The 69,508-nt window shown below is 42.8% G+C and overlaps 2 protein-coding genes across 2 annotated transcripts; one reads left to right on the forward strand and one right to left on the reverse strand.

The window, feature by feature from the left end:
* Nucleotides 1–7,843: 7,843 nt before the first annotated feature.
* Nucleotides 7,844–17,683, forward strand: ctsd (cathepsin D). The gene is made up of 9 exons (XM_061764864.1): nucleotides 7,844–8,019; nucleotides 10,464–10,620; nucleotides 11,652–11,775; nucleotides 11,875–11,993; nucleotides 12,085–12,284; nucleotides 14,904–15,026; nucleotides 15,990–16,134; nucleotides 16,796–16,894; nucleotides 17,171–17,683. Exons 1-9 carry the CDS (start codon nucleotides 7,958–7,960, stop codon nucleotides 17,330–17,332), a joined length of 1,191 nt encoding a protein of 396 aa, XP_061620848.1. The 5' UTR covers nucleotides 7,844–7,957; the 3' UTR covers nucleotides 17,333–17,683.
* Nucleotides 17,684–23,980: 6,297 nt separating this feature from the next.
* cdhr5a (cadherin-related family member 5a) lies at nucleotides 23,981–47,184 on the reverse strand. The gene is made up of 14 exons (XM_061764862.1): nucleotides 46,531–47,184; nucleotides 43,235–43,407; nucleotides 42,788–42,850; nucleotides 42,629–42,718; nucleotides 42,462–42,548; nucleotides 41,090–41,194; nucleotides 40,819–41,004; nucleotides 39,134–39,224; nucleotides 37,240–37,337; nucleotides 36,951–37,157; nucleotides 34,968–35,081; nucleotides 34,811–34,877; nucleotides 34,384–34,544; nucleotides 23,981–25,779 (listed from the first exon to the last, which is right to left on the reverse strand). The coding sequence occupies exons 1-14, from the start codon at nucleotides 46,697–46,699 to the stop codon at nucleotides 25,207–25,209; spliced, it is 2,184 nt and encodes a 727-aa protein (XP_061620846.1). The 5' UTR covers nucleotides 46,700–47,184; the 3' UTR covers nucleotides 23,981–25,206.
* Nucleotides 47,185–69,508: the final 22,324 nt, after the last annotated feature.

The following is a 69,508-nucleotide window of genomic DNA, read 5'->3' on the forward strand; positions in this document are numbered from 1 at the left end:
AAAACTCCGCTGTGACACAGTAAAACTGTTCCGGCATATAAGGGATACAAATCCTCCATTCTGCTTGACCTAACAGCCGAACAGGACAAAAAAAAGAGAGAGAAAAAAGAGAGAGACCCCAGACTCTGCTTCCTCATGGGAAGGCGTGTTGGTGGAATTGAGGAGGTCTTCGAAATATTCTACCCACCGACTCACAACGTCCCGAGTCGAGGTCAGCAGCTCCCCATCCTCGCTATACACAGTGTTGATGGTGCACTGTTTCCCCCTCCTGAGACGCTCAATGGTGGGCCAGAATTTCGTCAAAGAAGTCCGGAGGTCTTTCTCCGTGGCCTCACCGAATTCCTCCCACGACCGGGTTTTTGCTTCAATGACCACCAAAGCTGCATTCCGCTTAGCCAGCCTGTACCTATCAGATGCCTCAGGAGTCCCACAGGCCAAAAAGGCCCAATAGGCTTCCTTCTTCAGCTTGACATCTTCCCTAATCCGTACATCATGGCTGGCCTCACCACTGTTTTATAAACTTTACCCTTCATCCTAGCAGAGACTCTTCTGTCACATAACACACCTGACACCTTCCTCCACCGGTTCCAACCTGCTTGGACCCGATATTCACTTCCTGACCACACTCACCATTGCTCTGGACGGTTGACCCCAAGTATTTAAAGTCCTCCACCCTTGCTCACTCTTCCCCCACCACCCCTCTCATTCATGCACATATATTGTCTTACTTCAGCTAATCTTCATTCCTCTGCTTTCCAATGCATGCCTCCATCTTTCTAACTGTCCCCCACCTGCTCCCTGCTTTCACTGCAGATCACAATGTCATCTGCAAACATCATGGTCCATGGGGATTGCAGTCGAACCTCATGTGTCATCTTATCCATCACCACTGCAAACAGGAAGGGGCTCAGGGCTGATCCCTGATGCAGTCCCACCTCCACCTTAAATTTGTCTGTCACACCTATAGCACACCTCACCACTGTTCTGCTGCCCTCGTACATGTCCTGTATTATTTTATCAGTCTCTGCTAGGATGAAGGGCCAAGCTATAGAGGACGCATATCAGAGCTGACTAAAGAAATTAACATTGCAAAGAGGAACTATGCAGCAAAGTTGGAAAAACAGTTTAGCGCTAACGACTCTAAATCAGTCTGGCATACATTACAACCGCTGACTAATTACAAGCGACGATCCCCCCCAAGCTGAGAACAATAGCACACTAGCCAACGACTTGAATACCTTCTACTGCAGATTTGAAAAGGACACTTCCACACCCCACACCCACCCAGCCGCACCACTGACCACAATCACACCTCTGACTTCTGCGTTGACCATCCACGAACAGAATGTGAGACGCCTCTTCAAACAACAAAAGATTAACAAAGCGGCAGGCCCAGGCCATGTGTCCCCATCCTGCCTCAAAGTCTGCCCGGACCAGCTCGCACCATCCTGTTTCAAACGCTCCACCATCATTCCAGTCCCCAAGAAACCTGCAATCTCGGGTCTAAATGACTACAGGCCTGTCGCCTTGACATCTGTGGTTATGAAGACCTTTGAACGTCTCGTGCTGGACCACCTCAAGAGCGTCACAAGTCCCCTGCTGGACCCCCTGCAGTTTGCCTACCGAGCAAACAGGTCTGCGGATGATGCAGTCAACATGGGACAGCACTTCATCCGAGAACACCTCGACAGTGCAGGGACCTACGCGAGGATCCTGTTCGTGGACTTCAGCTCAGCGTTCAACACCATCATCCCACCTGCCATCTGCCAGTGGATTTACAGCTTCCTGCAGGACACAGCAGGTGAGGCTGGGAGAGACCATCTCATCCACACGCAGCATCAGCACTGGGGCGCCCCAAGGTTGTGTCCTCTCTCCGCTGCTCTTCTCTCTCTACACGAACGACTGCACCTCAGCGCACCCGGCTGTCAAACTCCTGAAGTTTGTAGATGACACCACTGTCATCGGCCTCATCAAGGACGGTGACGAGTCTGCATATCGACAGGAAGTGGAGAGGCTGGAGCTGTGGTGCGGCCGACGCAACCTGGAGCTGAACACGCTCAAGACTGTAGAGATGATCGTGGACTTCAGGAGGCATCCTTCGCCACAGCTGCCCCTCACGCTGTCCAGCTGCCTTGTGTCAACTGTCGAGACCTTCAAATTCCTGGGAATTACAGTCTCTCAGGACCTGAAGTGGGCAACCAACATCAACTTCCTGCGGCCTCTGAGAAAGCACGGCCTGCCACGGGGGCTGCTGAGGCAGTTCTACACAGCGGTCATCGAATCAGTACTGTGTTCTTCCATCACAGTCTGGTTTGGTGCTGCTACAAAAAAGGACAAACTCCGACTGCAACGGACAATCAAAACTGCTGAAAGGATTGTCGGTACCCCCCTACCCACCCTTGAGGACTTGCACGCTGTGAGAACTAAGACAAGAGTGTGCAAAATCCTCTCGGACCCTCCACATTCCAGTCACCAGCTCTTCCAGCTCCTTCCCCCAGGTAGGCGCTTCCGATCAATGCAAAATATTGCAAACTATTGCAATATTAGTCATTCGAACTGCTCTAAGTGCTAGAGGACTCTGCGTCTTTTACACAATTGTCCAAAAAAAAACTAAAAAAATTACCGGCATTACCAGACAACTAGCAACCCTTTATTGCTCAGTGACTGTTTTTTTTTTTTTTTTTGTCAATGTCTTTATGTCACAAAAGTGTTCTCTGTCAATTGACTGTCTGTTGTCGTACTATAGCGGCTCCAACTACTGGAGACAAATTCCGTGTGTGTTATTTTGGACATACTTGGCAAATGAAGATGATTCTGATTCTGATTTTGATTATTCTAACATACCTCTCTGCCACTCCAGACTTCCGCATGCAGTACCACAGTTCCTCTCTGGGTACTCTGTCATAGGCTTTCTCTAGATCTACAAAGACACAATGTTGCTCCTTCTGACCTTCTCTGTACTTTTCCATCAACATCCTCAAGGCAAATAATGCATCTGTACTACTCTTTCTAGGCATGAAACCATACTGTTGCTCGCAAATACTCACTTCTGTCCTGAGTCTAGCCTCCACTACTCTTTCCCATAACTTCATTGTGTGGCTCATCAACTTTATTCCTCTATAGTTCCCACAGCTCTGCACATCACACTTGTTCTTAAAAATGGGCACCAGCACACTTTTCCTCGATTCTTCAGGCATCTTCTCACGCGCTAGAATTCTATTGAACATGCTGGTCAAAAACTCCACAGCCACCTCTCCTAGATGCTTCCATACCTCCACAGGAATGTCATCAGGACCAACTGCCTTTCCATTTTTCATCCTCTTTCATACCTTTCTAACTTCCCCCCTACTAATCATTGCCACTTCCTGGTCCACCACACTTGCCTCTTCTACTCTTCCTTCTCTCTCTTTTCCTCATTCATCAACTCCTCAAAGTATTATTTCCATTTATCTAGCACACTACTGGCACCAGTCAACATATTTCCATCTCTATCCTTAATCACCCTAACCTGCTGCACATCCTTCCCATCTCTATCCCTCTGTCTGGCCAACCTGTATTGATCCTTTTCTCCTTCTTTAGTGTCCAACCTGCCATACACATCATCATATGCCTCTTGTTTGGCCTTTGCCACCTCTACCTTTGCCCTGTGTCGCCTTTCAATGTATTCCTTTTGCCTCTCCTCGGTCCTCTCAGTGTCCCACTTCTTCTTAGCTAACCTTTTTCCTTGTATGATTTCCTGTACTGTGAGGTTCTACCACCAAGTCTCCTTCACTCCTTTCCTGCCAGAAGATACACCAAGTACTCTCCTGCCTGCCTCTCTGATCACCTTGGCTGCAGTGGTCCAGTCTTCTGGAAGCTCCTCCTGTCCACCGAGAGCCTGTCTAACCTCTTCCCGAAAAGCTGTACAACACTCTTCCTGTCTCAGCTTCCAGCACATGGTTCTCTGCTCTGCCTTTGTCTTCCTAATCTTCCTCCCCACCACCAGAGTCATCTTACACACCACCATCCTATGTTGTCTAGCCACACTTTCCCCTACCACAACCTTACAGTCAGTAACCTCCTTCAGATTACATTGTCTGCGCAAAATGTAATCCATCTGCGTGCTTCTACCTCCGCTCTTGTAGGACACCCTATGTTCCTGCCTCTTCTGGAAATTTCCATCCTTTTTGCAAAGTCTACCACAATCTGTCCCTCCAAGTTCCTTTCCTGGATTCCTTACCCATCACTTCTTCATCACCCCTATTTCCTTCACCAACATGTCCATTACAATCTGCACCAATGATGACTCTCTCTCTGTCTGGGATGCTCAGAACTACTTCGTCTAGCTCCTTCCAGAATTTCTCTTTCACCTCTTGGTCACATCCTACCTGTGGGGCATAGCCACTGATCACATTACATATAACACCCTCAATTTCAAGTTTCAGCTTCATCACTCGATCTGATACTCTTTTCACCTCCAAGACATTCTTAGCCAACTAAAATAACCCCAACTCCATTTCTCTTCCCATCTACACCATGGTAAAATAATTGAAACCCTCAAATAATTTTTTGAGCATTTAAGGAAATTTTGATAATTTCCCACGGCACACCTGAAGATTGCTCATGGTGCACTGGTTGGGAATCACTGTTATAGAGAGCGAGAACTACAAAGTGTTGGTTTCTCAGTGCTTTGGTGAAAGTAGCATGTATTTTCAAGTCAGTTCGGTTTAAGTCCAAGTAAAGTCATGAGTCATTGCTATTTAAGCCCTTCCTGACGCAACCCTCTGCATTTATCTGGCCTTGGGACCGGCCTACAGTTTGCACTGGCTTGTGCCTCCCATAGGGCTGCATTATGCCCAAACGGGTGTAAACTGTTAAAAGATAATAAGAACTAACTACACATTAGCAGTAATAGAGTGGGACACTTTGACCAAATACGTAATGATTAAAATCATCAGCGTTATATTGTTGCTTATCATATTTTCCTCTAGTAAAGCAGTAAGTTTCACATGTAGCTATAGAGCAGTGATTTCCAACCATTATGGCGGGAAGGCACATATTTTGCTATTGGTAAATCTCACAGCACACCAACAAACAGAAATTTCACAAAAAGTAGATACCCAGTAATTACTGTATATACTTCCTGCCATCTTATAGAAGATCATTTATTTGTTGTCTGTCACTATGTCTCACTGGCATAAACAGAGGAACAAAGATACTAGTGATGGCGAGATGAGGCTTCATGAAGCATCGTAACACTTCAGCCATTGGTTCGAGTAATGATCCATTTCTTGATGCTTCATGTGCACACAACACCACCTGCTGGCCATGTGTATAATCATAGGCAACTGTATCTTGGGCCACATAATGTGTGATGCATTGCAATATGGTGGTGGTTGTGGCACTTGGAAATGACTATGACTGACAAAATAATGTTTGACCAAATATTGCATTGACGTGAAATAATAAAATATTGTTTTAACGTATACTGTGTGTGTAACTGTTTTTAAAATGGTAGTAATCATATACAGGTACATTTAAAAAATGTTGAATATGGTAGAAAACTCAACTGATTTCAGTATTCATACATATAGATTAATTAAACTCTTGGGAAAAAACTTTTCAGAGGGCAAATTTATGCCTAAATTCTATTTTTTTTTTATTATTCCATTGTTTCATCCTCGTTTGTTACATTATATTCTAGTTTCTAAAGGTGGTGAATTTGGAGTTGTCATTTGGTCGTAGCTATAATCATCAAAATTATACATGAATAAAAAAATCCTGAAATATTTCAGTGTGTGCTGCATCTCTATTATATGAGTTTCCCTTTTTACATTGAACTACTTAACTAAATTAAGCTTTTGACATTATTATAATTTATTGAGATGTACCAGTACGGCAGCTTGTGTAATGTGTTTGTCAACTTTGGAGAATGGCATAAACCCACATTTTCATGGAGCTGCTTGACGGGGTCTACATCGCTGCCCCCTTCATTACTCGACATACGCCTCGAAGACTCGGCACAACCCGTAACATCACTAAACCATACATTATTTCTTGTAAAGGAATAATTTTTTGAGCAGTTAAGGAAATTTTGATAATTTCCCACGGCACACCTGAAGATTGCTCATGGTGCACTGGTTGGGAATCACTGTTATAGAGAGCGAGAACTACAAAGTGTTGGTTTCTCAGTGCTTTGGTGAAAGTAGCATGTATTTTCAAGTCAGTTCGGTTTAAGTCCAAGTAAAGTCATGAGTCATTGCTATTTAAGCCCAAGTCGAGTTGCAAGTCTTTTAACATTTTGTCGAGTCAAGTCTAAAGACATCAAATTCATGACTCGAGTCCACACCTCTGTGCTAAGATACTGTATATTCTAAGGAAGTGTGTTTTGATAAGTCAGTGTGTTTTAATAAGTTGAAATGTGTTTAAAGTGTAACCAAACAGGAGCAAGATGTCTTGTAAATTTGACATCACAGAGAAGTCTTGTTTAGCAAGCCTGACAAAGAATGAATGAATTAAAAAAATTGCAAAATACGTGAAATCAGGCGTCAAATTGGTTAAGAATTGAGAGACTCTTTTAGCTTGCGGATATTTTCATGGCCAATTGCACGCTACAGTATAATGGTAGAACTGGGTGAAGTTATTTATGAACAAGCAGTGCAATTCCACTGAATGCCTACTGCATGGAATAAGGGCGCTTGTTTTTTTTGTTTTTTTTTTAGATCAGGAAAATTTAGAAGGTAAAGAGTTTTAAGCCATAACACAACAATTCAGTAATATATTGTTTTCAGTCTTTGCACGTTTTTAGCACTTCAAATATGTGTAATGTATTCAGAAACAAAACATGAAAATAAGCTTGGTTGGGAAGGGTTAAACAAAATTTTGTATACGGTTTTTAACGGTGGCCGACGGGCAAGTCCCATCAGGAGGACCGGTGAGCGTTGTGTGGCTCTGGAATGACGCAAGACGAAAAACACATATGCAGATAAAACTACAAAAGAAAAATGCTGCAAGGTAAAAATGCAGTAATTACAGAAAACAACTGCAAAATGAAAATGCTACAAGATACAAATGCTGTAATCACACAAAACAACAGCAAAAGAAAATGCTGCAAGTATAAAAACGCTGCAATCACAGAAAACTGTAAAAGAAAAATGCTGCAATCATAAAAAAACAACAACAACAACGCACAAAAATCCCACAACAACTCCAAGAGAGAAACACACAAAACGCATGTACAAATCCCAAAACAACTGCGAGAGAAATCCTTCAAATTCACGCAACACAACGATAGTCCGCCAGGCCACTAAGGGGCGCGACCTCCAAGATGGACCGGTCCTGTGCGACCAGGGACACAGCAGATATGTATAGGTCCAAATGACGTGCCCATTTTTAACTCCACGCCGACGTGCGTCGACGGCGAGAAAACCAAAAGACCAAAGATGCCGGCACATTGTGCCGTATACGGTTGCGCAATACACCGTACAGTTACAACAAGGATACTCGGAGTCCGTTTCACACACACACACATATATATATCTATAAATATATATATCTATGTATATATTTGTTGTTGTTGCTTTTTTATCCAATGTTGCAAATTGATTGCATATGGTTTGGCGTTGACAAAACAGTAACGCTCATGAAAATCAGTTGAGAAATGAGCAAGTTAAACGACTTAATGTCAATGTCCATCCATAGCCTTTTATAGGACCGATGAGTCGATGGCATTGTTTCATATCGCTGATTGTGTCAACGATTTTTCAACAGTACAATCTATTCACTATCTTTGAAGTGACGTTCACAGTGCGACTGAGTAGTGGATGCTCCCATTGTGTAGCGGAACACAAACACAGCATAAGCCTCACTCACATGACTCGGTCACCTGATAAAAGTCGGGTTTTTTTGTTTCTCACCAAAGCGTCCAATTGCTCAGTCATTGTTGCGACTTCGGATTCGCAACTTTCCGAGCACGATAATGAGGAGTTTTTATCTGTTTCTTTTGTCGGCGTCAGTCTTGTCGAGCGACGCGATTGTTAGGTAAGAAAATCTAATTGTTGAACGTGTTGTTGTTTAGATGCTCAGTCATTCGAGTTAGCCCTGTTAGCACTGTTTCTTTGAAACGCACAAGAAGGGACGAATGGGCATGTTGCACACATTATACTGTTTATTTTCTGACAGTATTAACTGTGTACAGCAGGCTTTTGTTACGAGGTGCGGTAATGCGTAGCTTTCTGTTGGAGCCATGTTTAGTTTTTCTAATTCAGAAGCGTATGCTTAAATTGTATTTGATGTACTGAGTGTTGGTCGTCAGTGTAATAGCGAAAACCCCGGATAATAAAAAAACAACACTGATTAGTTAATGATTTAAAAAAAAAAAAAAAAAAAGCATTTACAACGCATTAAATATTCAGTCTCCTCCAAAAGATTTGGAACGGCAAGGTCATTCCATTTGTTTTTGTTGTATTCCGAAGACATTTGGGTTTCAGATCCAAAGATAATTATGAGTCAAAGGTTCAGAATTCCACCATTTATTTCATGCTATTTACATCTAGATGTGTTAAACAACACAGGACAGCGCACCTTTTGTTTGAAGCCACCCACTTTTCAAGTGAGCAAACTTATTGGAACATGTGGCTGATTGATGTTTGTAGTTGATCAGGTGTTGCCTTTTAGGTTGATTGCTTAAACATTAGTGCTTGTTTTTGGCTTTGGGTTTCACCTGTGAAAAATGCATTTGTTAAGCAAACATGAACCCCAGAGAGCCGTCTATGGGAGAAAAGCAAACTATTTTGAAACTGAGAGAGAAGGGAAAATCAATCAGAGCTATTGCACAAACATTGGGTGGGCGTAGCCAGTACAACAATTTGGAATGTCCTGAAAAGGAGAAACTACTGGTGTACTGAGCAACAGACTTCGAACAGGTCGGCCAAGGGTATAAACAGCAGTTGATGACAGAAACATTATGAGAGCTGTGAAGAAACACCCAAAGACAACGGTCAGTGACACCACTGCCAACCTCTCCTGGGCAGGGGTAAAGATATCACAATCCATTGTTCGAAGAATACTTCGAGAGAAGAAATATACAGGCCATACCACAAGATGCAAAACACTCATCAGCAAAAAGAATTGTGAGGCCAGTTGGATTTTGCAAAGAAGTACAGAGATGAGCCACAAACATTTTGGAACAATGTTTTATGGACTGATGAGACCATGATTAACCTCTACCAAAGTGATGGAAAGGCCAAAGTATGGCGAAAGAAAGGGTCTGCTTATGATCCAAAACACACAAGCTCATCTGTGAAGCATGGTGGAAGTAATGTCATGGCTGCTTCTGGAACGGGCTCACTAGTCTTTATTGATGATGTAAATCATGACAGTACCACCAGAATGAATTCTGAAGTCTACAAAACCATCTTGTCTGGCAACTTACAGAAAAATGCATCCAAACTAATAGGGAGAAGCTTCATCATGCAACAAGACAATGACCCAAAACACTCTGCCAACACAACACAACAAAGAACTTCATCAGGGGAAAAAAAGTGGAAGGTGTTAGACTGGACCTTAACCCAATAGAGCATGCATTTTACCTCCTGAAGAGGAGACTGAAGGGAGAAACCCCTAGAAACAAACAAGAACTGAAAGAGGCTGCAGTAAAGACCTGGAAAAGCATTTCAAATGAAGAACAGTGTGGTGAAGTCAGTGGGTCGCAGGGTCGATGCAGTTATTGCAAGTAAGGGTTATGCTACCAAATATTAAGTTATTCACTTTAAGTTAATTGAATGTCTGTTCCAATACATTTGCTCACTTGAAAAGTGGGTGGGTTCAAACAAAAGGTGCCCAGTCCTGAGTTGTTTAACATCTAGATGTAAATACTATGAAATGAAAGCTGGAATTCTCAACTTTCGTCTCATAGTCATCTTTTGATCTGAAACCCCAATGTCTTCAGTATGGAACAAAAATAAAGGAATTGACCTTGCCGTTCCAATACTTTTGGAGGGGACAGTAGATTTTGGTGAAAACCGATCAGTTTTCTGACATTAAGCCATGTTAAGCTTTTTTTACGCTTATGTACAGTGTATTAGACTGTCCCCAATTTGTAAATGCCTCAGAACAAGCCGTAGTCCATCACAAACATACACTAACACAGTAGCAAAGTCACAACTACAGTCAATATTTGTATATAAAGTAGTCATAAACCATACATATAAAACAATCAAATGCAAAATACTCGTAAGTTCGGCCGTAACTAAGCTTGTTGTGACTACATATTCTCACATTGCGGCCTATTGGTAACCTCAGTCATGTGTCATCATAAACCTGTATTGAAACATTATGTAGAATATTTTGTGGAGAGAGTTGTTGTCGGTCAAAACTGAAAGGCCGTCTGTTAAGTTTATGTATACATTTTCAATTACATTTTAGGTATCAGATGCTTTGTAGCCAGATGACAAAATGAACACAATTCTTGTTCTCTGATACAGAATTCCCTTAAAGAAATTCCGCTCCATCAGGCGCGAATTGACCGACTCAGGGAGGACTGCAGAGGGGCTTGTGGCCAACAAGCACTCCCTCAAGTACAACTTTGGCTTTCCCTCTAGTACTGGACCAACTCCTGAGACCCTAAAGAACTACCTGGATGTAGGCATCCCACTCTTACAAATTTTTCTTTGTGATCTTTTTCCTCTTCACACTTATTACTTTTACCTCCCAAGTCCCTAGTTATGTTTATCCTAACGTGTTTTACCAGTGTTATACATAAGAACGGTTAGAGTACACAGTCGCAGTGGACATAATGAAATTCCTAACTGTTTTGATGTTGAAACTTGGAACAAGGTTTTGGGTTTGAGCTCCATGCTGATACTCTTTCAACATGATTTTGTGTCAAGTACTGACTCACAAAGCAAAGGAACTGGCAGTTAAATGTGAGTGTTGAAACTCAACCACCAAAGGAAATACTTTATCATCATCTTTGGAGAAAAAACATGGACCCATTACCATAAAATCACTGACCTCTAGATATCGCTAGGGGTAAGAAGTTAAGTCACGTTTTGCGGGCTAACAGATTAATCAACTAAAGCCATGGTTTTCGAAGAGGGGGGTCTCTGGACACTTGGGCCTCCGGGAGCAATAGGTTAGGGATCCATGAAATTAAAGTGCAACAAAAGCATACAGTTATGGAATATTCAAGTTTATCTATTTTATTATTTTTTTTACATTTATTTCTATAAGGCTAAGACATTTAAAATGCAAATGGTTCATATAACATCCAGAGAACCTCTGAAGTATTGCATATAGAAAGAGGAACTTTAATGGATTTCAGTAACTTGGAATACATTTTGCAATGGCCTTTGACACAACTGTGTTTTGGTCACATGAAACGGACATTTTTGTCAGCTAAGGAGTTTTGTAAAGAAATCTCTGTTGGATTGGCCATGACTTGGACTGCGTGACCTGCTTTCTCTTAACAGTCGCAGATGCAAACAGCCACACCGTCTCATATTGCTGATGAGAATAGAACAGACTGAGCTATATTTATTTCTAATCGTTCAAAGTACATTTCTAGCTGAATTAGCTCTACAATGATTTCTGTTTAGACCAGTTCGAAATGCGTCATTGCAAGATTCCAAGATTATTCTGTAAAATTTTAATAAGTCTTATGTTGCCACCAGGCCCAATATTACGGCGAGATTGGCCTGGGCACACCCCCTCAGCCCTTCACTGTGGTCTTTGACACTGGTTCTTCCAACCTGTGGGTTCCATCCATCCACTGCTCCCTCCTTGACATCGCTTGCTGTAAGTCATTTTTCATATGAAAAAGCACCTCTATAAGTCAGGCTGTTAAATCTCATTCATTCACTCAAACCTGTTTTATATATATATATTTTTTTGTAGTGCTTCATCACAAATATAACTCTGCCAAGTCCAGCACGTATGTAAAGAATGGCACTTCTTTTGCGATCCAGTACGGAAGCGGCAGTTTGTCGGGCTACCTCAGTCAGGACACGTGTACCGTAAGCTTGAAACATGAAGCTGTATCAAGTAAATGATATTTCGATCAGAAAAATGAATTTCTTCAGCTTCTTTGCTCGTTCACCTTTCTAGATCGGAGCCATAGCTGTGGAGAACCAGCTCTTTGGGGAGGCTATAAAGCAGCCCGGGGTGGCTTTTATTGCTGCCAAGTTCGACGGGATCCTGGGCATGGCCTATCCACGCATCTCTGTGGATGCTGTAGCGCCAGTCTTTGACAACATCATGAGCCAGAAGAAGGTGGAGCAGAACGTGTTCTCATTCTACCTGAACAGGTGAGGAACATACCTTCATGGCATTGTACTGAAATGGTAGGGAACATAATCGTGTTAAAAGAACATGTTTATGTGATGTTTGTTTAAAAAAAAAAAGAAACAAATTGGAAATAAGCACATTACTTTCAATCTAATGGAGGAAATGCAAAAAAAAAAAAAAGCTAATTTGTTTCATTTGTGTGTACACTCTAAAAATAACACATTGTTGACGCACCGGTTGATTTTAATTTTTTGGTACAAACCTGCCACTGGTTAAAAACTGAGTAAGCTCTAACTGACAATTTCTCAGTTACATTCTACAGCAAAAGCCATGGTTAGCAGAAAAACATGGGATACAAAAAACATCTCATATCTATTGGAAAAAATATGAAAATGGGAAAGTACAGAAAATAGTAAAAAAACATATATATATATATATATACACACACACAGTGGGTGTGGAGAGTATTCAAACCCCCTTAAATGTTTCATCTTTGTTATATTGCAGCCATTTGCTAAAATCATTTAAGTTCATTTTCCCCCATATTGACAGAAAAAAACGGAATTGTTGAAACTTTTGCAAATTTATTAAAAAAAGAGTGAAATATCACACAGCCATAAGTATTCAGACCCTTTGCTCTGACACTCATATATTTAACTCGGGTCATGTCCATTTCTTCTGATCATCATTAAAATGGTTCTATACCTTCATTGGAGTCTAGCTGTGTTTGATTATTCTGATTGGACTTGATTTGGAAAGCTTCACACGTCTATATAAGACCTTACACCTCACAGTGCATGTCGGACCAAATTAGAATCATGAGGTCAAAGGAAGTGCCTGAGGAGCTCAGAGACAGAATTGTGGCAAGGCACAGATCTGGCCAAGGTTACAAAAAAGGTTTCAGCTGAACTTAAGGTTCCAAAGAGCACAATGGCCTCCATAATCCTTAAATGGAAGACGTTTGGGACGATCAGAACTCTTCCTAGAGCTGGTCGTCCGGCCAAACTGAGCAATTGGGGTAGAAGAGCCTTGGTGAGAGAGGTAAAGAAGAACCCAAAGATCACTGTGGCTGAGCTCCATAGATGCAGTTGGGAGATGGGAGAAAGTGCTAGAAAGTCAACCATCACTGCAGCCCCCCACCAGTCGGGGCTTTATGGCAGAGTGGCCCGACGGAAACCTCTCCTCAGTGCAAGACACATGAAAGCGCGCATGGAGTTTGCTAAAACACACCCGAAGGACTCCAAGATGGTGAGAAATAAGATTCTCTGGTCTGATGAGACCAAGATGGAACTTTTTGGCCTTAATTCTAAGCGGTATGTGTGGAGAAAACCAGGAACTGCTCATCACCTGTCCAATACAGTGCCAACAGTGAAGCATGGTGGTGGCAGCATCATGCTATGGGTGTGTTTTTCAGCTGCAGGGACAGGACGACTGGTTGCAATCGAAGGAAAGATGAATGCGGGAAAGTACAGAAATATCCTGGACGAAAACCTTCTCCAGAGTGCTCAGGACCTCAGACTGGGCCGAAGATTCACCTTCCAACAAGACAATGACCCTAAACACACAGCTAAAATAATGGAGTGGCTTCAGAACAACTCCGTGACTGTTCTTGAATGACCCAGCCAGAGCCCTGACTTAAACCCAATTGAGAATCTCTGGAAAGACCTAAAAATGGCTGTCCACCAACATTCACCATCCAACCTGACAGAATTGGAGATGATCTGCAAGGAGGAATGGCAGAGGATCCCCAAATCCAGGTGTGAAAGACTCATGGCTATATTAGCTCAAAAGGGTGCTTCTACGAAATACTGAGCAAAGGGTCTGAATACGTATGGCTGTGTGATATTTCAGTTTTTCTTTTTTAATAAATCTGCAAACATTTCAACATTTCAGTTTTTTTCTGTCAATATGGGGTGCTTTGTGTACAACTTAAATGATTTTAGCAGATTGCTGCAATATAACAAAGTGAAAAATTGAAGGCCTCTTTATAGGCCGACGAGGCCCGCATGGCATCACGTGACTGACGAATTGCCCCATTTGGCGCGCACACAGCAAAAATAGTTGCTGCGCGTCGAACGCTGCGGCGATCATCTCTCATGATTGCTCCGTTTTAGTTTTAGTCCCCTTGGTTCCACATACCACCGCCGCCTTCTTGATCGATTTTGCAGCATAATTAAAGGGATCTTCTGGGTATCTCTGTCAATTTGTTCTAGCAGACACTGTTCCACGGTCGCCATTGTTGTTGCTTTGTTCCTTGTTACTGAAAGGAAAGTAAAAACTGCTACCGAAAATGGCCAAAAAAATTGCAGAGGGAACTCCACTCTGTGGTGTCCTAGCCAATACCAGCCGTAGTGACACCCCCGACTTGGAGGTGAACTGCAGTACATTTTAAAAACTGCATGCGTGGGTTGCGCTCGAGTATTAAGGTAAACTACGCGAGGGACAGCCGCAGGGACCTCAGCGCGGCCGCCATCCATGCGAGTATAAACCTCCAGCCTTGTCACAAAGCGAGATGGCCATCAAGTCTGTACAAGTTAACTTGTAGTTTGTGTTATCTAATCCTTGTATTTCTTGACCTAAATACTAATTAGTTCAAGTCTCACAAACAAGTAATGAGAGTTTATATGGATCTGCTTTAGGAACCCTGATACTGAACCAGGTGGCGAGCTGCTGCTGGGAGGAACGGACCCCAAATACTACACTGGTGATTTCAGCTATGTCAACGTCACCCGTCAAGCCTACTGGCAGATCCACATGGACTCGTAAGTGCTCTGATGCTCCTGGTCAGTCAGACAAATCACTAAGGGGGCGGCGAGTGTAAAGTGTAGTGCGCAGGTGCTTTGAGTTTAGTCGATGATTAGTGTGTGACACTCAGTTTAAAACATTTATGGCCTGCAAAATTTGGGCTGATTTCATCACGGTATTCTAATTTTTTGAATTCCTGATTTTGTGGGTTTTATGAGCTGGAAGCCCAAATTGTGTAAAAATAAACAAATACTTTAAATTGTGTGCCCTGAATCTATAATTTATGAAAGTTTAACTTTTTGAATGGAACTAATGGAAATAAACCTTTCCATGATATTCAGATTTTTTTGGAAAGGGTCTGTATATATATATATGTGTGTGTGTGTGTGTGTGTTTTCATAAATCGCACTTGTTCCAAACTGCCAAGCTCGCGCACGCCGAGCCACAGAAATGCCTCCAAAGGACCATATATGGTAGCAACAATCCCTTTACGAATGCAGGGCTCTTTAAAGAAGAGAAAATGAATAGCTCCACGAGACTGACATTGATTGGGGAACTTGTCAGAAAAGTGGCAATGTAACACAGCTGTAATTTAACTTTATGGGTTACAGAAACAAACCAAAAAAGAACTTTGAAATAAATAATTCAGGAGTCACCAACAATATGAAAAAATGATGTGGGACATTCGGAAAATTCAACCGCTGCTGTTAATTCTAACAATCACAGTCTCGGAAATATAAATAAATGGTTTGACATCAAACTCAATGCCAAAAAAATGTGCCCACAGATGAGAAGTATCGTTAATTAACGGGCAGGACGTAATTATTGCAAGCGTTATTGGGGACACATCATGAAAACTATGAAGTATTCTCAACAATGGATGCGTACGCACGCTTGATAAATGAGCTCACCTGCGACCCTAATGAGGATAAGCAGTATAGAAGATGGTTGGATGATATTTACTGGTGTGTGCATTTCAGGTTGCAAGTGGGCAGCCAGCTGAGTTTGTGCAAAGGCGGTTGTGAAGCTATCGTGGACACTGGCACATCTCTGATCACCGGCCCGGCTGCAGAGGTCAGGGCTCTGCAGAAAGCCATCGGAGCCACTCCACTCATCCAGGGAGAGGTGAGATGGAACTTTGGGCCTATTGGTGATTTGATTTTTCAGATCCATCCAGTTCACCATCTAAACACTGAGCGATCAATGCCAGTTAGCGTTTGAAATCGGGCCGCTGTGAAGAATTAGGAGTGTAGCCTCTAACCAAAGGGCCACCATCACTTTTTAAGGCTTTGAGATTTGCAAAAAAAAGGGAAACCACACTCAAAGTATTCTGTATTATTACGATTACTGTCAACGTGTTGTGTGTGCATGTTGAAATTGCAAAATAAATATTGTTGTTAAAGCTCCATATAAAATAAATAAATAAATAAAAAACCGATACACCAATCTATGGCCAAAATGCTCACCAAGAGGGCTGATTTAATGTGACCAATATCGATAAATATAGTGTTTTTGAATTCAGGGGACTTGTACTATATGTAATAAAGGAAACTTTAAGAAATTAGGAGTGCATTTGTTTTTCTGTTGGAGAGCTTTTAGGAATTACAAATGAACATTTAATGACCAAACATTAAAAAAATGTTGTCGAGGAAGGAGGCTGAGTGTTTAGTAATAAATGCAAAATATGACTATGAAATCATGATATAATACATTTTTTATGTTCATCTTGTGACACACAAGCTGTCTTGTGTGTCAGACGTGTAAAACATTCGCATTTGTCTTTCAGTACATGGTGAATTGTGATAAGATCCCTTCACTGCCTGTAATCACTTTCAATGTGGGCGGCCAGTCCTATAAGCTGACTGGAGACGACTATGTCCTTAAGGTGAGAACATGTGTATCTCTTTCTTGTCCAGCAGGGGCCAACAGAGATTGGCCAAATGCTAAATAATTCAACTCTTGTGAACCAGTGTGACATCACCAGAAGAAAAACAGATGCAGCCTTGTTTCATTTAACAAAGTCATGAGGGGGCAGCTTTGTTATTCAGAGAGATTAGTTGTTTCTGATTCCTGTTACAAGCTGTGTGCCAACTTTGGGATTTTGGCATATTTATTCCAAAATGCCAAAACAGCACACCCTGATTGAGTCTCTAAACTGCAGGTGAGCCAAGCTGGAAAGACCATTTGTCTGAGTGGCTTCATGGGTCTGGACATCCCTCCCCCAGCTGGCCCACTGTGGATTCTGGGAGACGTCTTCATCGGCCAGTACTACACAGTGTTTGATCGAGAGAACAACAGGGTTGGCTTTGCAAAGTCCAAATAAGTACAAAAGAGCTGAATACACATGGCGGTACAGTGCTAAAAATCCACATTTTGAAAGGCATAGGTATATACCTGTGCTGCACAACTTTTGTTGCTTTGTAATCAAACCCCATTTAGCAAACGGCTATGTGTAGAGGTGTCTCGCACTCCACTGAAACGGTTGATTAGTGTTTTTAGAAGTGATGGGTGTGCTGCTTACGAAAGATGAGCTGGTTTTCATTTTCATCAGGGATTTGTTTTAAACTGTCACCTTAATTAAATGCAGTTTTAGGGAAAGGTGACCCTCTACTACTGACTGGGAAGTATTTTATTGTGATTGCCCTGAATACCTAAATAAACACAATTAAAATGATCATGAGTGTTTATTTCGTGATGTGAAAATTGTTTTAAAAAGACTACAAGAGCAGTCAATGTCTGGCTACAAGGCTGTATGGAATAGCTGAACATCTAAAGTATTGTTAAATTGTATGCAAAGTAGGAAGATTAACTAGTTTAATAACATGTTTACTCCTTCAGCTAATCAAAGCATTTCGTGCTTGTTGGTTAATACACAATCTAAGTTATTAAAGATTAAACTGAGTTGCAGGACATTAAGCAATTTGGACCAAGGTGATCTTTTGTCTATTTTATTTGTAAACAACAATGTATACACAACCATGGTTTAACGTGTGTGTGTATGTTTCTGTACTACTATCCTCACTAGAGTCGTGGGCGTGGCTATCCCAGCTATCTTCGGGTGAGAGGCAGGGTACACCCTGAACTAGTCGCCAGCCAATCACAGGGTACATATAAACAAACAACCATTTACATTCACACCTACGGACAATTTAGTCTTCAATCAACCTACCACGCATGTTTTTGGGGTGTGGGAGGAAACCGGAGTACTTGGAGAAAGCCCATGCGGGCACGATTACCCAAGTAATCCATAAATTCAAAGAAAGTAGAACAAAGAAGCTCAAATTATGTGTAGTAATGTGAAATGACACAGGGAAAAGGTATTGAACACACCAACTGCTATTTATTTAACACTTTGTACAAAAGCCTTTGGTTGCAATGACAGCTTCAAGATGCCTCCTGTATGGAGAAACTAGTCACACACATTGCTCTGGTGTGATTTTGGCCCATTCCTCCTCACAAGCAGTCTTCAAATCTTGGTTCTGTGGGCGTCTTTTATGGACCTTGAGTTTCAGTTCTTTCCATAGATTTTCGATTGGATTCAAGTCAGGTGATTGGCTAGGCATTTCTAGCAACCTTTTTTTTCCCTTCTTTCTTTCTTTGAAACCAATTGAGAGTTTTCTTGCCAGTATGTTTTGGATCATTATCCTGATTAAATATCCACCCTTGTTTAATTTTCATCATCCCTGTATATGGCAGCAGATGTTTGTCAAGAATCTCTGTACATTTACCCATTCATCATTCCTTCAATGCGTGTTGAGCGTGCATACAGGCCGTGGGGGCGGAGTACATTACTGTTTTCCTTGTGACAACAGTACCTGCAAATTCCATATCTTTTTGAAGCTCTCCACAGGTGGTCCTTGGCTCTTGGACAACTCTTGTGATTTTTCTTTGCACTCCTCTGTCAGAAATCTTGCGAGGAGCACCTGATCGAGGCAAATTTATGGTGGTATGATTGGCTTTCAACTTACGTATTATGGCCCCAACCGTGCTCACTGGAACTTTTAGAAACTTAGATATGCGCCTGCAACCAATGTCATCGTTATGTTTTGCAGCAATTAGTTTTCGATGGTCTTTAGACAGCTCTCTGCTCTTACCCATCATGAGATATGTCTTGATCCACACCTTGGCAATGAAACGTTTTTGTAGGCCATCAATTAGGACTGAACCAGCTGATATTCATTTGCACTGAAAAGGTGCTGGATTGCTGTTTGATTATTGATAGATTTTAGGTGTTGTCTTGGCCTTCCATGCCTTTTTGCACCTCCCTTCATGTGTTCAATACTTTTTCCCTGTGTCATTTCACATTTTTACACACAACTTAATTTCTAATCTTATTTGTTCTACTTTCTTTGTATGTATGCATTACTTGGTTGTGCCCAACATCTGGTGAAATTTTCAGGGCAATAGCACCTTTAAAAGTACATTTAGTGAGAAAAATTGTGACGTTTTAAATACTTATTTCAGCCACTGTATATATACAGACCATTTCCCAAAAAAAATAATATCATGGAAAATGTCTTTATTTCCACAATTCCATTAAAAAAGTTAAACTTTTCATAGATTATACAATTTAAACAATTTCAAATATATTTATTTTTACATAATTTGGGTTTCAGCTAATAAAACCCACAAAATCAGGAATTCAAAAAATACTGTGAAGAAATCAGCCCAAATTTTGCAGGCCATAAATGTTTTAATCTGTCACACACCAATCATCTACTAAACTCAAAGCACCTGAACTGGTTTCCCAAGTGTCATTAAATTGCTTCAGTTTGGTTCAATTGTCTCAGTTGGGCACAATCTGGGGAAGACTGCAGACTTGACAACTGGCCAGGAGACCATCATTGATACCCTCCAAAGGATGGGTAAGCCACAAAAGTTCATAGCTAAGGAGGGTGGTTGTTCACAGAGTTCAGTGTCCAAACATCAATGGAAGGACAAAATGTGGCAGGAGAAGATGCACCAGCAAGAGATGACCGTGGGCTTCAGCGGATTATCATAGACAGAAGATTCAAGAATGTAGCCGAGATACAGAAAGAGTGGAACGAGGCAGGAGTCACAGCTTCAAAAACCACCACATTTAGATGCATCTGGGAAATGGGCTACAACTGTCCTGAGGTGAAGCCACTTCTGAGCCTTAGCCAACAGGGCCAAGGAGAAGAAGGACTGGACTGTTGGCCAGTGGTCCTGGGTCCTCTTTTCCGATAAAAGTAAAGTGTGTCTTACATTCGGGAATCAAGGTCCAAGGGTTTGGAAGAAGACCGGTCCAAGGATTTGGAGGAAGACCGATCCAAGAAGAGAACCCAAGCTGCCTGAGGTCCAGTGTGAAATATCCACAGTCAGTCATGATTTGGGGTGTAATGTCCAGTGCAGGTGTTGGTAAACTCTGCTATCTTAAATCCTAGGTCACTGCAACAGTCTACCATAATATTTTAGAGGACTTCATGATTCCTTCTGCTGAGGATCGGTATGGAGATGCAGATTTCATCTTCCAGCAGGACTTGGCCCCTACCCATACCGCCAGAAGCACCAAAACCTGGTTTGATGCCCATGCCATCACAGTGCTTGACTGGCTAGCCAACTCGCCGGATCTAAACCCCATTGAGAATCTATGGGGTATTATCAAGAGGAAAAAGAGGAGCACCAGACCCAAGAACAAAGAAGAACTGACAGCAAGCATTAAGGAGATCTGGGTTTCCATACCTCCCAGGCAATGCCACAGGGTGATTGCCTCAATGTCACGGCGCATCGAGGCAGGGATTAAAGCAAAGCGATTCCCAACCAAGTATTGATTAACATATCGTTTTGAAAGTACCATTTATTGATTAATTTAATGGGACCCAAATTTCTTTTTTTTTTTTTTTTTCTACAAAAAACGAGTGGGGATTTCTTCAAAGTATTCTAATGTTTTGAATTCCTGATATCGTGGGTTTTATGAGCTGGAAGCCCAAATTATGTAAAAATAAACAAGTACTTGAAATTGTTTAAATTGTGGGCCGTGAATCTATAGTCTCTCAAACTTTAACTTTTTGAATGGAATTATTGAAATAAATAAACTCTTCCATGATATTAAATTTTTTTGGGGAAAGGGTGTGTGTGTATGTATGTATGTGTATGTGTATATATATATGTATATATATGTATATATATGTACACGTATATATATATGTATATGTATATATATATGTATATATATATATATATATATATATATATATGACATCTGATAGAGTTCAGCTTCTTCTCTCAGCTTCAAAATGGTTTGCTTTTTTTCCCCATAGACGGTTCTCAGGTCTTAATGTTTGCTTAACAGCAAATGCAGTTTTCACATGTGAAACCCAAAGCCAAAAACAAACACTGTTTAAGCAATCAATCTAAAACACAACACCTGAGCAAAGAGAAACACCCATCAGTCACATGTTCCAATACTTTTGCTCACTTGAAAAGTGGGTGGCCTCAAACAAAAGGTGCTCTGTCCTGAGTTGTTTAACACATCTAGATGTAAATACCATGAAATAAAAGCTGGAATTCTGAACTTTCGTCTCATATTCCATCTTTTGATCTGAAACCCAAATGTCTTCAGTATACAACAAAAACAAAGAAATTGACCTTTTGGAGGGGACTGTATGTATATGTGTATATGTATACAGTGGGGCAAAATAGTATTTAGTCAATTTAGAACTTTCGCCCATCTCCCGACTGCATCTCTGGAGCTCAGCCACAGTGATCTTTGGGTTCTTCTTTACCTCTCTCACCAAGGCTCTTCTCCCCCGATTGCTCAGTTTGGCCGGCCGGCCAGCTCTAAGAATGGTTCTGATCGTCCCAAACATCTTCCATTTAAGAATTACAGAGGCCACTATGCTATTAGGAACCTTAAGTGCAGCAGATTTCTTTTTGTAACCTTGGCCAGATCTGTGCCTTGCCACAATTCTGTCTCTGAGCTCTACAGGCAGTTCCTTTGACCTCATGACATGCACTGTGAGCTGTAAGGTCTTATATAGTCAGGTGTGTGGCTTTTCCTAATCAAGTCCAATCAGTATAATCAAACACAGCTGGACTCCAATGAAGGTGTAGAACCATCTCAAGGATGATCAGAAGAAATGGACAGCACCCGAGTTAAATATATGAGTGTCACAGCAAAGGGTCTGAATACTTATGGCTGTGTGATATTTCAGTTTTTCTTTTTTCATAAATCTCTCAAAAATTAAACAATTCCATTTTTTTCTGTGAATATGGGGTGCTGTGTGTACATTAATGAGGAAAAAAATGAACTTAAATGATTTTAGCAAATGGCTGAAATATAACAAAGAGTGAAAGATTTAAGGGGGTCTGAATACTTTCCCACTGTATGCAGTAGTCAACAAGCCAAGGGAAGGTTATCTAAAACACAATGACACGCGAATTGCAATACAACAAATTATATAAATTGGTCATTCTTTCTCTGCGGCCCAGTAAAAAATGCCTCACGGCCAGGTACCGGTCCGCGGACCGGTGGTTGGGGACGACTGCTCTAGAGGACATCTGCATGGAGGAATGGGCCAAAATACCAGCAACAGTGTGTGAAAACCTTGTGAAGACTTACAGAAAACGTTTGACCTCTGTCATTGCCCACAAAAGGTATATAACAAAGTATTGAGATGAACCTTTGGTGACCATAAATTTATTTTCCACCATAATTTGCTAATAATTTCTTTAAAAAAAAATTTTTTTTTAAATCAATGTGATTTTCTGGATTTATTTTTCTTTCTTCATTTTGTATCTCATCGGTGAGGTATACCTATGATGGAAATTACAGGCCTCTCTCCTCTTTTTAAGTGGGAGAACTTGCACAAATGGTGGCTGACTAAATACTTTTTTGCCCCACTGTATATGTATGTATAAATAAGACCTTATTTTGCTTCTAAATAGGTCTCTGGTTCTGTTTCCATCATCTTAAAGTTACTGGGCATTTAATCTTACTGAGTAAACTAATAATTAAACCAACATGCAATATAAGTATGTCCTCTGGGCTGTGTCTTTACACATGTCACTGGAATGAATTTGAACCTAAATTTAGCAAGGAATCTTTCTATTGAGCTGTTTATTAGCGAATATCTGTTCAATATTTAGATAACCTTCCCTTGGCTTGTTGACTACTGCATACAGTGGGAAAGTATTCAGACCCCCTTAAATCTTTCACTCTTTGTTATATTTCAGCCATTTGCTAAAATCATTTAAGTTCATTTTTTTCCTCATTAATGTACACACAGCACCCCATATTCACAGAAAAAAATGGAATTGTTTAATTTTTTGGAGATTTATTAAAAAAGAAAAACTTAAATATCACACAGCCATAAGTATTCAGACCCTTTGCTGTGACATTTTTATATTTAACTCAGGTGCTGTCCATTTCTTCTGATCATCCTTGAGATGGTTCTATACCTTCATTGGAGTCCAGCTGTGTTTGATTATACTGATTGGACTTGATTCGGAAAAGCCACACACCTGTCTATATAAGACCTTACAGCTCACAGTGCATGTCATGAGGTCAAAGGAACTGCCTGTAGAGCTCAGAGACAGAATTGTGGCAAGGCACAGATCTGGCCAAGGTTACAAAAAGAAATCTCCTGCACTTAAGGTTCCTAATAGCACAGTGGCCTCCGTAATCCTTAAATGGAAGATGTTTGGGACGATCAGAACCATTCTTAGAGCTGGCCGGCCGGCCAAACTGAGCAATCGGGGGAGAAGAGCCTTGGTGAGAGAGGTAAAGAAGAACCCAAAGATCACTGTGGCTGAGCTCCAGAGATGCAGTCGGGAGAAAGTTCTAGAAAGTCAACCATCACTGCAGCCCTCCACCAGTCGGGGCTTTATGGCAGAGTGGCTCGACGGAACCCTCTCCTCAGTGCAAGACACATGAAAGCCCATAAGGAGTTTGCTAAAAAAAAAAAAAAAAAAACACCTGAAGGACTCTAAGACGGTGAGAAATGAGATTCTCTGGTCTGATGAGACCAAGATAGAACTTTTTGGCCTTAATTCTAATTGGGATGTGTGGAGAAAACCAAGCACTGCTCATCACCTGTCTATTACTCTCCCAACAGTGAAGCATGGTGGTGTCAGCATCATGCTGTGGGTGTGTTTTTCAGCTGCAGGGACAGGACGACTGGTTGCAATCGAAGGAAAGATCCCCAAAGCCAGATGTGAAAAACCTGTTGCATTATTCCCAAAAAGACTCATGGCTGTATTAGCTCAAAAGGGTGCTTCTACTAAATACTGAGCAAAGGGTCTGAATACTTATGGCTGTGTGATATTTCAGTTTTTCTTATTTAATAAAGCTGCAAAAATTTCAACAATTTTGTCTTTTTTCTGTCAATATGGGGTGCTGTGTCTACATCAATGAGGGGGGGAAAATGAACTTAAATGATTTTAGAAAATGGCTGCAATATAACAAAGCATGAAAAACTTAAGGGGGTCTGAATACTTTCCATATCCACTGTATTACCAGTGTCTTTGTACTATAGTATCTTAAAATTATATTAGACATCCCAATTCTAAGGCACATTGGAAGCAAAAATATAATAATTTAAATCCAGAATATTTCTCACTTTGAATAAAATGCATGTTCCTTCTTTCTCAAACTCAGTTGCTCCCTGTTCAGATGTATTTACTGTATGTTTGTAAACTTAATCCAAAACTATCATGATTTGAATAATAAAATCTTGAAATTTTTTTTAACATCAAACAACACTAATCATGTGTACATTTCCCTCAAATATAACAGCAACAATAACTACTATAAAACTGCATCATGCATTATTTTCTTAAAACCATTCTGATTGTCTGTTTTCTCCATATGTGACTGATGTTGCAGTTCAGTTTAGTTCACTTGAAAATGTTAAAACTTCAACAAATCAAATTAATACTGACCTTTAAGCTATTATTGCTTTAAAATGTCGTCTTGAGCAGTCAGCATAAGAAATAAACAATGGTGTTTTTTCAGCTCATGCTAATAAAATCAATGTGTTAACTATAAAATCATCATGAACATTAAATTCTAAGAGAGTCACAGTAGCAAATACTGTACATACTATTGAAACTTTGAATCTTAAGTTTAAGGTTTGTAGATATCCAAATGTTGAGTCTTCATAGACTTCATAGACTGTTCAGACTTTGACTGTAGGAAGTATCCAAAAGTGACACTGACTTGAATCAGACCTCTTTTCAACCGTCCTGCTCGTTTCCTTCCTTCTCCTTTTCTGAGATGGTACTACCGTGGTCCTGCTCAGCTTTGCGTTCCGTGTTGTGGCTGTCCTGTCCATCTTCAGACTCTGTGCATGGGTCTTTGACTACTTCCTCCATCACCAGCTCTCCTTCCAGCTCCTCCTGTGTCTCCTCCTCCACCTGACCCACTGTGTCCGGGATAATCTCCACCTCAATGTCCGAAGAGTCCTCGAGTTCCTTGAACCACACACTCTTCTGCCCCTCCTTCCTCCTCTGCTTGGCCAGGATGGACCTTGAGCTGTAATCGTCTCCATCTCCTCGACCTCTCCTGGAGGGTCTTACCGAGGGACTCCCTTTGGGGACGTGGTTAGTGAAGACACCACAGGAGGCGCAGTGACGGTTGCGTCTCCCCAGGGGCATGATTCGGCCCCCGGGGAAGGTGCTCCGTCTGGGAAGGGTGTTCTTCCAGCGGCCACGGCTTACGTCGGCCTCATTCTGGAAGCCATCATTGGTGTACTGCAGGGAGTCTCTGTGGCCAGTATTTGGCTGCTTAGATTTCAGAGAGTCCAAGCACTATAAGCAGTGGAGAGATTAAAATGTAATGAATCATGGCTTGTATATAGACTTTCTGTTCACTTGCTGTATAAAGATGGCGGTTTTGCAGAGTAATGTTTTCATATTTCATCACAGAAACCTTGTGTGTTGTACTTGATAAATATTAATCAAAGGAAAAGGTGAGGTGCAAGACGTTTTCTGACGCGTAAGATGTGACTGCTTGAAGACACTAGTGTTCTTTCACACAGCATGGATGTCAATTTGTGTGAAAGTCTTCATAATTGGCTGGCTAAATAATTCCAAGGAAAGCCAGCCTTTTGTGTCACAAGCAGGGTTTTCATAACTACAAAAAGCAAGTTGCCTATTCTTTTCTGTGGGGAAAAAATTAACACATCTGGCCATCAATGGGAGATGCATGTACAAAAGTTTTTGGTACCCCTCTATTAATGAAAGAAAACACACAATGGTCGTAGAAATAACTTGAATCTGACAAAAGTAATAAGTATTTAATGAAAAGTCTTCTTCTTCTTTTCCTTTCGGCTTGTCCCGTTAGGGGTCGCCACAGCGCGTCATCCTTTTCCATGAGAGCCTATCTCCTGCATCCTCCTCTCGAACACCAACTGCCATCATGTCTTCCCTCACGACATCCATCAACCTTCTCTTTGGTCTTCCTCTAGCTCTCTTGCCTGGCAGCTCCATCCTCATCATCCTTCTACCAATATACTCACTCTCTCTCCTCTGGACGTGTCCAAACCATTGGAGTCTGCTCTCTCTAACTTTGTCTCCAAAACATCGAACCTTGGCTGTCCCTCTGATGAGCTCATTTCTAATTTTATCCAACCTGGTCACTCCGAGAGCGAACCTCAACATCTTCATTTCCGCCACCTCCAGCTCTGCTTCCTGTTTTCTCTTCAGTGCCACTGTCTCTAATCCGTACATCATGGCTGGCCTCACCACTGTTTTATAAACTTTGCCCTTCATCCCAGCAGAGACTCTTCTGTCACATAACACACCTGACACCTTCCTCCACCCGTTCCAACCTGCTTGGACCCGTTTCTTCACTTCCTGACCACACTCACCATTGCTCTGGACGGTTGACCCCAAGTATTTAAAGTCCTCTACCCTTGCCATCTCTTCTTCCTGTAGCCTCATTCTTCCCCCACCACCCCTCTCATTCATGCACATATATTCTGTTTTACTTCGGCTAATCTTCATTCCTCTGCTTTCCAGTGCATGCCTCCATCTTTCTAACTGTTCCTCCAGCTGCTCCCTGCTTTCACTGCAGATCACAATGTCATCTGCAAACATCATGGTCCACAGGGATTCCAGTCTAACCTCATCTGTCAGCCTATCCATCACCACTGCAAAAAGGAAGGGGCTCAGGGCTGATCCCTGATGCAGTCCCACGTCCACCTTAAATTCTTCTGTCACACCGACAGCACACCTCACCGCTGTTCTGCTGCCCTCGTACATGTCCTGTATTATTCTAACATACTTCTCTGCCACTCCAGACTTCCGCATGCAGTACCACAGTTCCTCTCTGGGTACTCTGTCATAGGCTTTCTCTAGATCTACAAAGACACAATGTAGCTCCTTCTGACCTTCTCTGTACTTTTCCATCAACATCCTCAAGGCAAATAATGCATCTGTGGTACTCTTTCTAGGCATGAAACCATACTGTTGCTCGCAAATACTCACTTCTGTCCTGAGTCTAGCCTCCACTACTCTTTCCCATAACTTCATTGTGTGGCTCATCAACTTTATTCCTCTATAGTTGCCACAGCTCTGCACATCACCTTTGTTCTTAAAAATGGGCACCAGTACACTTTTCCTCCATTCCTCAGGCATCTTCTCACGCACTAGAATTCTATTGAACAAGCTGGTCAAAAACTCCACAGCCACCTCTCCTAGATGCTTCCATACCTCCACAGGAATGTCATCAGGACCAACTGCCTTTCCATTTTTCATTCTCTTTAATGCCTTTCTAACTTCCCCCTTACTAATCATTGCCACTTCCTGCCTCTTCTACTCTCCCTTCTCTATCATTTTCCTCATTCATCAACTCCTCGAAGTATTCTTTCCATCTACCTAGCACACTGCTGGCACCAGTCAACATATTTCCATCTCTATCCTTAATCACCCTAACCTGCTGCACATCCTTCCCATCTCTATCCCTCTGTCTGGCCAGCCTGTATAGATCCTTTTCTCCTTCTTTAGTGTCCAACCTGCCATACATGTCATCATATGCCTCTTGTTTTGCCTTTGCCACCTCTACCTTTGCCCTGTGTCGCATCTCAATGTATTCCTTTCGCCTCTCCTCGGTCCTCTCAGTGTCCCATTTCTTCTTAGCTAACCGTTTTCCTTGTATGATTTCCTGTACTGTGAGGTTCCACCACCAAGTCTCCTTCTCTCCTTTCCTGCCAGAAGATACACCAACTACTCTCCTGCCTGCTTCTCTGATCACCTTGGCTGCAGTGGTCCAGTCTTCTGGAAGCTCTTCCCGTCCACCGAGAGCCTGTATCACCTCTTCCCGAAAAGCTGCACAACACTCGTCCTGTCTCAGCTTCCACCACATGGTTCTCTTCTCTGCCTTTGTCTTCCTAATTTTCCTCCCCACCATCAGAGTCATCTTACACACCACCATCCTATGCTGTCTAGCCACACTCTCCCCTACCACTACCTTACAGTTGGTAACCTCCTTCAGATTACATCGTCTGCACAAGATGTAATCCACCTGTGTGCTTCTACCTCCGCTCTTGTAGGTCACCCTATGTTCGTGCCTCTTCTGGAAAAAAGTGTTCACTACAGCCATTTGCATCCTTGTTGCAAAGTCTACCACCATCTGTCCCTCCAAGTTCCTTTCCTGGATACCGTACTTACCCATCACTTCTTCATCACCCTTATTACCTTCACCAACATGTCCATTACAATCTGCACCAATTACGACTCTCTCTTGAGCTTGAGTCCTTGAGCAAGACACTGATACCCCGAAATGCTCCCCGGGCGCTTCAGCTGCCCCCTGCTCCAGTGTGTTCCACTAACATGTGTATGTGTTCACTGTGATGGGTTAAATGCAGAGAACAAATTTTGTGTGCATGCATGCATGTTCATGACAATAAAAGATGATTCTTCTTCTTCTTCTTCTTCTTCTCTCTGTCTGGGATGCTCAGAACTACATCATCTAGCTCCTTCCAGAATTTCTCTTTCACCTCTAGGTCACATCCTACCTGTGGGGCATAGCCACTAATCACATTACACATAACACCCTCAATTTCAAATTTCAGCCTCATCACTCGATCTGATACTCTTTTCACCTCCAAGACATTCTTAGCCAACTCTTCTTTTAAAATAACCCCGACTCCATTTCTCTTCCCATCTACACCATGGTAAAATAATTTAAACCCTGCCCCTAAACCTCTAGCCTTACTGCCTTTCCACCTGGTCTCCTGGACACACAATATATCAACCTTTCTCCTAATCATCGTGTCAACCAACTCCCGGGATTTTCCTGTCATAGTCCCAACATTCAAAGTCCCCACATTCAGTTCTAGGCTCTGTGTTTTCCTCTTCTCTTTCTGCCGAAGAACCCGCTTTCCACCTCTTCTTCTTTGACTTCGACTTCGACCCACAGTAGCTGAATTTCCAACAGCGCCCTGCAGGTTGACGGCGCCGGTGGCGGACGTTGTTAACCCGGGCCACGACCGATCCGGTATGGAATTCTTTGGATGAACGCTCATATTTGTATGGCAAGGTTTTAAGCCGGATGCCCTTCCTGACGCAACCCTCTGCATTTATCCGGGCTTGGGACCGGCCTACAGTTTGCACTGACTTGTGCCCCCCATAGGGCTGCATAGGGCTGAAAAGTAACCAATGAAAATCAGAATTGTGGCTCAACAGAATTATTTAAAAAAAAAAAAAAAAAAAAAAAAAAAAAAAACAGGTCTGGACAAAAATGATGGTCCCCTTAATTTTGTTGCACAACATTTTGAGGAAATCACTGCAATCAAACAATTTTTGTAACTTTCAATGATACTGCTGACAGCAGGTATTTTTGCCCACTTTTATGAGTAAACTGCTCCAGTTGTTTTATGTTTGAAGGGTGCTTTCTCCAGTTGGCATGTTTCAGCTACTTCCCCAGATGTTCAATAGTATTTAGATCAAGGCTCTTAGAAGGCAACTTCAGAGTAGTACAGTGTTTTGCTCCTAGCCATTCTTGGGTGTTTTTAGCTGTGTTTTTTGGGTCATTACCCTGTTGCAAGACCCATGACCTGAGACTTTCTGACACTGGGCAGCACATTTCTCTCTAGAATAAACTTCATACTCTTGAGATTTCATTGTACCCTGCGCAGATTATAGACACCTTGTGCGAGAGATGTTTCATTTTTGCATCTGGAAACTGAGCTGATAATGCCTTGCCAAAAAGTTCCAGTTTTGTCTCATCTGTCCATAGGACATTGTCTTAGAAGCTTTGTGGCTTGTCAACATGCAGTTTGGCATATTCCATTCTGGCTTGTTTTTTATTATTTATTGCCAACAGTGGTGTCCTCCTTTGTCGTCTCCCATGAAGTCCACTTTGGCTCAAGCAACGACAGATGGTGTAATCTGACACTGACATATTTTGACCTTGGAGTTCACCTTTAGTTTCTTTGGAGGTTGTTCTGGGCTCTTAACATTAATTTTATGTCTCTTCAATTTGTCAAATTTTCCTCCTGCGGCCACATTCAGGGAGGTTTGCTTCAGTTCTGTGGATCTTAAATTTCTGAATAATATGTGCAACTGTCACAGAAACATCAAACTGCTTGGAGATGGGCTCATAGCCTTTACCTTTAACGTGCTTGTTAATAATTCATAAATTAATAATTTTCTTTCTAATCTCCTGAGGCAACTCTCTCCTTTGCTTTCTCTGGTCCATGTTCAGTGTGTTACACCCCATGTCACAGAACAGCATAGTGATTAATTGTCACACTTTAAATAGGCCGGCAGACTGATTACAAGTTTGAAGACACTTGTGATGCTAATGAGAGGACACACCTTGTTTGAACATGTCCCGATGGTCAAATTATTTTCTTTTCTCGGGTTACGATCATTTTTGTCCAGGCTTGTTTCATGAGTTTGTTTTTTAAAATTATTCCTGTTTAACCACAATTCAAAAGCAATGTCTGAATTTCATTGGTTAGTTTTCATTATTATTATTTTTTTTTTGTTATTTTATTTTGTTATTTTATTTTGTTTTTTGTTATTACTTTTGTGAGATTCAAGTTATTTCTGTGACTACTGGGGTTTTTTCTTTCATTAACAGGGCGATACTAACAATTTTGTTAATGTATGTATATTTAGGAGCAACAGTCATACAACTCAAATTCCAATGAAGTTGGGACATTGCGTTAAACATAAATAAAAACAGAATACAATGATTTGCAAATCATGTTCAACCTATATTTAAGTGAATACACTACAAAGACAAGATATTTAATGTTCAAACTGATGAACTTTATTGTTTTTAGCAAATAATCATTAATTTTGAATTTTATGGCTGCAACACGTTCCAAAAAAGCTGGGACAGGTGGCAAAAAAGACTGAGAAAGTTGAGGAATGCTCATCAAACACCTGTTTGGAACATCCCACAGGTAAAAAGGCTAATTGGAAACAGGGGGGGGGGCATGATTGGGCATAAAAGGAGCTTCCCTGAATTGGACAATCATTCACAAGCAAAGATGGGGCGAGGTTCACCTCTTTGTGAACAAGTGCGTGAGAAAATAGTCCAACAGTTTAAGGACAATGTTCCTCATCGTACAATTGCAAGGAATTTAGGGATTTCATCATCTACGGTCCATAATATCATCAAAAGGTTCAAAGAATCTGGAGAAATCACTGCATGTGACCGGCAAGGCCGAAAACCAACATTGAATGCCTGTGACCTTCGATCCCTCATGTGGCACTGCATCAAAAAACGACATCAATGTGTAAAGGAAATCACCACATGGGCTCAGGAAAACTTCAGAAAACCAATGTCAGTAAATACAGTTCGGCGCTACATCCCTAAGTGCAACTTGAAACTCTACTATGCAAAGCAAAAGGCATTTATCAACAACACCCAGAAACGCCGCCAGCTTCTCTGTGCCCGAGCTCATCTAAGATGGAGTGATGAAAAGTGGATAAGTGTTCTGTGGTCCGACGAGTCCACATTTCAAATTGTTCTTGGAAATTGTGGACGTGGTGTCCTGCGGGCCAAAGAGGAAAAGAACCACCCGGACCGGTATGGATGCAAAGTTCAGAAGCCAGCATCTGTGATGGTATGGGGCTGTGTTAGTGCAAATGGCATGGGTAACTTACACATCTGTGAAGGCACCATTAATAATGAAAGGTACATACAGGTTTTGGAGAAACATATGCTGCCATCAAAGCAACGTCTTTTTCATGGACGCCCCTGCTTATTTCAGCAAGACAATGCCAAACCACATTCTGCAGGTGTTACAACAGCGTGGCTTCGTAGTAAAAGAGTGTGGGTACTAGACTGGCCTGCCTGCAGTCCAGACCGGTCTCCCATATGAAGCGTAAAATACGACAACGGAGACCCCGGACTGTTGAACGGCTGAAGCTGTACATCGAGCAAGAATGGGAAAGAATTCCACCGACAAAGCTTCAATAATTAGTGTCCTCAGTTCCCAAACATTTATTGAATGTTGTTCAAAGAAAAGGTGATGTAACACAGTGGGAAAAACTTTATTAAACTATTGTTTTTAGCAAATAATCATTAACTTATAATTTTATGGCTACAACACGTTCCATAAAAGCTGGGACAGGTGGCAAAAAAGACTGAGAAAGTTGAGGAATGCTCATCAAACACTTGTTTGGAAAATCCCACAGGTGAACAGGATAATTTGGAACAGGTGGGTGCCATGATTGGGTATAAAAGGAGTGTCCCTGAATTGCTCAGTCATTCACAAGCAAAGATGGGGCGAGGTTCACGTCTTTGTGAACAAGTGCGTGAGAAAATAGTCAAACAGTTCAAGGACAATGTTCCTCAAAGTACAATTGCAAGCAATTTTGAGATTTCATCATCTACGGTCCATAATATCATCAATAGGTTCAGAGAATCTGGAGAAATCACTGCAGGTAAGCGGCAAGGCCGAAAACTGCAGCAAAAACCGACATCAATGTGTAAAGGATATCAACATATGGGCTGAGGAACGCTTCAGAAAACCAGTGTCAGTAAATACAGTTTGGCGCTACGTCCGTAAGTGCAACTTGAAACTCTACTTGTCATGGGTGTGCGTTCCGGTTTTTGTCTTCCCCCTGTTTCACACACCCCTGCTCCTGAGAGCATCTTCACCACCTGTGCCTCGTTCACCCTAATTACCCCTTGCATTTAACCTCATGTCTCATTCTTTCTCGTCGCCAGTTCGTTGTACCTTGTCGTCACGTTCCAGCATTCTTTGTTTCCACGTCAAAGAATCACAGTAAGACTAGACCCCGTTCCGATTATCGACCTCACCTTTTTGCCTCATGTTTTTGGATACTGTTGCCTTTTTTGGATTGCCTGCCTGTGTACTGACCTCTGCCCATATATTAAACGTCTCTTTTTTGAAACTGTACATTTGTTTTGGAGTCGTGCATTTTTGGGTCCTATCCTTTGTTCCGCTCATGACACTACTATGCAAAGCAAAAGCCATTTATCAACAACACCCAGAAACGCCGCCGGCTCATCTAAGATGGACTGATGCAAAGTGGAAAAGTGTTCTGTGGTCCGACGAGTCCAGATTTCAAATTGTTTTGGGAAATTGTGGATGTCGTGTCTGCCAAAAAGGAAAAGAACCAGCCGCAATGTTATGGACGCAAAGTTCAAAAGCCAGCATCTGTGATGGTATGCGGCTGTGTTAGTGCCAATGGCATGGGTAACTTACACATCTGTGAAGGCACCATTAATGCTGAAAGGTATATACAGGTTTTGGAAAAACATATGCTGCCATCCAAGCAACGTCTTTTTCATGGACGCCCCTGCTTATTTCAGCAAGACAATGCCAAACCACATCTGCATGTGTTACAACAGCGTGGCTGTCGCAGTAAAAGAGTGTGGGTACTAGACTGGCCTGCCTGCAGTCCAGACATGTCTCCCATTGTGAATTTGTGGCACATTATGAATCGTAAAATACGACAACGGAGACCCCAGACTGTTGAACAGCAGAAGCTGTACATCAAGCAAGAATGGGAAAGAATTCCTCCTACAAAGCTTCAACAATTAGTGTCCTCAGTTCCCAAACGTTTACGGAATGTAGTTAAAAGAATAGGTGATGTAACACAGTGGTAAACATGACCCTGTCCCAGCTTTTTTGGAATGTGTTGCAGCCATAAAATTCTAAGTTAATGATTATTTGCTAAAAACAATAAAGTTTATCAGTATGAACATTAAATAACTAAATAACTAATCTTTGTAGTGTATTCAATTAAATATAGGTCGAACACGATTTGCAAATCATTGTATTCTGTTTTTATTTATTTTTAACACAATGTCCCAACTTCATTGGAATTGGGGTTGTAAATACTGTATGAAATATGGTCATAGCAGTACAAGTTGTCGTAGGTATTCTGTCATTACTGTATTTTACAGCTAGAAACACTGACCTCACATATTTTGTCCGCGCTGGAGTTGCCCTTCCACAAGCGGGAAATCAAGAAGCCAATCACAGTGAAGCAGAGGACCAGCAAAGCTGCCATAACCAGCCCAAGGAGTGCCATGTCACCGGCACGGTAGCCAACGTTTGACGGGGACGGCATGGCATCGGCTGCAGAGAAGATCATGCCAGAAGGATGTATAAATGAAGTTTGCATATACATATGTGAATTTACCAAGAATAGAACTTATTTTCTTTGGTATGCTATAATCAGTTGGATATTTTTTCTTCCTGAATTCCACAATAGCACAAGGCCACAACATATACAGTACAAGGATGTCTGGAAACTTTATAAATGCATTTTATTTCCCTCCAGCACCTATACATTTTCAGCTCGATGGCAGTTCTTGCAGTGTACTGTATAGTGATGTTCCTACCAGGTATAACCTGAACAGAGAGGGCAGCTGTACCAAACTCTCCTGTTGTTGGGTCCACTGCTCTAAGCTGATTTTAAGGGGGGTAAAAAACACAAATATTGCTTAGAAGTGAAAGTCAAAATCTTTTGTATTCATTGTTGCGGTGCATGATATTCACCTGTAGTGCAAATGACTCCGTCTTTACAACTCTCTTCAGTATCACAAAACCATCTGAGGTCACATTGACGTAACTGCTGTACTGCACCTCATATTTTACATCTGGATTCACACCCTGAAAAAGAGGAGACTATTTAACAAATCTGTTTATAATTATGTTTGGCAACAGATCCAAACCCCATGATTGCCCAAAATAAACATATGACAAAAAGTATGGAAAGTTGTGTTTGGTATATTATTTCCATTTTGTAACAATGCTTCTTGGCAATAAATCTTATACTTTTGGAAAGCTGTTTATTGCCCTCTTAAAGGCTGCCAAATTTGTCAGTAATATGCATTTGTGGGATGGGCAGCAGAGCTGAGAATTTGGATGGCAGGCATGAAGAATTTGCCAAATCTCTGCCAATGCCAGTTAATTTTGCTTTTGCCATTGATCCTTGTTTGGTAGATTGAATGATTGATGTTTGAAGAAAGACAAATTGTCTATTTAACACTTTATTCACTTAACAGTCAGGAACCTCAGTAGTGTATGGAAGAACGATGCGTAGGCACAACAGCCTGGCACCTTCTCCTCATGCTGGTCACCAGGCTGTTTAGACACAACTGTGGGATGGCATCTAATTTTTCAACCAGCATTTGTCACAAGTCAGCCAATGTGGTTGTGTGGACCCTCTGGCACAAGCAGCATTTCCAAGCTGATCCCATACAGGTAAATGTTCAGTGGGGTTGAGGTCAGGCCATTACATCCTATTCGTTCCCAAATTCTGGAAGTAGTCTCTGATAAACCCCACTCTGTGGGGTAGTGTTGTCCTCTTGGAGGATAGACCTTTGTTCCAGGCTGTGGAGATATGGGATTGCCACAGGTTGCAGAATCCCATCTGGATAGCTCTACATTGAGATTGCTTCCAATAATGACAAGCCTAGTTTTTCCAGTGACGGAGACGCCGCCCCAACCTATGACACTGCCACTGCTGGAGCAACCAGCATTCTCCGCATCTTCTCCACACTTTGTCCCTACGATCCAACTGCCATAAGCTGACAGGGTGAGGAAACAGTCTTCTAGGGGTGTTGTCTTCTTGTCACACCCACTTAGCGGCCTGTCTTTGATATCTCCACTTACATGGAATTTTAGCTCAGGAAAGGTACGAGGGCTCACACCAAACAATGCAGGAACTTGGTTTTGATGAACAACAGGTTGAAGTTGCCATTTCACATGAGCCCTATCCAGATGAGTTCAATGTTGCATGCCGATTCTTGGAGCAGACACCTACTGACCACGTTAGCAGGGCCCACGCTCACCTGAGGGTACCAGGAGCTCAAAGCAAGAGTCAATGGCACCAGTAAAATAAGATGTTTGGCATTGGCAGAAAAGATTTGTGCATTTTCTTTCATGGGGGCAACCCACATACTCAGTCCTGCAGTTCTGAATCCCACAAATGTAGGTTCCTTACAAATGTGGCTTTTAAAAGGGTAATACACCGGTTTTCCAATGGTGTAAGATGACAGCTGGGATAGGCTCCAGCACGCCCGCGACCCTAGTGAGGAGAAGCGGCTCAGAAAATGGATGGATGGATGGATGCCAAGAAGCATTGCTACAATAAAGACATAATCTACCAAACACAAATTTACTTACTTTGTGTGCAATATTGTATTCATATTATACAAAGTTGAATGAACAACTGGTAGAATGGAATATTAAAATACAATTCGGTGCACATTCATTTTAGCAAGGCTCAAAATGATTTAGTTGGTTGAGGAGCAATTTTGTGACAACTCAGGACAAGCTAGTCTAGATGTCATGAAAGCATCAGAACTACAGGATACAACAATCAATTCATTGTTTTGTACTCTGTTTAAGTCTTTCTGGATAATCTGCTGCTATTTGTCTGAAATAATTGAAAGTAATAGTCTGTTAAAAGCAAAACTCTCCACCTGGCGCTGATACAATTAAAAGCCTATCCTCCGCCAGAAGTGTAGAACTTACACCGGCAAAATCCTCATCTCGCGCTCGGACCCTGAAGGGTCTGTTGCTACTGCGGTCCCTGAGGATCATGCTCTCAGGTATAGAGTTGCTGTAGATAAAGCCCTCGTAACGCTCCTTCTCAAATTGAGGAGGGTTCCTGCTCTTCTTCGTCACATCAAAGGTCACTTGCGTCACAGCAAACTGATCCCTGTTGGTCACTTGTGATGCCTGAATGTTTTGGGGTGGGGGGGAAACACTTGAATAACAAGTTGAAAAAAACAATATATTGAGCAATATGATGTTGCATTACCAGAACAGTGAGAGTTATTGGGCCCACAATATCTACAGCTTTGGTCATGCTTATATTCCCTGTTTCTTCATCTATCTGGAATATATTTCCTTCATTCCCTGCATTGGCAAGAAAAATAAAAACATTTAGATATTTTGAAACCACACTTAGGGAAACACCATTTAGCAAAAATAAAATCAACATGATCTACAGTATCAACTTAAATGTAAATAATACACAAAAAAAAATTGAAAACGGTATGACTTCATTCGGAACACCACTCATGAAAACAGGTTACTCATATAGGTGTACTGTATTTTTGGATGTTCCAATATTGATTAAAAGTTACAATTTAAAACTTGTGGCAACTTTTCTTCAGCTTCTGGGGGAGTTTTTTGCAAGACTCATTCCAAAAGCTGTGCCACTGACAACTTGATGTCAAAGTTAAGACAGGGAGCTTTATTATTTTTAGTTTTTGACAGTTGTTAACTTATTTTTATACTCATGTGTAAGTAAGAATGTTTACAGAAGATATACATCAGGTGCATCTGCGACAATCACCTTCGAAATTGACCTTTGACATTCATTGATTCATTCATTCATTGATGTTACAACTTGTGCATTTTATTGTTTTTACGGCTTAAACTTTGAAGTGCTTAGCTATTTTTTGCGCATTTTTACCCAATTAAGAATGGAAAAATGTTACTTAAAACATTGCCTTTACAGTTACCCTGAAACAGATTTTGTTCTATTTCCACTATTAAGTTTTGGAAATGATCGAAATCTAAAGAAATCACAAATGAACACAAAGTGTTTTTTTATCACACACGGGTAGGGGCGTCACTAGGTTTTATGGAGAGACCCTCCTCTTAGCGCCCAGAAGATGCACAGGATGTGAGGGAATGTAGTGCGCGAGCACAAGATTTCACAAACAGCTAACAAAGATTGAGAAATTGCTTGTTAACATTTTTGGACAGATTTTAAAACAATGAAATACTGGGTAAAAGTTAAAAGTCGCCATTATATTTGTACTGTTGTTTCAGTCTGTTTTTTAATACAGTACACAAACACAGGAAGTATGGTTACAGCAGTAACCACAAATATGAAAACATATGTACACATTGTTGCAAACTACGCAAAAAAAGGTCACTTTTTTTTGTGACAAAATCAGCCAAGCCCATCATTTCCAATTAACAAAGAAATAGAGATTAATTTCTCTTCGGGGAGTTAAAAATGTAATCAAAATCCAATTAACAGCTGCAATCGCCAGCTACTTTTCCGCTTGCGTCAGACTTCCCCAGGGCTACACAAGCACCTTACCACCACCAGGGTGTGACTGAAGAGTGAATAATGTGTGAAATTGTAAAGTGTCTTTGAGTGCCCAGAAAAGTGCTATATACGTGTAATGCATTGTTATTATTATTACTTGGTGGGTGGAAGCATCAACGAATGCCATCAACGAATGCCATCTGTTTTTAAGGGTGGCAAATGTATTGACAATACTGCAAGACTGTGAATTCTTCCCCTTCCTGATACACTGAAACACATTTATTAATAACTGATCAATATAGAGGCTAATCACAAGACTTTGAATCACAAAACACGAACTGTTTTCTCCCAAATACTTTTGAAGTTGCGGAAAGTATATTTTGGGACTTGGAACTTTATAACAGTAAATATCGACATACAGTATATATACACAGACACTTTCCTCAGACTCCCCGGCTCAAAAAGGGATTAAAGGTTTCAGGACTTAAATTTTCCGTACAGTATGTTAGTAATTGATTGATTATATTAAGGGTACGCTATCAACAATCATGTTCGCACAGCAATGGGCAGAGGTGGCGCTATCTGGGATAAAAGCAACCACAGCACAAATTACAGCAAATATTAAACAAATGAACAGGGAGGGGACCTCTTAAAATCCGGTAGCTGATCTGTTCACTCCTGTTCTTGTCTCCATCTTTTGCAAAAACTGGGCCAGGTTCCAGTATCAGTGGGCCTTCCTGTGGATTGAAAACATGCTTTCATTCAATGGCTAGCTATTGAATTGCCCCACTATTGCCCCTTTTCCATTGTACTGGTTCTACCCTCAACCAGCCTCGCTCCGCCTCGTGTGGTCGCTTCTCTATTTCACTTTTTGGAGTGACAATGGCACTGCTTTTCAGAACCTCCGACCTGGTTCTATAACGCAGGCCAAGGAGGGCCTTGACGTAACTGTCATCTGGTGGCCGACAGATGTAGGCGTTTCTTGAAGTGCGGTGACTTGTCACTTTCGGAAACATGGCGTCTAAAGGTTGCCGCACACCGAGCGATGCTGCCGAATCCGATTAGGTGACTGTTTTCATGGCTGACCGATCTGTCTGTCACTGGTATCATCAAGCCATATAAATAGTATATAAAGGATCAAATATTGTGTTTTACATCAATACTTAACTATATTCATAATGTATAATGTACCTGTGGATGGGAAAGCAACACTTGTGACCAGAATGTACGCGAACGTACGTATATGTTGGGAACGTTCAAATGAATGGAGCCAGCAAGCCTCCTTTCAAATATCCACACTCTCGCTTTTATTTTCACCAATACCTTCTCTCTTTAGCAACCTTCTTCCTTAACTATTCATCTTTTTTTACGGTTTAAGGAATGTGATAAAGTACAAGATACTGAATACACAGTATCAAACGCCTATGTAGGCTTGCCGGGCAATCACTCATGTGCGGGGATCATACTGTACACGATGGTCCAGTCCAGTCGGGTTCGACCACGTCACGCAGTGTGCGGCAGGCCGAGAGCAGCTTTTGTTCTGTGGTCGACTGAGGAGGTGCGGACATTTTTTCCGTATTGGCAGAAAATGAAATACAGCGAGATGGAAGGTGCGACGAGTGGGTCACCTTCTTCCTGATCCCGCCCCAATCCCTCCCACTTTGATTGGTGCCTGTTGTAAAGGAAAAGCAATGGAGACCAGGCCAGGCCAAGCGAGCCCGGGGCAGAGTGGGGCCAGGCGGTTCTGGAACTTGTAATGGAAAAGCAGCATATACTGTAAGTAAATTAACTGTAGTTGTGATGTCAACAAATCTTACATGTGGGTCTGCATCAAAGTACAAAATCTTCTTAAACAAATGAATGTGAAAACAAGGTGAAACATGAAAGTGCATGTGTGAATGTACCTTGGCAAATTATATATTCATTCATTCATTCATCTTCCGTTCCGCTTATCCTCACTAGGGTCGCGGGCGCGCTGGAGCCTATCCCGACTATCTTCGGGCGAGAGGCGGGGTACACCCTGAACTGGTCGCCAGCCAATCGCAGGGCACATATATACAAACAAACAACTATTCGCATTCACACATACGGGCAATTTAGAGTCGTCAATTAACCTACCCTGCATGTTTTTGGGATGTGGGAGGAAACCGGAGTGCCCGGAGAAAACCCACGCAGGCACGGTGAGAACATACAAACTCCACACAGGCGGGGTCGGGGATTTGAACCCCAGTCCTCAGAACTGTGAGGCAAATGTGCTAACCAGTTGTTCACCGTGCCGCCCAAATTATATATTTTAAGGCAAAAACAAAAAGCATAATGGTCGAGAATCACCTCCTTCTCCGTCAGATTGACTTTTCCTCGATAGCCAGTGCTCACACACAGCTTGGCAAGTCCTAAATTAGTCCTTACACAAGGCTGAAACCAGGGTGGCCGGTTATCCACATCCTTCACATGCACTGTGATGGTGGCCACGGATGTGAAGAAGGGCTCATTGGAGGCTGAACCATTAAATGTGTCCTGGAAGGTTTCAGACAAAAAAAGTCACAGAAAAGCAGACTTGATGTTGAGGTCTCAGGAGTGATGCTGTGATACTGTACTGTACCTGTACGTGTAAAACCAATGAGATTTTCTGCACAACATCGTAGTCTATGACACTTTTAACGAGTAATTTTGGAGTGTTGATGTTCTCGAGCCGGAAGTATTTATCCTAATTTAACAGACAGAGAAAAGAACATTAGGTCATGACTAAAGGAGCACTGTGAGAGGCTCCGACCACACCCAATAGCACAGCTCCATTGCAACTTAAATAAAAACGATGAACTACATATTTCTGGATTCATTTACGAAACTATTAGCAAATCCAATGACATTGTTTCTTTAGTAATATTTATTACATACATACATACATACACATACATGGGCAGAGTTTCCCAGACTTTTTAGGTCAACTTTGGGGGTGCGTATTATACATGGATGCACATTATCCACGAGAAATTCCGGTACATACATTTTCTAGGTACTGTTCAGTTGGATCCTCTCCCAGCTGACTTTGGGCAAGAGGCAGGGTACAACCTGGAGCAGTTACCAGCCAATCACAGGTGCCATTTACACTCACATTCATACCCACGGCTGGCCATATGCAGGGGCAAGACGCCCTCAAACAAAGGCCTTGCCCCCTAAAATCAAATCTCCGCAAGTTTCATCAACTCTCTGTCTCTCCCCTCCATGCTGTGTGCAGGCTGTTAGTGATCTACTGTCTGCAGTGAGATCCTGCCCCCATTAAATACCCAATCACTGATGAGTATGCAAATGAGCCTACAAACGTATGAACAGTTTTGAGTCTTCAATTACTTAACATGCATGTTTTTGGAATGTGGGAGGAGGCCGAAATACATGGCAAAAACCCTACGCGAGGACAAGGCGAACATGCACGCTCCACTCAGAGCCGGGATTCAAACCCGGGACTCCTCTGTGAGCCACTACTCTATTGTGTTGCCTGTTCTTGTGACTTTCGCTTTGTCCAGTAGGGGGCGCCACAGTTAGTCACAGTTTTTACACAATTTTAACCCTGACTGGCACAACCGCCTCAATTTTTATAATAATAATCTTAATCATCATCATCCTCATCATAGATAGATAGTATATAGCACTTTTCACAATACTCAAAGTCGCTTATCTGGCCTTGGGACCGATCGTGGCTCGGTATTGGGTCAGTGGATGGGAATCAAACCATCTAGCACTACATAACCATTGCTCTATCGTGCGGACTGTACTTCCAAACGTCCAAACAAACAAACAAGCATATTCTTACAAGAAAGATATGAACTATATGCTATGCTTGAGCAACTGTATATCAATGATGTCTTTACAGAGATAATGACACTTAAAACATCAAAGCAACTGTAACCATTATTCACGACATACCACGTACAGTAAATTCTATCAATGTCTATTACACTTTAGTATCATCTTACCATGGCAGACTCCAAGCGATAAAATAGTGGTTCAGAATCAGCATCAGTAGCTTCTATTAGTCCCACACTGGAATTCACTGGAGTCAGCTGCAAGATCCCAAATTCATAATCACGTCCAACATGAGATGAATAATAAATGAAGAATGTTCATTGGCTGCACAGCTCACCTCATTTACTTCCAGAATGTAGTTATTCTGAGCAAAGTTTGGGGGGTTGTCGTTTACATTTTCCACCAATACTTCGACGGACTCATTGACCTTATAAAGAGTAAAATGATGATTAATTCATGAAGTGTGACAGTGATGTGTATTAGGTGATGTACTCACAGATTTGGAGCCTGCTCTGCTGCATTGTACCCAAACCACCAGAGCTGCTCTCTTGGGTAAAGCCTATCAAACATTCATCCGTTGTAATATGATGTACAGGTAAGTATTATTATTATACTGTATGCTATTTGGGTCAGTTATCAGTAAATGATTAAAATGCATAAATATACATTGTTTTACATCTGATTATATCTTGTATGTCATTCTAGATTTTTTACAACAATGTAAACATTGCATCTGATCTTAGTATAATTGCCCTCCTGGTCTGATTATTGGGTCAAAGGACAGTACATTTGTATGCCTATTATTTACTAAAGTGGGATTATGATATTATATAGTATAATACAGTATATGGATTATGAAATGCTAAATCAATGAAATTAACCCACCTGTATGCAACTGCGACATGTAACCCTCAGTAGTTTTGTTTCTCAATTAGTTAATTACCTCATAGTCCAGTTCTTTCTTCACCATCAGGGTTTTGCCTTTCAGGTAAAACATTTCTTCAGGGTTCACCACAACAGTCAGTGTTACATCACTGCCAGAGCTTATTTTAACCACCTGGAGGTCAGCAGTGCTGTTCTCAGGGACAGGCACAGGCCCAGCAGGCACTGTGCAAACTGAGAGGTGTGACAAATCAGATTTTGTTCAAAAGAGCACCTATCAAAGACTTGTGATAGAGTGGAGAAGGGGTTAAACAACATTTTTGATTAATGAGCTTTGCAACATATTCAGTAGTTAATATTGTTGCTGCTACCATAGTATAACATAAAGGCAATAAAATAAAATAACAACAATGAACCATTTGTATTTTATTGGACAAAGGTCACAGGCCACTAACAAGACTTGTTGATGGCAACTAAATATATCCTCTTTATTGGTCAAGTGAGTGCCCTGACTCAACATCCATCCAACCATTTTCTGAGCCGCTTCTCCTCACAAGGGTCGCTGGAGCCTATCCCAGCTAACTTCGGGCGAGAGGCGGGGTCCACCCTGAACTGGTTGCCAGCAAATTGCAGGGCACATATAAACAAACAACCGTTCGCACTCACATTCACACCTACAGGCAATTTAGAGTTGTCAATTAACCTACCATGCATGTTTTTGGGATGTGAGAGGAAACCGGAGTGCCCGGAGAAAACCCACGCAGGTACGCGGAGAAAATGCAAACTCCACACAGGCGGGGTCGGGGATTGAACCCCAGACCTCAGAACTGTGAGGCAGACGCTCTACCTAGTCGTCCACCGTACCGCCCTGACTCAACATAGTACAGTATATAATGTTTTTAAGTTGGAAGACAAAAATGAAGGCAGCAATGCCCGCAAATAGGCAGAAAGTGAAGGTGACCGTAGTAAAGGCGTCCATAACAAACTTTTGTGAAATCTTGCAATTGAATCGGGAGTGTAAACTTAAACCAGACATGCATCCAAATATTGCAAATCCATTGAGATGTTGCATATAAGAAAAAATCAATCATGTATCCTTGAACTGCTTGTCCTCAGTAGGGTCGCTGGTATGCTGGAGCCCATCCCAGCTGATTTTGGGTGAAAAGTAGAGTACACGCTGAACTGGTCGCCAGCTAATCGCAGGGCACATTCTGTATAGACAAACAACCATTCACACTCACAATCACACCTGTTGACAATTTAGAGTCTTCAATTAACCTACCATGCATGTTTTTGGAATGTGTCAGGATACCAGAGTACTCACAGAAAACGCAGGCACGGGGAGAACGTAGAAATGACACACAGGAAGGCCAGAATTGAACCTGGGACCTCAGAACTGTGAGGCAGAGATGTAAACCACACCACCGTGCAGCCCAGACAAAATCATAAGAAAACACTACTGTCCAAATAATTCTGTACCTAACTGAAAATCCTAAAAACACCATTTTATTGAAAGGAAGAGTTTGCATAAAACAAAACAAAACACTTTGTTATATATGTTAAAACTGTCTGGATGACCTCACAGTAGAATTATTAATATCATCGTTTGAAAAATCACCCCTCTCTGGCCCCATCTAATGCCTCTAATTTCTTTTTAATTTTTATTTTTAAACTTGGCATGGCATGACAACAATAGCCAATCAGAGACCGTCGAGACAGGAGGTGTGACGGACTAAATGTGAATCATTTGTTCATGTGCACCGCTGAGTACGCAACCTCGTACGGAGTCACAGCAGGCTCTCGCAAAGAAATTACAGTTTCTCAGACAGATTATTTAACTGGTTAGCAACAAAAGTTAAAGAGAAGGAATTGGGCAGCTCTCAAGACAAATTAAGGGAAAACATATAATTGGGGTGTCCTATATGCGGACGGCTGCATATAGCTGGGCTTGAAAAACCACCGCATACGTCATGTCACCGTTCTCACCGGGGCAGCAGGTCAGTTGATCACTTCTCTCATATTTTTAATTGAGTGTGCATTGCAAAAAAAATACAATATCAAACAAGTAACATTTCGTGTTTGGCAATACTCCATCGTGAATAAGCCATGCTAGCAATATAGCTGCCGTGCACAGTAACGTATTGAACTAACTGAGGCGTTTGTTTGGGCCGAGACGCAAGGGGGCGGGGGTGGAGATTGAAGTGAGGCTACATTTCAAATCTTGCAAGCAGTTTGAAAACTGCATACTATTTACTTTAAGTTAAAAGTAAAAAAAAAAAACAACACTATGCGAAGGCTCTAAAGATTTGCTAAACAAGTTGGGGCTTGGCGGCACGGTGGGCGACTGGTTAGAGCGTCAGCCTCACAGTTCTGAGGACCGGGGTTCAATCCCCGGCCCCGCCTGTGTGGAGTTTGCATGTTCTCCCCGTGCCTGTGTGGGTTTTCTCCGGGCACTCCGGTTTCCTCCCACATCCCAAAAACATGCATGAATTGGAGACTCTAAATTGCCCGTAGGTGTGAACGTGAGTGCGGATGGTTGTTTGTTTGTATGTGCCCTGCGATTGGCTGGCAACCAGTTCAGGGTGGACCCCGCCTCCTGCCTGATGATAGCTGGGATAGGCTCCAGCACGCCCGCGACCCTAGTGAGGATAAGCGGCTCAGAAAATGGATGGATGGATGGAAGTTGGGGCTTAAACACAAGACACCAACTAAAAGTGCACGCGCTGTTTTGTTGAATGTTGTAAAGAGTAATGCGCTCTACTCTAGTTCCAATAACACAGATAATTATAGGATTCTTTGTTACATTTTACAGTGATAGACAGGCTCCAGGACACGGTGGAGAGACTATGTTTCTCGGCTAGCCTGGGAACACCTCGGGATCCCCTCGGAAGAGCTGGATGAAGTGGCTGGGGAAAGGGAAGTCTGGGCCTCCCTGCTAAAGCTACTGCCCCCGCGACCCGACCTAGGATAAGCTGAAGAAAATGGATGGAGGAGGTTCTAAGCACAAACTAACCCTTTCGAATGGTAAAATGTTTATATACTTCCAATTCCAGTGCTTTCCAACCTGCAGGCCGGACAAGACTAAAAGTTTTGGATTGGACACCTGGTGAAAGGGAGTCGAATGGTAAAATGAAGGTCAGACACATAATCTACACAATGAAACTCTGTTAGAAAAACAAGTTTTTCCCCTTTTTTGTAGTTTGGCTAATTGATTTTCAGATGCCTGGAAGCCAAAGAGGATTGGCACCACAGCAAAAGTTCAAACCACTGACTCTCTGTCGCAGCAGCCTGATCAACATCCCCCCGAATTCACTAGCAACAGATGAAATACTCAATAGAGATAAGAGCGCTACTTACGTCTTTGAGCAGAAGCAAACATTAAAAAGCAAATGGTGATGATGCATCTGAAGATGACAATCACAGGTTTGCTTTTCCATTTTTGATCCATGTCCTGATTTGTGCGGCACCAACAGATGAAGACACAGGGAGGATGAGGAGCCTGTGGTACCAGCTGGTACTTCCACATAATGCCCTGTCTGTGCTGCCTGGTGAGTGGGAGTCAACTACAGTTACGATGTTTGTGACTTCATCTTACGGGCACATATCGCATTAAGCGGCTGCCAGCAGAGGCCTCACAGCCTCCCACAGAAATACTTGAATCTGTTTTAACTGCAATGTTTGTGATGGTTGTTCTATTGAATTCTGGGTGAAAATCCAGCAGAGGAATATTAACAGTGGGAAACATTTCTTTTTGTTTCCTCGGGGTGGCTAGACCTGTGTGGAGCGGTATAAAATACTTATGTCTGTTTGAGCCTCTGTCCGAAACTATTGACCTGTTGCTTTTGAGTGTTTGTGTCAATCTTACCAGACAGGGGCAGGTAAGGTGTTAGGGTCTGATTTGGCAAAGTGTTGTCAGGCCTTTAACAATGTTTTGAACCCGCCCTGCAATTGGCTGGCAACCAGTCCGGGGTTTACCCTGCTTCTTGCCCAAAGTCAGCTGGGCTAGGCTCCAGCTCACCTGCGACCCTAGTGAGGATAATCAGTATAGAAAATCCACGGATGGATGTTTTCAAAGCACTGGTGGTGTCTGTGGCAGTTTTCCAAGATTCCAATGTTTCAATTTCATTCATTTCAAAGGCAGGTAGTAGGTACAGGTCTCAGCAGCTCTTCAATGCATCGACTCACCATTTGTTCAGGCGAGGTCAGGGACCGGGTTACGGATGTTGAATGGGTTGATGAGTTGATTATATACAAAACTATACTGATCTTTCAAGCTTCGAAATAATGCGTTGAACAACCTTATCTTGCCAAGAGGCCTACTTTCATGTTCTCTCTTATGTTTCCATTGACTCGCTGTGGAGTGCTGAGGGAACAAGTCAAAAGTCGCAACATCTTCCAATGTTTCTTTTTGCACACTGCTTTGCAGATGCATGCACATACATTTTTGGGGGCAGGTGCTCAAGCCAAAAAATGGGCACCCATCACCAAAATTATTTGTACAATTAAGAAAAACATTGCTGTACTTACAAATTATTGACATTCTACTGCAAATTGAGTTTATCATCATGCTTTTTTTCTTCTGCCTATAACATCAACCTAATTAAGAGTTTCAATGAAATAAAACTTGTGAACTAGTCTTATTTGCAAAACCGCGTTTAAGTTCTGTCTTTCTGCTGCAGCTGTCTGTATTTCTCTCCCCCTCTCTCTTCACTAAGCATCAAAATTTAACGACTGCAACAAGGCAAGCAAGACAAGGCAGAGAACCACTCAGCCTATGTATGTCCGTGCCTGCTGTATTGTGTGAAAACATCCACTTGAGAGCAGAGGGTTTTCGCTGCTCAGTGCAGACCCCCCATTTTAACTCTCCTCTCTCCGGCCAGTAGGAAGCGCCACCCATTCCCCAGTTAGCCTGATAAAAGGTCGGAGGGGTTAACCAGTCTTTCGCTAGTGTCTATTTTTTGTGAGTAGAAAACAAAACATCACGTTTCTTCTTCGTCCATTGTAGTTTTACAATATATTCTACGAATTCTTGTTTGAATGATCATTTTCATTTATTAAATCTACACCCATTACAGGAACTTAAGGTCTAGAATCAGTGGGAAAAACAATAATGTGGAAATGTTAAAACACTATTCATTACCAGTGACAAAAAAAAATCTCCTTTTTTTTCAGTTTCAAACCAATTGTGCCACAAACAGAGCAAGATGTGTAATGTCACACCCTTAACTTCTCATCCTGTTTACAAAACAGAGCAACACCTGTCTGACACGGAAAAGTTCTCAGCGACAAGGATAAGACCCCTGACTCATCCCAGGCAGAGCTGGGGTCCTACTGATAGGATCATACATTCCTGTTATTTTAAGTCAGAAAAACAACCTTTCAAGAACAGTCAGTTATGCACAATTGAACACCTATTCCTCAACTTCCACTGCTAGCCAAGAAAAACTGTGACACACAGAGGTTGGCCTTATTAAATGTTAGATTCTTAGCAGGGAAATATTTCTTAATGAGTGATTTCATTATTCAACACAACCTTGATTTTATATTCTTAACTGAAACCTGGTTAGCTCAAGATAACAGTGCAACGAACTATCCTCATTGACTCGACCCAGACTTCAGTTTTATGAGTGAAATAAGAGTGGAAATGAAAGGGAATGGTGTTGCCATATTATGTGATGCTATTGCACCTACTAAGATGAAGGTGATCTCTGGCAAGAAGAGGTTGCCATGGAGAAATGACACGCTGGTCAAATTGGTAAACGAGAGGGCAGAAAAGCTGAAAGCAGGTGGCGAAAAACAAATCTTCAAGTGCATTATGACATCTATAAAGATAGACTTTGGATTTATAATCTGGAGCTGAGAAATGTAAGGCAGTCCTTTTATCTCGAACATCATCGTCAAAAACAATACTGTAATGATGTGCCTTTTTTGCTAGTGTCAACAGGCTAACAAGTCCTGTGGTACTGTGTCAGTACCTCCTGAACTTCTATCCAATAGGGCCTGCAATGAATTTGTTTCCTTCTTCACTGACAAAATTCAGAAAATTAGACAGGCAGTCACCACCTCCATGTCAGATACAGGAAATGTGCTGTCCTAGTGTGCACCATGAATCAGTTATGACTGCATGACACAATTGAATCCGATCAACTCTAAAAACCTGGAGGACATTATACAATATCTGAACCCATAGGTGTGAAAGGGAGTGCAAATGGTTGTTTGTCTATATGTGCCCTGTGATTGGCTGGCGACCAGTTCAAGGTGTACCCCGCCTCTCGTCCGAAGATAGTTGGGCGAGGCTCCAGCACGCCCGCGAATCTAGTGAGGATAAGGGGTACAGAAAATGGATGGATGGATGAAATCCTTCTCCTGCTGTCTGGATATTCTGCCAACAGGCTTTTTAAAAACTTTTCTAACTCCATGGCCTCTGATAACATAACATCTTGTCTCCAATGTGTTCCCACAGGCCCTATAAACTCCAGTGATCAAGCCACTCTTTAAAAAGAACCATTTGGATTCATCAGTAATGTATAACTACAGGCCCATATCAAACCTTAAGTTCTTAAGTAAAATCATTGAAAAGGTTTTTCAACAGCGGACTAATTTTATGGCACTGAACAACTGTTTTGATGACTTCCAGTCAGGTTTTTGATGTTTTTAAGTTTTTTCTGGCGCAGCACTACAGTGGTTTGAAAGGACAGAGATTATTTTGTGTACATTTCTGAACGTACAAACATAACCTGTGGGGTTCCCCAAGGTTTAATTCTGGGGCCTCTGCTATTCAACAATTACATGCTCCCACTAGCTAAAATTATGGAAGACAACAAAATATGTTACCATAATTATGCAGATGACACAAATTTACATCACCGTATTGCCAGGAGACTACCTGTATAATTTGAGTAACTGCATTGAACAAATCAATGATTGGATGTGTTGGAACTTTCTCCAACTATACAAAGATAAAACTGAGGTCATTGTTTTTGGAGCCAAAGACGAACAGTTAAAAGTCAGCATGTTGGTGGCGATGTTTAACCCCACAAACCAAGATAGAGGTCTTCGTGTAGTTATGGATTCAGACCTGAATCTCAACAGTCACATTAAAACCATCAAAACGTCACCCTATTACCACTTCTAGACTATATCAAGGATTAAATGCCATATATCTCAGCAAAATTTGAAAAAACTGTGTCCATCTTTAGTAGACTTGACTACTGCAATGGGATCTTTAAAGGCCTCTCTAAAGAGTCCATCAGAGAGCTGCAGCTAATTCAAAATGCTGCCATATTACTCCAGTTCTGAAGTCCTGACACTGGCTTCCTGTCAGACCAGGAATTAACTTTAAAATACTGCCTAGGTCTAGGTTCTCATGCTCTTTGGATCCCTTACGAGCCATCTAGACCTCTCAGATCATCTGGGATGGGGGTGCTCTCTGTTCCCAGAGTCAGAACTAAACATGTGGAAGCACCGTTCAGGTCCTATGCCCCGCATATCTGGAAGAAACTTCCAGAGAACTGCAGGTCTGCTGCAATTCTCAGTTCTTTTAAGTCATAGCTGAAGACCTTTCTGTTTGATGCGGCCTTCTGCTAAATCCTTGCACATTCTGCTTATCTTATTTTCGTAATTACTTGTAACTGCACTGTAACTTTATTGTTTTTGTTTTCACTTGTGTTGATGATTTTAAAGTAGTCCCAAACAGACCCCAAAAAAAATCTTAAATTTGACACATCACAGAAAAGAGTCGGTAACAAACCAGACAATGAATGAATGGATAAAAAATTTTAAAAAATCACACAAAAATATGAGAAATCAGGCTTCGAAATGGTGAAGAATTGAGACATTCTTTCAGCTTCCAGACACTGTAGGCATGTCGCTAAATGCTCTAAAAATTGGCCTCCCTGAAACTTTAGGTGTCAATCAAATATGTGCCTTCTTTCAAGGCTCCTAAGTGGGTAGAGGAGACTTTCCAGCGATGGAGATTGCACACAGTCTCATGGGGTGCCGAGAAGCACAGAAAAGAGTCGGTAACAAACCAGTCACCGTAATGACCATAAGCCGTGCCGCCTGGACAATTTTCCCTCCTTTGAAATTCAGGGGTACAACGCGCTTCTGTGGCTGCCGAAGGGTGCACCAAAGGGACCACAGCCTTGCAATGCGCACGGTCCCCCTGGATTAATTTTTTTCCCTCCTCCTCCTCACCCCACGATGTGCGGCTGTCAACTCTGAGGCTAAAGGGCCTAAAGCTGTTGCGCTGAACCTCCGGCGGATCCCATCAGGTTTGGCGGTGCCTAGCAATGCAACTTGCGTGGTCCCAGACGGCAAGACACTGTAGCCCAAATAACACAAAACAAATTACACTTCAGGGAAGTTGTATTTTTTCGAGTTGTGGGCATGGCCAATTGCACGGTATACTGGTATAGAAATGGGTTCAGGTTAAAAGTAATAAGGAAGTGGCAACTCCGCCGAATGGCCACTCCATGGAATAAAGGTGCTTGGTCTTTATATAGTAGGGGAGGGCCTCATTCTAAAAAGTATACGCTCCAGCCCGCTGATGTCACAGGGCCTCTTTTTAGCACCCCCAAAAAGATCTGACCAAAGGAGATGAAGAAAAAGTCTTAAGATATAGCTCAACAATTCATCCATCCATCCATCCATTTTCTGAGCCGCTTCTCCTCACTAGGGTCCCGGGCGTGCTGGAGCCTATCCCAGCTGCCAGCCAATCGCTGGGCACATACAAACAAACAACCATTCGTACCCACATTCACACCTACGGTCAATTTAGAGTTGTCAATCAACCTATCATGCATGTTTTTGGGATGTGGGAGTAAACCGGAGTGCCCGGAGAAAAGCCACGCAAGCACGGGAAGAACATGCAAACAATTCAGTACTACGTATATTGTTCTGAGTCTTTGTTTTTAGCACTTAATCTTCAAACATATTTAATCCATTTAGAAACAAACACAAGGATATACATTTTGCGAGACTATGTTTTGTGTAAGGACTTTAAATACCTTGTTGAAATGTCTCAGTGACATTGTTGCTGTGAGTTAAATTGCAGAGAATTATCGTTTTATTAAAGCTACATATTACTTCACATGCATCAAATAAGTTAATTTCTGGTATGTAATGAAAATTTAGGTTTATTCGTGGCACCCTTGTGGTTAGAGACATTCAGCAGATTTGGACTTCTTACTGACCTAGTACTTTATGTCGTGAGGGCAGTGTTGGTGATTTAACTAACTTTGTGGAGTTTGGCAAAAAAAAAAGAGTGAACGCAACACAACCTATAATTGCCACAAATTTATGGGAACTTCCATAACAGAGTTGGTAAGAACTTTCTGAAGAATATTTGATTTCCATTTTAGAGATAATGCCACAAATGTGTTCAGCTGTTATACAGTATCTGACCAAGGTGACTAATATAATGAGTCAAAGGTTTAGAATACATTTTTGTTTGCAGATTGATTCCATGATTTATTTTGTAACTTCTTCCGTTCCGCTTCTCCTCACTAGGGTCGCGGGCGTGTTGCAGCCTATCCCAGCTAACTCTGGGCGAGAGGCGGTGTACACCCCGAACTGGTCGGCAGCCAATCACAGGGCACATATAAACGAACAACCCTTCACACTCACATTCACACCTACGGGCAATTTAGAGTTTTCAGTTAACCTACCACGCATGTTTTAGGGATGTGGGAGGAAACCGGAGTGCCCGGAGAAAACCCACACAGGCACGGGGAGAACATGCAAACTCCACACAGGCGGGGCCGGGATTTGAACCCCCGTCCTCAGAACTGTGAGGCAGATGTGCTATCCAGTCGCCCACCGTGCCGCCTATTTTGTAACTTGAATAGTTTAATTGTTCAGTGCTTTCATTCCAGAAGCTGAACTGCATAAATGTCAATTTAGAAAAAGCTGGAAAATTTCAGGTGCTCGAAAAATTTTGACCGGTAGTGTCCATTTAGTGGCATTCCTTCTTATATAACAAGAGCATTGTAGCGTGAATCGGCTATTCAATAAATGGACTTAAATTGTTGTAAGATCACAAGAGGGACTGTCAGTGGTACCTCCTCCGACCACTAATCAGATAAAGTGAAACTAAGGGTTGATATTACCTAGTATACGATCTTTATCGTTAAAAGGGCCACCATGTTCCTTCATTTGTTATGAACAGGTCCGTGCAGCGACAAAGCGTCGGTAAATCAGTTATTTCTGAAGGGTTGCTACACTAATGTATTTTGGGCAATTCTCCGACTTTAGCGGTTAAAATCTTTGAGTCAAGAAACACAAAGAGCAGAGTCCACGTATTTTGTCAGGTTTAATTTCTAAGTCTACAAGTGCAGAGTAAAATGCAACCAAAGGGAAAAGGGAGGGCAAACTTTCATGGGCCAAGGGGGAGATTCGGGAGACTTTCCAAATCGTAATATTAATCCCAATATCTGATGCACCAATTTGTCCTTAATTTGGTGACTAGCAAAGTTTGACTAACAGTTTCAAGCAGTTGAAGGACTCTGCATGCCATGTGGAGGAAGTTTGCCCTGAGCGCCAACGTGAAGGAAGAAGAAAGTTTAGCTCTGCCAAAAATCAATTTTCTGGGACCAATTGTGCTGGGGTCTGGCTAGCACACCGCCGTGTCCCTGTTTGGGAGCGAGCGGCTGCTTTGCGGAAAAATCTCACCACGTGGGTGCCCAGTGGTTTGGCCTTACGGCAAAAAAACGGGGTTCCACTTTGGTCTTGGAAAAAATATATAAATATAGGAAGAAAAAAAACTTGGTGCTGAGCCAGCCCTGGGAGGAGCTGGATCGGTTGAAACCGAGCACCCAGAGAGGTCAGGCACCAGGGCAGAACTAGAGCTTCGCCTTTTGAGAAAGACAAGAAGGGGAGGGGTGGACCCACCTAAATTTCAGCTCAGCGCGAAAGTTTCTTTGTGTGTTACTTTTCTAGAAAAATAATTTGGGGTAAATAACCTTTTAAAGTTACTCTCCTATATTATGCTTGGGTCATAAACTTTACCTAGGCTTGAGGTACGGAAAATAACTGTCGTACGTTGTTGTTCATTTGAGTCTAAACGTGACTTATTGTGTAATGATAAACCGATCATCCTCATCGCCACCCTAATACTGTTCTGCTGTATATTTGCTCATAAAAGAGAGAAGGAATGCCAGGGAACAAGTACAGCAGCTTAACAGACATCAGTAATAAAATCACATTTTGTCATCTGCAATATAAGAAAATACACCAAAACACAAGCTTAAGCTTTGCATCAACAGTTTGTCAGTCCTTAGGTTCCCCGCTTGGGGGTGATGTTGCTTCACTGTTCAGTAACTTTGTCTGAGGGTCACCACAGGGGACTCTTGTAATTGATAACAGAACCTTGAAAAGGGACACATTATCTTTGATCCACCAGTTTGTGGCTTTGCAGATCCAACTTATCAAGCTATTGCTAATTAAGTTTGGCGGCCTGGATGGTTGAGTTACTTCCCTGTGTCTTGAGAAGGGAGGATGAGGATGAACTTATATTACTGATGGCTGCTTTAGGCGGCTATGTCCCCTTTCAAGGAAGGTTTGGAGTCCTTTTTGCGGAGTCTGCGATATTCGTTACAGCATCATATCACTGCCTAACCTGTGTCATGAACAAAACGCACAATCAAGAGTGGTGCTCAGTGTTCACCACCAGCCTACTTATGTCAACTCTAAATCAAATGCATTTTTTAAATACTTCTGTAAGTGTGTCTGCTTTCACACACTAGTGACCAGTTAGGATTGCGGATGCATGTGTGTACATCAACCAAACAAATGTTTGCGACCATACTCAAAATCTTGCACTCACCATATGTGCCTCATGAGCTTAACAAGCAGCTTCTTTGTAGTAATCATGCTTGGCTGCTGACCTTCACAACAGTTATTCATGACACATAAGGTGGTATGAGGTATAATGCATGTGATCCTCCTTTCTGCCTGTTATCCAAACCACCTCACAATAGAAATGATTACAACAATTTGAATTAAAGACAGAAAGCCAGGAAAGTTTCAATTAGACTGAGCATAATCTGCTATAGATTGTGGTCTGCATATTGACACGAATGATTTTTGGCAAGTATGTTTAAACCAGGCACGGTGGCCGACTGGTTAGAGCGTCAGCCTCACAGTTCTGAGGACCCGGGTTCAATCCCCGGCCCCGACTGTCTGGAGTTTGCATGTTCTCCCCGTGCCTGCGTGGGTTTTCTCCAGGCACTCCGGTTTCCTCCCACATCCCAAAAACATGCATAAATTGGAGACTCTAAATTGCCCGTAGGTGTGACTGTGAGTGCGAATGGTTGTCTGTTTGTATGTGCCCTGCGATTGGCTGGCAACCAGTTCAGGGTGTACCCCGCCTCCTGCCCGATGACAGCTGGGATAGGCTCCAGCACGCCCGCGACCCTAGTGAGGATAAGCGGCTCAGAAAATGGATGGATGGATGTTTAAACCAGTGAAACGGTGGTCAACTGGTTAGCACATCTGCCTCACAGTTCTGAGGACCGGGGTTCAAATCCCGGCCCCGCCTGTGTGGAGTTTGCATGACTGTCTGTTGTCGTACTAGAGCGGCTCCAACTACCGGAGACAAATTCCTTGTGGTTTTTTTTGGACATACTTGGCAAATAAAGATGATTCTGATTCTGATGTTCTCCCCCGTGCCTGCGTGGGTTTTCTCTGGGCAACTGCTCCTCTCCTGTCAGTCAACATGCTCGCAGCTGTGTTAGGCAGGACACACGCAGGCGAGTGTGTCGAGTTGTTAAAGCAGAATGAAAGAAATAATTAGCATACTCAAAGCGAAGTTTTTCAACGGCTAAGTGAGCGGCATAAATGGAATTAGTTCCTAAATTTAATGTCACTGCGGCGTTGTGGGAGCATTTCTGGTTCAAGCCAGCTAACATCAGCAAGCTGGTATGACAAATTTCTATGACGTGACAACGACAACACAACATTAACTTCAAAGTGACGAAATCAATTTAAAACGAAACCATCCCACCCAATTTCTTCAACTGGGAACAAAAATAACATGGCGAGACATTTCCCATTTCCCGTCAGCTTGCAATTAAGGAAGCCTTTATCCAACAATACAAATATACATAAATGTGACTGCGTATATGATCACACCTCGATAAAACGGACGGTCGGGACTGAACAATGTGTTAAAAAATAGTTTCCATTTGTCACTTTAAATGCTGTTGACAAAATCTGTGCGTTCCAGAATTGTTGTCTACTGTCGTTGTGGCGCAATGCAGGCAGAGAATGTATTTCCGGGTCACAGATATACAATAGTACTAGATCCAATTCCAAAAGACGTGCCTATGTGGTGGCCATGTTGAATGTGGTGCAGTGATGTGGCGGCCATGTCATGATAGTAATCTATTGTCTTTTGTACATAGAGCAGCGAGAGAGTGGCATGAGTGAGGAGTTGCGACTCTGAGGAGTCTGGAACATGCTATTTTTGGTACAGTAACAGTTGTTTTGTTTTTTTTGTCAATTCAGCATCCTTCCACACAATCCCAGACATGACATACTTTGCACCCATGTCGGCCCAACATAAAAAGTTCCATCGTTACGACGTTGCAAGGAGAGCGTTTGCTAATTGTCAGTATGTCGCAGAGACGTTGACATTCAATCTAAAATTCCTATATACTATAAACATCCCCCCACAGAACAGCATGCACCAAGGAACATAGGTCGCTTAAGTCCATTTTACTATTCGATTTGAAAAACAAACACAGTATTGATGTTTAAAAATAACCTAATTTCACGTTTGTTTGTAATGAAAACCCAGAATTCAGGTTAAGGAACTTATAGATCTCCAGCAAAAATTGGAGAATGCAATGCAATGAATAACAATGAATGAACATCAATCAACAACAGCAATATTCGCACCCAATTCCTCCTCCGACAGACTGCAGAAGGGGGAAAAAATAGACTTAGATATCTCATGTCGTCATTAAGAATGCAAGATTCAATTTTGGAACACCTTTCAGTGCAGTCTTCCCCAGTTGGCTTCTTCTGGTGTGTCCAGATATGTGTCCAAAAAATTCAGAGTGAATGGTCCCGGCTTCAAGCCTCAGTTTGTTTGAACAGTTTACATTGCTCTAATCTCATTAAGCTTACTGTCCGGAGCAACTTCTCCAGGATCACTCCGCTGATGCTGACCCAGATGATGGGCCGGTGGTGTCAGACATGCATGCCCTTGCCCCCTGTAGAACCACAACTTTCATGTCCTTCATGGATTCATAAATCCCATCCCATCCACTTTGTTTGAACAGGAACTCTACATTCAGACGCTCAATCTTATGTGAAGACTGAGGGAAAATGAAATGTGAAAATTGGAGAATTGGAAAATGTTGTTTGTTTCGTTGAGGCATTTGTGTACATGATCCGGCATTATGTTTCAAGTCGTATAAACTTTCAAGATTTTCTTTCAAGGTAATTTTTCCAATGCTAATTTGTTGTTCATTGGGTACCTGTTTTGATACAGTAAGTGATGCTAATACAATAGCAATTTATACATGTTACATTAAATTGACTCAATGCTCCATGTATTTCCTTGTTTGACTTCCTGTCTGGGTTGTCATATTGTGTCCAGCTTGACATGAATTTGCAGTCTTACTCTTCTGGAAATACACTTAAAGAAGGACCATTTATGTGTTGCATAACTTATTTTATTTTACAATTAAATGTATAAACAAACACAATGTATTGCTACTTTATTGTTACATTCATGGTCAAAGTAGACAGTTATCCTCAAAGTTTGTCTGTCTGCATTTAGAAGATGCATCAGAATCAGAATCAGAATCATCTTTATTTGCCAAGTATGTCCAAAACACACAAGGAATTTGTCTCCGGTAGTTGGAGCCGCTCTAGTACAACAGACAGTCAATTTACAGAACACTTTGGAGACAGAGACATTGACAAAAAACAATTGTGCAAAAAGATGCAGAGTCCTCTAGCACTTAGAGCAGTTCGAATAACTAATATTGCAATAGACCGGTGCACTGACCATTGTGCAAGGGGCGCTGAGACTTCAAGGGTGTGTATGCGGTTTAAAGTGACGAGCAGTGCGATAATCTGGGACAATGTTGGTTGTGCAAATGTTACAGATACTCCTCAATCAGTGTGCAAATGGAGCAGATGCTACTCTGGCATGAGTGGCCAGTATATGCAAATAGTGCAGCATGGCGAGACACCGACAGTGAGTACACGAGTAATACATAATTGGCCCCACAGAAATGTGACAACGAACTCAAGTCAAAAAATTGCCAGCTTGTTGTAATGGAATTATAGGTTAGGTGTTTAAGAAGTTGATCACAAGAGGGAAGAAGCTGTTGGAATGTCTACTAGTTCTAGTTTGCATTGATCGGTAGCACCTACCTGAGGTAAGGAGCTGGAAGAGCTGGTGACCGGGGTGCAGAGGGTCCGAGAGGATTTTGCACGCCCTGGTCTTAGTTCTGGCAGCGTGCAAGTCCTCAATGGTGGGTAGGGGGGTACCGACAATCCTTTCAGCAGTTTTGATTGTCCGTTGCAGTCGGAGTTTGTCCTTTTTTGTAGCAGCACCAAACCAGACTGTGATGGAAGAACACAGGACTGATTCGATCACCGCTGTGTAGAACTGTCTCAGCAGCTCCGGTGGCAGGCCGTGCTTTCTCAGAAGCCCCAGGAAGTACATCCTCTGCTGGGCCTTTTTGAGGACGGAGTTGATGTTGGTCGCCCACTTCAGGTCCTGAGAGATTGTAATTCCCAGTAACTTGAAGGTCTCGACGGTTGACACAAGGCTGCTGGACAATGTGAGGGGCAGCTGTGGCGAAGGATGCCTCCTGAAGTCCACGATCATCTCTACAGTCTTGAGCGTGTTCAGCTCCAGGTTGTGTCGGCCGCACCACAGCTCCAGCCACTCCGCTTCCTGTCGATATGCAGACTCGTCACCGTCCTTGATGAGGCCGATGACAGTGGTGTCATCTGCAAACTTCAGGAGTTTGACAGTCGGGTTCGCTGAGGTGCAGTCGTTCGTGTAGAGAGAGAAGAGCAGCGGAGAGAGGACACAACCTTGGGGCGCCCCAGTTCTGATGCTACGTGTGGATGAGGTGGCCTCCCCCAGCCTGACCTGCTGTGTCCTGCCCATCAGAAAGCTGTAAATCCACTGGCAGATGGCAGGTGAGACGCTGAGCTGGAGAAGCTTGGATGAAAGGAGTTCAGGGATGATGGTGTTGAACGCTGAGCTGAAGTCCACGAACAGGATCCTCGCGTAGGTCCCTGCACTGTCGAGGTGTTCTAGGATGAAGTGCAGTCCCATGTTGACTGCATCATCTGCCGACCTGTTTGCTTGGTAGGCAAACTGCAGGGCGTCCAGCAGGGGACCTGTGACACTCTTGAGGTGGTCCAGCACGAGACGTTCAAAGGACTTCATGACCACAGATGTCAAAGCAACAGGCCTGTAGTCATTCAGACCCGAGATTGCAGGTTTCTTGGGGACTGGAATGATGGTGGAGCGTTTGAAACAGGATGGAACTTCGCACAGTTCCAGAGATCTATTGAAGATCTGAGTGAAGATTGGAGCGAGCTGGTCCGCGCAGACTTTGAGGCAGGATGGAGACACATGGCCGCTTAGTTAATCTTTTGTTGTTTGAAGATGCGTCTCACATCCTGTTCATGAATGGTTAACGCAGAAGTCAGAGGTGTGATTGTGGTCGCGGGTGCGGCCGGGTGGGTGTGTGGTGTGAAAGTGTCCTTTTCAAATCTGCAGTAGAAGGTATTCAAGTCGTTGGCTAGTGTGCTATTGTTCTCAGCTTGGGGGGATCGTCGCTTGTAATTAGTCAGCGATTGGAATGCATGCCAGACTGATTTAGAGCTAAACGTTTGCGCTAAACTGTTTTTCCAACTTTGCGAGCATAGTTTCTTTTTGCAATGTTAATTTCTTTAGTCAGCTGGTTTCTTGCTCCATTATACAGGGCCCTGTCCCCGCTCTGATATGCGTCCTCCTTAGCTTGCCGAAGCTGCTTAAGTTTAGCAGTGAACCACGGCTTGTTGTTGTTCAATGTGCGAAAAGATTTTGTTGGTACACAAACCTCTTCACAGAAACTGATATAGAATGTGACAGTGTCCGTATATTCATCCAGGCTGCCAGGTGAATTTTCAAAGACACTCCAGTCTGTGCAGTCTAAACAGCTTTGAAGTTCCATCTTGGCTTCATTTGTCCACTTTTTCACTGTTTTCACTGTAGGCTTCGCGCATTTAAGTTCTTGCCTGTGCGTCGGTATTAAGTGAATTAAGCAGTGATCAGACGAGCCCAGGGCTGCACGAGGTCTAGCACGGTATGCGTTTTTTACCGTAGTGTAGCAGTGGTCTAAAGTATTATTTTCCCTGGTAGGACAGTCGATGTGCTGCTTGTATTTAGGGAGTTCGTGGTTGAGTTTATCTTTGTTAAAGTCCCCGAGAATAATGAGGGGTGAGTCCGGGTGTTTTTTTTCAATTTCGTTGACTTGTTCGGCGAGCGTTAGCAGTGCGGCGTTCGTGTTAGCTTCAGGCGGGATGTAGGCTGCAGTCAGGATGAATGATGCGAACTCACGTGGCGAGTAGAATGGTTTACAGTTTAAGAATAGCGACTCCAAATGCGGGCTGCAGTGTGTGCTGAGCACCGTGACGTCCGTACACCATTTTTCGTTGATATAGAGGCGTATCCCGCCGCCCTTTGTTTTCCCCGATGATTCCATGTCGCGGTCCGCTCGATGAATGTGGAAACCGGGAAGCATAACGGCGCCATCGGGTACAGCGTCGCAAAGCCAGGTCTCCGTGAAGCACATGGCCGTGGAACGTCCGAAGTCTTTACTGGTCTTTAACAGAAGATGAAGCTCGTCCATTTTGTTGGGTAGGGAGCGTACATTCGCGAGGTGGATCGACGGGAACGCCAATCTGTGTCCTCTCTTGCGGAGTTTCACCTGAATGCCGGCTCGTTTTCCTCTGTGGCGCCGCTTCCGTCTCCATGCGCCGAAAACCGCGGACGCCGCTCCGGTGAGTAACTCGGGGAAAAAACTGAGCGGATTTGCGAAAGTTGGTGACAGAAAGTCCGGAGTAGACTCCTTGATGGTTAGCAGGTCTCTCCTTGTGTAAGTGAGTCGTGTAAGGTCTCCAAAGACGGACGAAAAACACAAAAACAAAAACAATACTAGAGAGCGCGTTACCGAGGTGACCACACTGGTAGGCGCCATCTTGGATAAGGCGCCATGCTGGTGTTCATGTCCAGTCAACCACTTTATCACTTCAGGGACATTGTATGCCTCTTCATCCTCAGCTGTTCCATCTGGAGAAATTCAAAATTGAGACTGTGGGACACAAAAACCAAGAGATGTGATATTCCTTGACAGTAGGTTGATGGAGATGTTAATTGACCAATGAAAACTGTTCAAACAAACCTCAAGCTTGAAGCCGGACCAATCACAATGCTATAAGACTCATTTGAAGCAGCTTCTGACTCAACGAAAAGGTTGGATTGTGGTGTAAGTACAGCAGAAATCAAAGAACATGACTCACAGTAGTGCATATCCATTCCCATCCAGATGTGAGTGCAGACAGTGTCGCAGAGTAACGATGATATCAGCCACGCCATGTTTTCAATTTTTCAATTTGGTCATAAAATATATCTCAGTGAAAACAAGAAAAACAACATGGGGATGTGGGAAAGTTGGAAAAGAGCATGTTGATTAGTCTTGATGAGCAAATAAGAAAGTGGAGAAACAATAGCATAAATCCGCGTACAGAATGACTTAAATGAGCTCCAGTATATCTCATGTCATTTAAAGCTAAAATGACTGTGTTTTATTCAGTGCGAGTGATGATGCACATTTCATTAATACAACTGATATAGGATATAAGTAAGGCAGAAGCAGACTTTAGTCTTACAGGTAGTGTGTTATCTTAAAACTGCAAAGAGCTATTGTGGGTAAAGTAAATGCAGTATTCTGTCTCCAGCAACTAGGATTACCATCAAGAATGCATCAATAAAAGATAAGTATATCACATGAAAGTCAGTTCATAGATTAGAGTTTTTGTTTTGAACCCTAATTCCGCTCGTTATAATAATTTTGTTCAGTGTTTAGCAGAAGGATGAACAACAGGAAAAAAAACAAAGCAACAAAAATTCCCCTCTGGGAAAAAAGCAGCAAGAAAAAAATGGGAAAAGTAAAAAAAACAATAATTTAATAAAATCATCAGTAAGATCTCTTTTTTTTCATCATGGTCTGATTATATGTATGGACTTTATTTATCTTTGACCTATTTGTAAATGAGTGAATCTTTGAAATGTTCCCTATTCAGAGGCAGTTATAGTAGTTTGTTGTCTTTATTCAATCACACAATATTATCCTCTGAAGCTAAAGCCCAACCCGAACAGACCCATTGCGCCTCATTAATGAGCCTTAGCCCAGCCACAAATCAAAACACTCCCATCATATGAATTTTTCAAAACAACTCATCATAAAAGTCTTCTTTGCAACAAAATGGAGCGTTGTAATAAAATCCAGAGGATGTGCGGCGTTTTTTGTTTTTCTCTACAAAGGGCTTATCCTTCATTTTTGTGCCAGTATCAAGATCAAGATCAAGATGGCTGCCAGAGTGCAGCCACACAGTTTGGCAGGTCCTGTGCGTTTGCTTAAAAAGTCATCCAAAGATCAAATAGGACCATGGATTATGCTATCAACGTATTCCTTTGCTGTTTGGATAACCCTCTATCTTCTGCTAAGTTCAACATGTCCAAGAAAAAGGGACACTCTAACCTTGTATCCAGCCAGATGGAGTCAGCACATGCTATTCACAAGGGCACTGGACTATGGCCATGCTAGGCCACACCCAGGTGAGCAGGAACAGGCTGTCACAGGCAAACCACTCCTGGGTGTTTTTAATCTCTTGCTGATACTTCTTTTGGCTGGTGATGTTGAACTAAACCATGGACCAGTGCTAGCTGGGCCTCCACCTCTGCTACCTGGGCCAACATCACTGCCAACTGGGCCTTTACCTCGAGCAGCCGGGCTAACACCAATGCTAGATCAACTAACATCATTGCTAGCTAGGCCTCCACCTCTACCGGCTGGGCCTCTACCACTGCTTGTTGGGCCAACACCACTGCTAGCTGGGCCTCTACCATTGCTAGCTGGGCCTCCACCATTGCCGGCTGGGCCTCCACCATTGCCGGCTGGGCCTCCACCATTGCCGGCTGGGCCTCCACCATTGCCGGCTGGGCCTCTACCTCTGCTGGCTGGGCCTCTACCACTGCCACCTGGGCCAACACCACTGCTAGTTGGGCCTCCATCACTGCTGGCTGGGCCTCCTCTGCCGGCTGGGCCTCCTCTGCCGGCTGGGCCTCCTCTGCCGGCTGGCTGATGCGGAAGCTGGCAGCGTAAAGGTATATGCAAACATTGCCAATAAAAGAAACGGGGGGCTGCCAAACCCCGCAATACTAAAGCACCGGAAATGCAGGGTGTTCCAAACCATTAATAACTCTAAATTAATATGGGACTCAACACGTAAACCAAAAGGCATTCTTTGTGCACACTTAAATATACGAAGCATTTTAACAAAAAGTGATCAGGACAATCACCTTCTCACTGACTCAAATATTGACTTCCTCTGCCTATCTGAGACATGGCTCCATGAATCTTCGCCCTCAGCAATACTATCTGTACCTGGTTATAAAATGTTTATAAACGTCAGACAGGGTTCTAAGGGAGGAGGTGTTATGATTTATGCCAAGGATACTTTTAATTGTAATCAGAATCAGAATCATCTTTACTTGCCAAGTATGTCCAAAACACACAAGGAATTTGTCTCCGGTAGTTGGAGCCGCTCTAGTACAACAGACAGTCAATTTACAGAATACTTTGGAGACATAAAGACATTGACAAAAAACAATTGTGCAAAAAGATGCAGAGTCCTCTAGCACTTAGAGCAGTTCGAATGACTAATATCGCAATAGTCCGGTGCAATGACCGTTGTGCAAAGGGCGCTGAGACTTCAAGGAGTGTATGCGGTTTAAAGTGACGAGTAGTGCGATAATCTGGGACAATGGTTGTGCAAATGTTACAGATACTCCTCAATCAGTGTGCAAATGGAGCAGATGCTACTCTGGCATGAGTGGCCAGTATATGCAAATAGTGCAGCATGGCGAGACAACTACAGCGAGTGCACGAGTAATACATAATTGGCCCCACAGAAATGTGACAACAAACTCAAGTCAAAAAATTGGCAGCTTGTTGTAATGGAATTATAAATTAGCTGTTTAAGAAGTTGATTGCAAGAGGGAAGAAGCTGTTGGAATGTCTACTAGTTCTAGTTTGCATTGATCGGTAGCGCCTACCTGAGGGAAGGACCTGGAAGAGCTGGTGACCGGGGTGGGGAGGGTCCGAGAGGATTTTGCATGCCCTTGTCTTAGTTCTGGCAGCATGCAAGTCCTCAAGGGGGGGTAGTGGGGTACCGACAATCCTTTCAGCAGTTTTGTTTGTCCGTTGCAGTCGGAGTTTGTCCTTTTTTGTAGCAGCACCAAACCAGACTGTGATGGAAGAACACAGGACTGATTCGATCACCGCTGTGTAGAACTGTCTCAGCACCTCTGGTGGCAGGCCCTGCTTTCTCAGAAGCCGCAGGAAGTACATCCTCTGCTGGGCCTTTTTGAGGACGGAGTTGATGTTGGTCACCCACTTCAGGTCCTGGGAGATTGTAATTCCCAGGAACTTGAAGGTCTCGACGGTTGACACAAGGCAGCTGGACAACGTGAGGGGCAGCTGTGGCGAAGGATGCCTCCTGAAGTCCACGATCATCTCTACAGTCTTGAGCGTGTTCAGCTCCAGGTTGTGTCGGCCGCATCATAGCTCCAGCCGCTCCGCTTCCTGTCGATATGCAGACTCATCACCGTCCTTGATGAGGCCGATGACAGTGGAGTCATCTGCACACTTCAGGAGTTTGACAGTCGGGTTCGCTGAGGTGCAGTCGTTCGTGTAGAGAGAGAAGAGCAGCGGAGAGAGGACACAACCTTGGGGCGCCCCAGTGCTGACTCTGCGTGTGGATGAGGTGGCCTCCCTCAGCCTGACCTGCTGTGTCCTGCCCGTCAGAAAGCTGTAAATCCACTGACAGATGGCAGGTGAGACGCTGAGCTGGAGAAGCTTGGATGAAAGGAGTTCAGGGATGATGGTGTTGAACGCTGAGCTGAAGTCCACGAACAGGATCCTCGCGTAGGTCCCTTCACTGTCGAGGTGTTCTAGGATGAAGTGCAGTCCCATGTTGACTGCATCATCCGCATACCTGTTCGCTCGGTAGGCAAACTGCAGGGGGTCCAGCAGGGGACCTGTGACACTCTTGAGGTGGTCCAGCACGAGATGTTCAAAGGACTTCATGACCACAGATGTCAAAGCGACAGGCCTGTAGTCATTCAGACCCGAGATTGCAGGTTTCTTGGGGACTGGAATGATGGTGGAGCGTTTGAAACAGGATGGAACTTCGCACATTTCCAGAGATCTGTTGAAGACTGGAGCGAGCTGGTCCGCGCAGACTTTGAGGCAGGATGGGGACACGTGGTCCGGGCCTGCCGCTTTGTTAATCTTTTGTTGTTTGAAGATGCGTCTCACATCCTGTTCATGGATGGTTAACGCAGAGGTCAGAGGTGTGATTGTGGTCGCGGGTGCGGCCGGGTGGGTGTGTGGTGTGAAAGTGTCCTTTTCAAATCTGCAGTAGAAGGTATTCAAGTCGTTGGCTAGTGTGCTATTGTTCTCAGCTTGGGGGGATCGTCGCTTGTAATTAGTCAGGGACTGGAATGCATGCCAGACTGATTTAGAGTCGTTTGCGCGAAACATATTTTCCAACTTTGCTGTATAGATCCTCTTTGCAATGTTAATTTCTTTAGTCAGCTGGTTTCTAGCTCGATTATACAGGGCCCTGTCCCCGCTCTGATATGCGTCCTCCTTAGCTTGGCGAAGCTGCTTAAGTTTAGCAGTGAACCACGGCTTATTGTTGTTGAATATGCGAAATGATTTTGTTGGTACACAGACCTCTTCACAGAAACTGATATAGGATGTGACAGTGTCCGTATATTCATCCAGGCTGCCAGCTGAATTTTCAAAGACACTCCAGTCTGTGCAGTCTAAACAGCTTTGAAGTTCCATCTTGGCTTCATTTGTCCACTTTTTGACTGTTTTCACTGTAGGCTTCGCACATTTAAGTTCTTGCCAGTACGTCCGTATTAAGTGAATTAAGCAGTTATCAGACGAGCCCAGGGCTGCACGAGGTCTAGCACGGTATGCGTTTTTTACCGTAGTGTAGCAGTGGTCTAAAGTATTATTTTCCCTGGTAGGACAGTCGATGTACTGCTTGTATTTAGGGAGTTCGTGGTTGAGTTTAGCTTTGTTAAAGTCCCCGAGAATAATGAGGGGTGAGTCGGGGTGGTTTTTTTCAATTTCGTTGACTTGTTCAGCGAGGGTTAGCAGTGCGGCGTTCGTGTTAGCTTGAGGCGGGATGTAGGCTGCAGTCAGGATGAATGATGCGAACTCACGTGGCGAGTAGAATGGTTTACAGTTTAAAAATAGCGACTCCAAATGCGGGCTGCAGTGTGTGCTGAGCACCGTGACGTCCGTACACCATTTTTCGTTGATATAGAGGCATATTCCGCCGCCGCTTGTTTTCCCCGATGATTCCATGTCGCCATGTGAATGTGGAAGCCGGGAAGCATGACGCCGCCATCGGGTACAGCGTCGCAAAGCCAGGTCTCCGTGAAGCACATGGCCGCGGAACGTCCGAAGTCTTTACTGGTCTTTAACAGAAGATGAAGCTCATCCATTTTGTTGGGTAGGGAGCGTACATTCGCGAGGTGGATCGACGGGAACGCTAATCTGTGTCCTCTCTTGCGGAGTTTCACCTGAATGCCGGCTCGCTTCCCTCTGTGGCGCCGCTTCCGTCTCCATGCGCCGAAAACCGCGGACGCCGCTCCAGTGAGTAACTCGGGGAAAAAACTGAGCGGATATTCGAAAGTTGGTGACAGAAAGTCCGGAGTAGACTCCTTGATGGTTAGCAGGTCTCCCCTTGTGTAAGTGAGTCGTGTAAGGTCTCCAAAGACGGACAAAAAACACAAAAACAAAGACAATACTAGAGAGCGCGTTACCGAGGCGACCACACTGGTAGGCGCCATCTTGGTCAAAGACATGAAATACATGTTACAGATGAGAATGGATGAGAATTTCTTGGACGAACTGTTTCTTTGTCACAGCAAATGTCTTTTATTCTTCTAGTTATTTATAGGCCTCCCTCATCAAATGCAGCTTTTTATGAAAAGCTGGAAATTTTACTGAAACAACTCAATCTTGCAAAAGAGGTTATAATAATGGGTGACCTAAATGTTAATTGGGAAGTTAACAAAGTTAGGAAAAAATTGAAAAGGGTTATGGATGATATGGATATGACTCAGGTAATTAATGGCCCTACGAGAATTACAAACTCCACCCGAACTCAGATTGATCTAGCTTTTACTAATAGGCCAGAAAGGATCTTGAAGCCATACAATATGCTCACAGGTTTGTCTGATCACAATCTTATAATGGTCACAAGAAAATTAAGTAAAAAGCGCTTCAAACCCTAGGCCACCACTGAATCCAATAGGATACCAAAACACGAACAACAAAATTTCCAAGATTCTATCCAAGAAGTAAACTGGGATGTATTACTCGCTGGTAAAAATTTAGATGAGGATTGTTCTAAATTTGCCAACAAAATACAATAAATTATTATACAATTTACACGGATAATTAAACTAAAAGCTTGAAAGAATGGCCTTCCTTGGTTAAACACATTTATTCTGAAACTTATGAAAGAACGCGATCATTCCTTGAAGTTGTCGGTCAAATCAGGATACAATAGACACCACTTTATTTCACTGAGAAATAGTGAAAGAAATGAGAAAATCTCAAGCTGACTTTTTCATTACTGCTTTGAAAAGTGCGAAGGGAAATTCAAAAATAACGTGGAATTATATTAAAAAAACTATTCGGTGAGACATCCATCCATCCATTCTCTACCGCTTATCCGGGTCAGGTCACGGGGGCAGTAGCTTCAGCAGGGACGCCCAGACTTCCCTCTCCCCAGCCACTTCATCCAGCTCTTCCGGGGGGATCCCGAGGCGTTCCCAGGCCAGCCGAAGGATGTAGTCTCTCCAGCGTGTCCTGGGTCGTCCCCGGGGTCTCCTCCCGGTGGGACATGCCCGGAACACCTCACCAGGGAGGCGTCCGGGAGGCATCCGAATCAGATGCCCCAGCCACCTCATCTGGCTCCTCTCAATGCGGAGGAGCAGCGGCTCTACTCGGTGATACACAAAATAACAAAACAAAACTAATGCAAATTCAATTAAATGGAAACATCCTGACGGAACCTCAAGTGATGGCTGATGCTACTTCATTGAATCTGTGACAGAAATCTCTTCTAAGTTTGCATTAAAACAAAGGAAGGAATACCCTGCATTGTCTGCAACGCAGTTCTTTACTATTACAAATATTACTGAGACCAAAGGCAAAGGATGTTTTTGGAATGGACACGAGCATGCTCAAAGATCTAGGTTCAACTCTTGCTACTCCTATTGCCTCAATCATTAATCATTCAATTTCATCTAGTCACTTTCCAAAGGCCTGGAAATCTGCTATTGTTACCCCTGTCTTTAAATCCGGTGACTCAACTTCTCTGAATAACTACCGACCTATAAGCATTCTTCCGGCCATTTCCAAAGTTGCAGAAAAATGGGTGTCAGAGCAGATTGTCCATTATTTAAACAGCAACTCCCCCTCTCTCCACGCCATGCAGTTTGGTTTCAGATCCAAGCATTCCACTGAAATGGCTACATGCCTCTTCATTGAGAAAATAAAATCTTCTCTCGACAAGGGTGGAGTTGTAGGGGCGGTGTTCTTGGACCTCAGGAAATCTTTCGATACAGTAAATCACTCTGGTCTTCTTACCAAGCTCTCAAAATTTAACTTCTCTCGCAAAGCTTTGAGCTAGATTGAATCATATCTGCATGACCGAACACAATCTGTATCAGTTAACAACTGCAGATCAGAGTCTCTTAGGCTAACCTCAGGAGTCCCTGAGGGATCAATATTAAGCCCCCTTTTATTTAGTCTTTATATCAACGATTTGCCCACTGTTTGTTCTGAAGCAGAGTACGTAATTTATGGAGACGACACGGTTTTCTTTGTTCATGGTCGCTCCAAAGATACTGTTGCTGCTAAACTCACTAATACAATGTCCTGTCTCACAACTTGGTTGCAGGAGTGCTGTCTACAGCTAAACGTTTCTAAAACCG

This window comes from Phyllopteryx taeniolatus, unplaced genomic scaffold (genome assembly GCF_024500385.1).
Source record: "Phyllopteryx taeniolatus isolate TA_2022b unplaced genomic scaffold, UOR_Ptae_1.2 contig_24, whole genome shotgun sequence".
Classification (NCBI taxonomy): domain Eukaryota; kingdom Metazoa; phylum Chordata; class Actinopteri; order Syngnathiformes; family Syngnathidae; genus Phyllopteryx; species Phyllopteryx taeniolatus.

Bases quoted from the DNA above. Each gene is read 5' to 3' on its own strand.
- ctsd (XM_061764864.1), top strand. From the start codon at position 7,958: ATGAGGAGTTTTTATCTGTTTCTTTTGTCGGCGTCAGTCTTGTCGAGC. The intron at 8,020-10,463 runs GTAAGAAAATCT...TCTCTGATACAG, and splicing joins TCGAGCGACGCGATTGTTAG to AATTCCCTTAAAGAAATTCC. The intron at 16,895-17,170 runs GTGAGAACATGT...TCTAAACTGCAG, and splicing joins GAGACGACTATGTCCTTAAG to GTGAGCCAAGCTGGAAAGAC.
- cdhr5a (XM_061764862.1), bottom strand. From the start codon at position 46,699: ATGTGGAAGTACCAGCTGGTACCACAGGCTCCTCATCCTCCCTGTGTC. The intron at 37,158-37,239 runs GTAATGCAACAT...CAAAACATTCAG, and splicing joins CAATAACTCTCACTGTTCTG to GCATCACAAGTGACCAACAG. The intron at 35,082-36,950 runs GTAAGTTCTACA...CCTCTTTTTCAG, and splicing joins GAGATGAGGATTTTGCCGGT to GGTGTGAATCCAGATGTAAA.